This window comes from Nicotiana sylvestris, chromosome 4 (genome assembly GCF_000393655.2).
Source record: "Nicotiana sylvestris chromosome 4, ASM39365v2, whole genome shotgun sequence".
In the NCBI taxonomy this organism is placed as follows: Eukaryota; Viridiplantae; Streptophyta; class Magnoliopsida; order Solanales; family Solanaceae; genus Nicotiana; species Nicotiana sylvestris.
This window is the reverse complement of record NC_091060.1, coordinates 108,192,287-108,264,375: the sequence shown is the minus strand read 5'-3', so window position 1 is coordinate 108,264,375 and position 72,089 is coordinate 108,192,287. Positions and strand designations below refer to the sequence as shown.

Genomic DNA, 72,089 nt, shown 5'->3' with positions numbered 1-72,089 from the left:
TCACAATATGCTAAGGGAACAAAGCCCAAGCGAAAACAATCAACAAAGGGCGCGATTCTTGAAATTACCAAAACTCGAGCCTTGGGCCCATGTCTCGGAATTTGACAAAATTCACAAAACTAAAATCCTTATACTCTCACGAGTCTAACCATATAAAAATTATCCAATTCCGGTATCATTTGGTCCTTCAAATCATCATTTTATATTTTTGGAAGATCCCACAAATTTTCTTCCCAAATTCCATCCCAAATCACGAATTAAATGATGAATTCAATGATAGATTCATGTACTCTAGCCAAATCTGAGTTAGAATCACTTATCCCGATGAATTTCTTGAAACCCTTCGAAAAATCGCCAAAATCCGAGCTCTGTAGGTCAAAATATTAAATAAAACCCAAAACCTCGTATTTATAGAGTACCCTACAGATCTCCACCTCCGCGGGCCGCACAAAAGTGACCGCGGTCCGCACAAAACCAGTGCGGTCCGCACAAAAATGACCGCGGCCGCACAACTTTCCTCTACAGTGATAGGATTTATTATTTTGGCCATAACTTTCTCTACAGATGTCCATATTGTGATATCTTTAACTTTGTGGAAACTAGACATGAAGGGCTACAACTTTTGTTTTTGAATCATTTCAAAATTCCTTGTAGATCAAAAGATATGAGCTTCCGAAGTAGGACCAGTGAAAAGTTTCCTACCGCGGCCGCACTTCTTTTTGTGCGGACCACGCGGGTGAGTTCCGAGGCCAGCAACCCTTCTGAACCTGCTACAACTATGATTTTCGGCCTAAAACATCCCGGAACCTACCCAGAATCCACCCGGAACTCCCGGAACTTCAAACCAATTGTACCAACACATCCTATGACATCGTTCAAACTTGTTCAAAACTTCAAAATGCTCACAACAACATCAAATCACCAATTTAACATAAGATTCAAGCCTAAGAACTCCAAGAACTCTTAAATTATGCTTTCGATCAAAAAGTCTTTCAAATCTCGCCCGAATGACCTGAAATTTTGTACATACATGCCAAATGACACAACGAAGCTACTGCGACTCTCAGAATTCCATTCCGACCGCTATATCAGAATCTCGCCTATCAATCGGAAACGCCGAAATCTCAATTTCGCCAATTCAAGGCTAAACCTTCCACGGACCTCCAAAATGCATTCCGATCACGCTCCTAACTCCCAAATCACCTAACAGAGCTAACCCAACCATAAAAATTCTGATCCGAGATCATATACAAACAAGTCAAATCTTGGTCAAACCTTTCGAATTTCAAGCTTCAACTGAGAACTGTTTTCTTCCAAATTTCATTTTGATTACCCTGAAAACCAAAACCAACAATTTACATAAGTCATAATACATCACACGGGGCAAGTCATACCCAAAAACTGGCAGCGAAATGCAAAAGCTCAAAACGACCGGTCGGGTTGTTACAGTTGTTTAGATATTTTATGGTTCTAATAGATGCATCTTCAAGATGGTCTCATGTGTGCCTACTATCATCTCGCAACCTGGCGTTTGCAAAGCTATTAGCCCAAATAATTCGATTAAGGGCACAATTCCCAAATTATCCTATAAAGACTATTCACCTTGATAATGCTGGAGAATTTTCATCTCAAGCTTTTGATGATTATTGTCTATCAGTTGGGATAAAAGTTGAACATCCAGTAGCTTATGTTCATACTCAAAATGGCTTTGCAGAGTCATTTATTAAATGCCTGCAATTGATAGCAAGACCACTACTTATGAAAACAAAATTGCCCACTACTGTTTGGGGCCATGCTATCCTGCATGCAACATCACTTATCCATCTCAGATCGACACATTATAATAAATATTTTCCGTCACAATTAGTTTTTAGTCATGAACCAAATATTACCCATCTACGAATTTTCGGATGTGCTGTATATGTGCTAGTAGTACTACCACAGCGCAGTAAGATGGGACCACAAAGAAGGATAGGAATATATGTTGGGTTTGAATTGCTCTCTATTATTCGCTATCTTAAACCATTGACAGGAGATTTATTTACTGCTCGATTTGCAGATTGTCGATTTGATGAAACAAATTTCCCATAATTAGGGGGAGAGAAAAAGAAAATCAAAAGAGAAATTGTGTGAAAAGTTTCATCATTATCTCACTTTGATCCACGTACCCCTATATGTAATCAGAAGATCCAGAAGATCATTCATTTACAGAATATAGCAAATCAAATGCTAGACGCATTTATTGATTTGAAAAGGATAACTAAGTCACATATCCCTGCAGAGAATATGCTTATCCGAATTGATATTCCAGTAGGACCATCTACTATCATGAGAGCTAGTGAACCTAAAGCTCGCCTGAAGCATGGTAGGCCTTTGGGTTCTAAGGATCGAAATCCTCAAAAAAAGAAAATCGACAAATGATCAAAACGATACTATGAAGGGATCTCTTGAAGAGACCCGGGATCTAATTAGTTCTGAGATTCCTGAAGAAATCAATTAACCCGAAGCTCATGTAAGTGAGGAACTTTTAATAAGTTCTACCGGTGATGGGATTAATTTAAATCAATCTGAAATAGTGGTGGATAATATTTATACATATAATGTTGCACTTAATATTATGCAAGATAGTAAGGACCTTGAATCTCGATCTGTCGAAAAATGTCGACAAAGATCTAATTGGCCAAAATGGCAAGAGGCAATTTAATCGGAATTAAAGTTACTTGCTAAAAGAGAGGTCTTTGGAGTTTGGACAGTAGTCCAAATACCTGCTAGTATAAAACCAGTTGGTCATAAATGGAGTTTTGTGCGAAAAAGGAATGATAAAAATGAAGTTGAAAGATACAAAGCTCGCCTTGTTGCACAAGGATTCCCACAACGATCTGGAGTCGATTTTGATGAAACATATTCACCTGTTATGGATGCCATAACATTTCGATATCTCGTCAGTTTAGCACTACATGAAAAGCTTGAAATACATATAATGGATGTAGTTACAACTTATCTGTACGGTTCACTTGATAATGAAATTTATATGAAAATCTCTGAATGATTTAAAATGCCTGAAGCGAATTCAAAATCTCAAGAAATGTATTCAATCAGATTACAAAGATCTTTGTACGGTTTAAAGCAATCTGGGCACATGTGGTATAATCGCCTTAGTGAATATTTGCTTGAAGAAGGTTATATAAACGATGTTATTTGTCCATGTATTTTTATAAAGAAAATGACATCAGAATTTGCTATACTTGCTGTTTATGTTGATGACATAAATCTTGTTGGAACTTCAGAAGAGCTCCAAAAAGCAATTGAATATCTTAAGAAAGAATTTGAGATGAAAGATCTTGGAAAGACAAAACTTTGTCTTGGTCTGCAAATTGAACATTTAGCAAATGGGATCTTTATCCATCAATCTGGCTATACAAAAATGGTCTTAAAATGCTTTTACATGGACAAAGCGCACCCATTGAGTACACCAATGATTGTTCGATCACTTGAAGTGTATAAGGATTTGTTTCGACCTCCAGAAGAGGACGAGGAACTCCTTGGTCCTGAAGTACCCTATCTCAGTGCAATTGGTGCACTAATGTATCTTGCTAATGCTACAAGGCTTAACATAGCATTTTCTATTAATTTACTAGCAAGATATAGTTCTTCTCCTACACGGAGACATTGGAACGGGATTAAGCATATATTGCGATATTTAAAGGGAACTCTTGATATGAGTTTGTTTTATGCTAACAAAGATAGTGCAGACCTTGTTGGTTATGCAGATGCAGGTTATTTATCTGATCCCCATAAAGCTCGATCTCAAATTGGGTACGTGTTTACATATGGCGGTACTGTCATATCATGGCGCTCCACAATGCAATCTATTGTTGCTACTTCTTAAAATCATGTTGAGATAATAGCTATTCATGAAGCAAGTAGGGAATGTGTATGATTGAGATCAATAATTCATTTTATTCGAGAAAAATGTGGTTTGAAATGTGAGAAAAGACCCACAATTTTATACGAAAACAATGTTGCATGCATAGCCCAATTGAAGGGAGGATTTATAAAAGGAGATAGAACGAAGCACATTTCACCAAAATTATTCTACACACACGACCTTCAAAAAAATGGTGACATTGATGTGCAACAAATCCGTTCAAGTGATAATCCAGCAGATTTATTCACTAAATCTTTGCCAACGTCAACTTTTGAGAAGATGGTATACAAGATTGGAATGCGGAGACTCAAATATTTGAAACAATATTTTCATCAGGGGGAGTAAAATACGCGATGCACTCTTTTTCCTTACTAAGGTTTTTTCCCCACAGGGTTTTCCTTATAAGGTTTTTTTAATGAGGCACCCCGCAATGCGCATTACCAAATATGTGTACTATTTTTCCTTAACTAGGATTTATTCCGACGGTGTTTTTCCTAGTAAGGTTTTAATGAGACACATTATCTTTTAATAAACAAGTGAGAGTGTTATAAATATATTATATTATGGATGTTCATTTAGTACTCCGTTGTAAATAAGCTTCCTGAAGAAGCTTATCCATATGGAACTGCGCCGTAAATATGTTTGAGGGTGTTTGACCAAGTTTATAAGCTGGTCAAACTGGTTTATAAATACTTTTTGACTTATTTGCGCATTTGGTAAAATTAAAAGTGCTTATAAGTTAAGTGCTTATAAGCCAAAAGCCATAAGTTAGTCTCCCCAACTTATCAAATTTCAGCTTATAAGCACTTTAAGTTTGACCAAAATATTTACTATTCTATCCCTAAAATACTTCTTTTTAAAACAAAACTCTTCGTATACCCAGTTCTTCAGCTGCATATTATTAATTTCAGCACTTTTATCTAAACATGTAACTATTTATTTTTTAAATCAGCTTCAACACTTAAAAGTGCTTTTCAGCACCTAATGCTTATCAATTACTCTAAATCAGCTAAGCCAAACGAGTTCTTAATCTATTTAGTACTCCATTGAAAATAAGCCTACTGAAGAAGCTTATCACTTCGGTACCCGATTATGGATAAACATTACTCCCGGTAGAAGATTATCCGTACCGGGTATAATAAGCTTATTCTTTCAATACTCGGTTATGGATAAATATTATCCCTGGTAGAAGATTATCCATACCGGGTATAATGAGCTTATCCTTTCAGTACTCTGTTATGGATAAACACTACCCCTAGTAGAAGATTATCTATACCTGATATAATGAGCTTATCCTTTCAGTACTCCGTCGTGGATAAACATTACCCCCAGTAGAAGATTATCTATACTTGGTACAATGAGCTTATCCTTTCACTACTCCATTATGGATAAATATTACTCTCCGTAGAAGATTATCCATATCTGGTGTAGTAGCAGCTTATACAACAACTTCCTTTCTTCTATAAATAGAAGAGATTTCAGTTCATTATGTATCAGTTTGAATTCGAATAATATATCAGGACACCTCTGATCGTTCACCTCTAATGTGACACGTTCCCTCCCAGTTATATGATTAACGGGATCAGTCGGCTAGAGAGCGGGGCTATTCTTCTTCCGTGGAGACAAAGTCGTCCCTTCTACTGACCGAACCCTCAGTTCGGGGTCTTGTTTTGTTCTTCGGTTGAAAAAAGATGTCTTACGCAATCGGAGAAGCACTTTGATAAATAGATTTGATCTTGACCGATTCAATTAAGATATTAATGTTTGTTCTATTATACAACAACAACAACAACAACGACCCAGTATAATCCCACAAGTGGGGTCTGGGGAGGGTAATATGTACGCAAACCTTACCCCTACCCCGAAGGGTAGAGAGCTGTTTCCAGGAGACTCTCGGCTCAAAAAAAGCAACAAGAGCCGATATAATAGTACCATAAAAATGCATAATAAAATAACAGCAATATAAGAGATATGAAATACAGAATACGAAATACGAAATAGATGGCTGGTATAGTAAAACTAGCAGGTAAAGCCCTGCATCAATAGACGACCAATGACATTCTTAGTCTAACTCCTAACTGGCTAGTCTCACTCTATTGTGCTGTAGAAATATTCACAAGTTTCCCCTAACCTACAACCTTAATGCTCGACCTCCATAATTCCCTGTCAAGGGCCATGTCCTCAGTAATCCTAAGTCGCGCCATGTCCTGTCTGATCACCTCTCCCCAATACTTCTTAGGTCGCCCTCTACCTCTCCGCGTGCCCACTACAGCCAGTCGCTCACACCTCCTCACCGGTGCATCAGTGCTCCTCCTCTGAATGTGCCCGAACCATCTGAGTCTTACTTCCCGCATCTTGTCCTCCATGGGGGCCACGCCCACCTTCTCTCGAATATCTTCATTCCTAATCTTATCCATCCTTGTATGCCCGCACATCCACCTCAACATCCTCATCTCTGCTACTTTCATCTTCTGGATGTGTGAGTTCTTTACCGGCCAACATTCAGTTCCATATAACATGGCAGGCCTAACCACTGCTCTATAAAACTTACCTTTTAGTAACGGTGGCACTTTCTTGTCACACAAGACTCCCGACGCTAACCTCCACTTCATCCACCCCACCCCTATACGGTGTGTGACATCCTCGTCAATCTCCCCGATCCCCTGAATAACCGATCCAAGGTACTTGAAACTACCCCTCTTGGGAATGACTTGAGAGTCAAGCCTCACTTCAACTCCCGCTTCCGTCGGCTCAACTCCAAATTTGCACTCGAGGTATTCCGTCTTCGTCCTGCTCAACTTGAAACCTTTAGACTCAAGAGCATGTCTCCAAATCTCTAGCCTCTCGTTGACGCCGCCTCGTGTCTCGTCAATTAGAATAATGTCATCAGCAAATAGCATGCACCATGGCACCTCCCCTTGAATATGATGAGTCAGTGCATCCATCACCAGGGCAAATAGGAATGGGCTGAGCGCAGACCCTTGGTGCAACCCCGTAATAACTGGAAAGTGTTCAGAGTCGCCTCCTACTGTCCTAACCCGAGTCTTAGCTCCAGCATACATGTCTTTAATCACCCTAATATAGTCAACCGGGACCCCTTTATCCTCTAAGCAGCTCCATAAGACCTCCCTAGGAACCCTATCGTACGCTTTCTCCAGATCAATAAACACCATGTGGAGATCCTTCTTCCTATCCCTGTACTGTTCCACCATCCTCCTAATAAGGTGGATAGCTTCTGTGGTAGATCGCCCCGGCATGAACCCGAACTGGTTGTCTGAAATAGACACCGTCCTTCGCACTCTCATTTCTACCACTCTCTCCCAAACTTTCATAGTATGACTTAGTAATTTGATGCCCCTATAGTTGTTACAGCTCTGGACATCACCTTTGTTCTTATACAACGGGACCATTGTACTCCACCTCCACTTTTCAGGCATCCTATTAGTCTTGAATATAACACTAAACAATGCAGTAAGCAATTCCAAGCCTGCTCTACCCACACACCTCCACAGTTCAACCGGAATTTCGTCTGGCCCGGTAGCTCTGCCCTTCTCATCTTACGCATTGCCTCCATGACTTCATCGATCTCAATGTCCCTACAATTACTTAATTCATGGTGACTGTCAGAATTCCTCAATTCCCCAAGTATAATACCCTGATCCCCTTCTTCACTTAGAAGTTTATGAAAGTAGGTCTGCCACCTCCTCTTAATCTGGTCATCTCCCATCAAAACTTTGCCGTCATCATCTTTTATGCAACTCACTTGGTCCAGATCCCGAGTTGTCCTCTCTCTCGCCTTAGCGAGTCGGAATAACTTCTTCTCTCCACCTTTGTTCCTTAGTTCCTCATACAGACGAGCAAAAGTTGTCGTCTTAGCCTCCGTCACTGCCATACTCGCCTCCTTCCTAGCTACCTTATACCTTTGATTGTTCTCTCTCTTCTCCTCCTCGTCAGTGCTCCCTACTAACTGCAGGTAAGCTGCCTTCTTTGCTTCCACTTTACCTTGGACAGCTGCATTCCACGACCAATATCTCCTTTGTGGCTGCCTTCTTTATTCTATTATACAACAAAGATCGCATTTCTCTCTATATTCTCTTTATTTTACCGACTTTGTTTTATAACAGTTTCAACACAATTCCAAAAATTACTTTTTTCAAGTTTAACCAAACTTATGTCCAAACCTAAAAGATGCTGATAAATTAACGGAAAAAGCAAACTCCGGCAGACAAACGCCAGGTTCTTTCTTCTTTTTTTCTCCGGCAACTTCCTCGGCGATTTCTTTCCGGCGACATCGAGTTGTTAGTTGTAGGTACCTTCTATATCTTTCTTCCTTCTCTCTGGATTTTTTATACTCAGTACAACCCTCCCCCACCCTCCCCCCAGAAAAAAAAAAGAAAAAAAAAGAAAAGAAAAGAAGAGGCCCTAATTCCTTACCCTAATGGCTAATGTGTAGTAGCAAACTAGCAATAGTGAATTAGTTAACAATATTTTGTGTTTGCTTCCCCTGCATAAAGAGTTTTTAAAAATATGCATTACTATTTGCTATAAACAACAACCATGACTCAATCTCAAGCAAGTTAGCGTCGGCTTCATGAATCCTCACTGCCCATGTTGCAATTTGCATTATCTTAATTTATTTTCAATCTATGTCTGTCTACCTGCATTAGATATCTTGTATTTGTTGTGTAGACAAAAGCTTAGCTAGTTTCCTTAATATTCCAGGTTATTTGGCTTCGGCAAAAGAAGCATTGATGAAGCCGCAGTCGGCATGGGGCTCACTAAAGAACCCGGTGAAGTTCAAGATGTAACACTCCTTATTCCTTATTATACAAATATGTTGTGATGGTATAAGACATGAATAATTCCTAGTGTTTAACAAAAAGTATATGCATATTTACAGTCCAACCGCGGAGAGTCTTGTTCCTATTCGTCTGGACATTGAAATTGATGGTCAAAGATTTAGAGATGCTTTTAGTTGGAATCCAAATGGTACGTTTTTATTATTATTTTTTTAGTTTTAACCACCATATAAACATTGATACAGCAATATGCACTCAATTTGATGCTTCTGTTTCAGACTGTAGGTTGCAACTGGCTGCTTTCTTGTATGCATAGTTGATGTTCTTAATTAGTAGTTGCTGCCAATAAATGCTGATATCTTTTATTCTAAATGTTGAATGCTACCACAGCTCATCTGTACCGTCAAAATGAAAATTTTAGTTTTTCACTACAATGATCAAGAATCATTAGTGAGCAAATTTGTGAAAAAGTTGAGTGGACATGCCCATTCCAGGTAAGGGATACATAATTAACTAAATTTTCATTTGTTTTTGTATCTGGGAGGCGCTACAATATTGAATGTGCATCTAAGCTGCTAAACATAAGTTTTTATGAAGGCATTCTCTGGAAAATAGCTGGCAAACAATGGAATTTCGGTACATGACTTTTTTATTTTAGTTTAGACATTACCAAACCATTTCCTTAATTTTGTGGGGTTGACTTTATAGTGCTCTGAAGATCTTTTTAGCACATGAAGATCCTTATAAGGGATTCTCTGTTGTGATAAAGATTGGATCTTATTAGGTTGCCTGATCCTTCAACATGGCTTTATGAAGTAAATGAACTTCGCGGAGTGCTATTATGAAAAGCAGAGTATAACATTATAGAGCTTATGTCCTGGCAAAAGATAGCTTGAAAACGACTGCACACTCTGATTTTTGATAGTTCTGGTACTTATTTGCTTTTTCCTATGTGATGCTTCATATACAAAGCCATTTGTATTGTCTCCAGTGAACGGTTCTGCTGATCACCTTTAAAGAAAGAAAATTTGTAGTTGAGTTTTCCTAATATCATTTTGAACTGACCTAGTTATTGTCCCTCTCTGAACTTATTAACTGCAGATCCTGACTCAGAAGTGGTGGTTTTCGCGAAAAGAACTGTTAAGGACTTGAAGCTTCCTCCTGGGTTTATCACTCAGATTGCTCAATCCATTCAAGTAATTTATAAGTCATAAACCAGTACATGTTGTATGCACCATTTCATCATCTTTCTTCATGCTTAGTGGTATAAATAGTATTCATGGTGTATTGCTCGAAAGAACAGGATGTATGACTCTAATTGCTGCTTGCATACTTGGGTTTAGTTTACATAGGATTCATGGTGGGAGATTGGGGTTTAATTTTAAACATGTCTCTGACTATCTCTTCTAAAGGCTTAAGTTGTTGGAAAGAGCACACCTTATTTACTTAATTATTATCTTAACAACCCCCCCCCCCCCCCCCCCCGCGCGCGTGACCGCACGTGTGAGCTTGATTTTTTTTTTTAATGAGTCAAGCGCGTGAAAATTCTTTTGATAATGGGTGGCGGAGAGACTCAACTCAGGACCTCTGCATGCTCTGAAGCCATATTGAATGTGTGTGACCAACTCATCTAAAACCTAATCCGTTAGAAAGAGCACACTTTTATCTATTTTATTATTATCTTAATACTATCCTCCCCAGACCCCATGATGTGGGATAATACTGGGTATGTTGTTGTTGTTGTTGTTGTTGTTATTGTACTAGCTATAGGATGAAGTAATATGAAATAGAAGTTAACTATATATCAAACAATGAACTATGCCGTAGTTCCCAAATTAGTTGGGTTGGATATATGATTTTTTGTATCATATCTGTTATCTTCAGGTCAAATGTCATTCCAATACTGAATAATAGGTCTTCTACGCACGCCAGAGTTCTCTAAAATACAACTTCTTGAAATCTCACAGGTATCCCGTACAAGTTTTTGTAGGAAAAGAAAGGAGTGGAATGAACTTATATTTTTCTGCTTCTTTGCTGGAACGCTGCAAGTTTTGATAGACGCTGAAGCTTATATAAGCGTAGAGCAACAACTAATTCTTAATTCCGCCTTGTTGGTATCGTTGATACCGTTGTGTTCAGTCCTTAGCTAAGTCCACATTGATTACTCAGATAATTCCACATTGTGTTCGTCATCAACCCTTTTAATCATCGTATTATTGCACCTATGTACTAGTACAACTGAGATCTATGCAGAATATGCCTAAACCAGCTCAGACAATATCTCCTAATAAATCGACGGAGATTCGTTGGAGAATTAGAAGTCAAAAATTCCGACACAGTTTTTGATGAGATTACCCAAAAAAGGGGAGGGGGCACTGTTGTAGCTATTGTCAAATATTGATAGACGTCATATTAGGCTTTATATGTAGTATTTTGTTTGGCGGTGGTTTGTTTTGTTTTTCTGGGCTTGGACAAACAATATCGAAGTACTTCGTCAGAGAATGTAGGCTCTCTCCCTATTTCTTTTGGGTTAATGTTGTGTATATTGAAGGAAAGGTTACAAGTTTCAATTCTTGAACCATAATCATACAATCCATTCTTCACTTTGTCAGCGTGCTTTATTGATGCTGTGCTGATCATTGTCGGGTGGTACAAGTTTGATTAATTTGAGAAATTTACCCCAAAAGAAAAAAAATACTAAATCATTAAATGTTTTGGTCTCTTGTTTTAGTATTGCCCATGCTATGCATGACTTTGCTAAGGCATTCGTGCTAATTCTGATGAAAAATGTATATCTAATTGGTTGACTAACTAACAACTGATCTTTGTAGTAAAGGACACTAGGCTGTTCATAAGATGTTAAAATTAGTCGTTAAAGTATCACAAAACAGTATAATTTGGAGAAACCTCATCCAGATATCTTCCGTTGATGTAGGAACTTTTATCTAAACCAGCCTGTGTTTCAGCATGTAGGTCCTTTGGCTATAAATATTATTCAACAATATATTCCTTCTTTTTTATAAGGCATTCAACAATATATTCCTTTATGTACTTATCCAAAAAAAAAAACCTTTATGTCTGCTAGTCCTTTTCCTGAACAAAAACTTGTTAGTTCTCTAGTGACTGAGGACCTCTGTTGCGAAATGGCTGCTTAGTGTACATACTTCTTTTTCTCTTGTTTCTGGCAAATTATTTCTTATTGGCTTCTCATGCTACTTCCAATTTTGCAGTCACAATTAACAGAATTTCGGTCATATGAAGGACAAGATATGTACACTGGCGAGAGAGTTGTTCCTATCAAGGTTTAGCACAATTGTCTATGTCGATATTAATAACATTATGATGAAAGATAATTTATTCCAAAAGAAATGAAAGATACCTATCTTTCTGACTTTGATGGTCACAACTGTTGTGGTATCATTAATGAGGTACTTGTATTTTTCTCTTTCCTTTTCTTTTCCGGGCTCATTCAGCTTGATCTCCGAGTAAATCATACAGTTATCAAGGACCATTTTTTCTGGGTAAGTTTGACTAAAAGGTTATGTCTCATTCTTGAAATATCTTGATATATGTATAAGAACTGTGATCAAACTTGCAATTACTCTGCTTCATATGTTGCTAATACAAAGAGAAATCAAAATAATTTCAGGACTTGAACAATTTCGAGAGTGATCCTGAAGAATTTGCACGGACTTTTTGTAAAGATATGGAAATTGAAGACCCAGAAGTTGGAGTAAGCTCTATTTTATTTTATTTTACTTTCCTTTGGTTGTGGTAAAATAAAATTTCCCCCCTTTTCATTGCATATTCTTGTAAATTTGATGGTCATCATCATGTGATATAGTTTTGTGTGATGGGGTTGATGAAGTTAAAGGGTTTTGGGGGGGGGGGTGTTCCTTTTGCTACTTTTTCTTCCCATTTTTGTTTGTTTATTTTTTGGAGTTAACTGGAGTGTATATCAGCTGGAGACGACTTAGCCCTGTGCCCTTAAGATTCTACCTTCAAATTCCATGGTACTTCCACATCTCTGATGCGTGATATTGAATATTTTTGGTTCAGTGTTTGCAGCTTTTAAACTTATGCAGATAAAACTAACCTCCCTCCTATTTTGCTACAATTAGAATGATCTTCTGTAATTTGTAAATGGAAAAAGCTGTTCAAGGGGAATCGTAAAGTCAAAATGCTACTAGGTCTCATTTCTTGAAAATCTTGTGAGGGAAATTTTAGCAAAATGCTCAGTTCCTTTATCAAGAATTTGGCCTAGTTGTCTTTGATGTTGGATGTATCTGGCATAAATATGCCATCATATAATTCCAACTCTCTTTAACCACTGATAGAGTTATGAGGATATGGATTTTGGTTAATTGTTTTTAACTAAAGGAAACAGTTATGTTTGCTGGAAGTATAATAAAATATCAACTCTTTGTTTTCTTGTTTTCACCACAAGCAAGAAGTGAGACTAATAAATATATTTTTTCTGTTTTCTTTCAAGTTGAATATTGGAAGGTAATGAATAATGTAGAAAAAGAGGTCTTTAAAAAAAAATTATGGACACACATATTGGGCTGTGCTCAAAAGAATAGTCTAGAGATTGTGTTGCACATAAGAAACAAGTAATTTATAAGGTAATTGTCTTGGTATTGCCATATTACATCCTTCTTTTCCCCAGTCTCTTTTTTGTTATACTGGTTATAAGAAAAGATTGCTTATTTTGATTCAGCTGTGTGAATCCCAGCTAGAGCGATTTGTCTTGAACTTGCTTTCTTTTTTACATTTTTGTCAGAGAGTTAAGATCCAATCCGTAATTGGAATTGGACGAACAAGACTACAATAAAGAGCTTTTGTTAAAATTAAACAGAAAGATTGTAATTTCTATTTAAATAGTAATCATTCAACAGGGATGTTAAACCTCTAGGCATTGTAGGCCTTTGCATTAAATCTATGTTCATGTATAAGTAAACTTTCCTTATGTAGCTCAGTTTTTAAATGAGAACTTCATCCCATTGAGAGAGTATTTTATCTGTAGTTGTTTCTTCTCTGAAAGTATTAAATTCTAGTTGTGTTAGTAGTTTGTCTTTATCACTTTTTACTTATAGAAACTAATCACTGGATGATATTTCCTTTACAAAAACAGTTTTTTACTTTCCTCCCTAAAATCTTTTCAACTATGTGAGACTGTCCTTTTCAATATCCTTTTTATTTGAAAAACCGTCGATGCTTTCTTCTTGATAGTTGACTTCTTTCTTTGCAGCCTGCAATAGCCATATCAATTCGAGAACAACTTTATGAGGTGAGGATATATCATTCTTCATTTGGTGTATGTGACCTAATTGTTTCTACCTGTCTTTCAACCAGTTCATAGTTGAAAGCCAGCTACTTCAAGGTCTGTGACCATTTTTGCCATTTAATGTCTGCAGATTGCAATGCAAAGTGTTGCATCCGCAAGAGAAAGTAGGGCAAATAAGAAACGCAGAGTGACGGAACATATCTCAGCCAGGTTAGCATGATTGATCTCTGGCTTCTGCTGTATATACCCATCTTTGTTTAATCTAGTCATATGCCCTTGCACTATCCTTAGGACTTCTCTTTCCTAATAATTATCTTTTTGACAGTAAGACAGGTGTACCTGCATTGGACCTGGTGAAGTTATTTGGCATTAGATCAAGTGTTGTTCGGTACGACTCTTTCTTTTCTTCATACATTTCCACTCAATAAAATATGAAAGAGAAAAGGAAGTTGGATGTTCTGGAACGAGGACGTTTTATCTGTATTTCAATGCAATGGTATCTCATTAGCACATACTCGATATCAGTTAGTCAGAGACTCCATTTGGTCCGGGTTTTGAATTCATTCATTTCAAATGTGACTATTTCAGAAAAAGGAAGGACTGGGATGTATATGAACCAATTGTTGATCTCCTTTCAAATGAAGAGGTGGATGCCCTCGAGGCTAGAGAAGAGAAGATTACTCGATGATGCAGTCAATGCCCATTGAAGGAATACCAGCATTTGAAAGAGAAATCGTGTTAAGTTTTAGATGATACAATGAAACTAAATCCTAGTCTTAGTTCAGCCAAAATCCCATGGTAGTTATAGATAATGTTTAGATTTTAACATTGATTCGCAGATCGCTACATAGGTTTGTTGAAAGCAACACTTCAGTGTCCTGTGTTAATGTATCTTCACCGCGCTGAGAAACTAATGATAGCTAATTTAGTTGTGTTCTAAATCCTGCTATATTCGTAAGAGCAACCTACTTTGTATTTTTGGCATACAAAGGATGGAAACAAAGACTGTTGATGGACCTGGTTACGGCTGGGACCCTGTACTACGCTCATTTCTTAGTTGATGCCTCGTCATCAGTCGTAGACTACACACTACGGCATGTTGTACTTGTACATGACGAGACCCTCTTACATTTTTAAAAAATAAATTATTGTCACCATTATGGTAAGAGGTTAGACATAGAACATAGATTTGATTGAAACTTGAAAAAGAATTTTTGAAAATTGAAGTTGTGCTTGGACATGCATTTTATTTGAAGAAAAGTTTGAAGTTTTATGGGTGGAAAAAAAAACACCAAAAAACAGCCGTAAACCATTTTTTGGTAACTTGAAATTTTTTGAAACCCCCCTCCCCCTAACAAAAATATGTTCATATTTCATAAACAAATAATGTTTTCAAATTTGTTTTTGAAAAAATGAAACTAAAAATTTATGATCAAACGGGAGCTAATAATCACCCGGCAAATATAGGAAAGGGACAATAATTCTGTCCAGTTCCTGGTAACCAAAGATATGGCATCTAAGGGAAATATTACATTGGGGGTGGTGGGGAGGGTTAGCTTATAATACATGTTTGGGGGTACATACCAATGAGTGAACCATTTACCAAAAATTTTATACATTAAAAAGGTTCTTTTCAGTTTTGATCCTAAACAAAATCTTCAAGGCGTCTTTCGCCTTTCCAGGTAATGTGTCAACCTCAATGAAGATAGCTGAGGACCTTGCTTTGTATGCTCCTGTTAATTTGGAGTTCACTCAAACACGAGAAGGGGTTCATTTGTGTCTCGTCATTTTTACGATTTCGAAGAATCTGATTTTTTGAACTGACTATCCTGACACAAACAGAAAGTTAAATTGTAGAATTTAACTAACTTCAATGAACAGTTTTAGGTTACAACTCTATAACCAAGGAGACTACGATATTATTTTTTTTAAAAGATTAAGACGTGTGAATCTGAATATCAAGATGTGTATTAAGATTAAGACATTTGAATCTGAGTACACATCTGAATATTAAGATGTGTTTTAAGATTTGAATACTAAACGATTAAGACTTTTTTTTTAAAGATCTGAATTTATAGAGTTTATCTTTATTTAAATATTAATAAACATAAATTCAACTATAATACTAATTAATCTAAAATATATACATACATATATATATATATATATATATATGTATATATTTTGGTTGATGGTGGTGGTTCTAGGTAGTAGCTAGTGGTGATTGGTAGCGATTGCCATTATGGTTGAGGATGATAGTGATGAGTGGTGATAGTTAATAATGGTGAGTGGTGACGGTAGTTGTAGTTGTGCTTGAGGAATGTAGTGGTGGGTGGTGGTAGTTTATAGAGGTGGCAAACGGGCAGGTCGGGTCGAAAATGAGTAATGCAAAAATGGAGAAATTATCTTACCCGACCCAACCTATATTTAATACGGATAAAAAATGGATTAACCAGCGGATAATATGGATATCCATATTATCTATAACTTCTTGAATATGATTACTCACTACTAGAAAATGGGCCTATGGCAACATTTATTTTTGCAACGGTTCTCAAACCGTTGTCGTAGACCACATATCGTAACAGTTGCAACCGTTACAATAGAATTTAGATGATATCGGCATTCGACACACTACAACTATAAAACCATTGCAATTGTATCAGAACCGTTGCCAAAACTATTTTTATCGCAACAGTATTATAAACCGTTCCAATAGAACTATTTATGACAACATTATATAGGAAACAAATCTATTGGAAAGTTATTTATTCCCCCCACCCCCACCCCCCACCCCCACCCCCCACCCCAAAACTCGCTAACCCTCCAAATAACCCATCTTTTCTTTTATTTTGACTATCTAATTTTAATAATATTAATATTAGGTTAAAGCTTTTATTTTGCCCTTGCCGCACTAATCCGTCGGTGCATCCAAAATCATATATCCAAAATCAAAACCTATCCTTTCACAAAATCCTCTTCTCTCACAAAATCCTCTTCTCTCTTTCACTCTAAACTTCCAAAATCCTTCCTCTTACAACAATCAAGGCAACATTGACCCAAGTCTTCATTTCCCCCAATGATATTATTTGCTTGATGGTTAATTTATATTATTAATAGTTTCATTTTATGATTTATTTAAATTTTAATGTTATTATAATTTATTATATAAATAAATATTTATTTATAACAGGGGCTATATTTTTATTTTAACTGAACTGTTACATAGCCTACCAGAACCGTTGCAATAGGACACAAATGACGTTCCATTAGACAATATAAACCATTGCAATATGTCCTATAAACCGTTCTAAAATGATCTATAAACCGTTCCAATACAAATAAAATTGTTATGATAGCTTAAAGAAACCATTGTTATATCCATTCATAATCGTAACAATAGCTTACACAAGTGTTGCATTAAATAATATGGTAACGGTTAAGAACCGTTACATACACAATATAGTAACGGTTTTAAACCATTCCAATTGGAAAAAATAATCGTTCAAATAGAGAAAGGGAAAACAGTTGCGATAGACGTATCTAGAGCCACGACGATGCAAACCGTTGCAAGAACTGTTCCTATAGACCTATTGTCACTGTTGATACCCAATTTTTCCTCAAATTATTTTTAAATTTGCATATATACCTTCAAAATCACTTTTTATAATAATTGATATTTTTCCATATTATTATCAATTTATTTTTCTAATTTATTCAGTACTTTATATCTAATAATTATTCATAAGTTACATTACAAGTAATTTCAAAGTATTTCTTAGCTCAATATATTATTTTTAATACTATTAGGATTTAATTATTTTGCAAATTAGCCAATTCGGTATTGTTTGGCTATAATTACAATAATTTTGCAATTATAGCCTAAATGTACACTTTATGCTATTTTAATTCAATAATCAGTCATTTTATATTTTAAATATTAGTTAATTACCTTAATTTTACCTATTTAGATTTTATTTCATTTTATCTAATTATTAGCTATTTTTATTAATTATTTATCTAATTTTAATAGGTATTTAACAATTAGCCATTCTTATTTAAATTACATCCTAATTAAATATGGTCCAAATTAAATAACCCACCAGACCCCAAGCCCAATACCCTATCCTACTCAGCCCAATACCCATTCCATCTGAGTCGTTGATTATTTTGAATCAACGGTCCAGATCAACCCCTTCCTAATTTAACCCCTTAATGACTACCCCCGTCTCTCACTCCCCCCTCTTCATTCTCTCTCAACCGGTCTCTCTATCTCCCTCTCTATTTCTGGTTCTCTCTAGAACCTTCTCTTCTCCCCTCCTCTCCGATGGACCCTGTCCACCTTCTCCGGCCACCTCCCTCGCCGGAAACCATAACCTCTCATCATCTCCTGGCCTCTGTTTCACCCCACATAAGTTTGACACTACCCTGAGGTCCTCAGGTGAACCTGGAGCGGTTCAAATCCTACACATGGTCCTTCATGCCATTTTTCGGCCATCTCCGGCCATGACTCTTCCGGCTAAAACCGGTAATATTTTAAGGTTTTCTCATATTCTCTAGGTTCTCTTAAACCCCAACTCTTAAGCTTTTCCGATTTCTTTTAGATATGTATTAGATCTGTGCATATTATGAGCTTTTTGTTGTTTTCCTCAAAGGTTCTTCCGATTTTTCTAAAGTAATTCTTCATCTTCAACTAGAGTTTTAACCCCTTTTTCAAAAAAAGCGCTTTTCTTCTGATTTTTTTGGTATTAATCTACGACTATCACTGTGTTTAAACGTTTGTTTGAGCCTTCTCCTTTATCCGAGTTATTCTATTGAAAACCCTAATATTTTCTTAAGTTTCTGAGTTCGTCTTGGGTGTTATGTTCAATTAATTTGTGTATTTCTTATGAACGTTTTGTAAATTCTTGATTTGTATGGTTTTTACCCTATGTGTGCTTGTTAGAGTTGTTGATTTTAGTCTATTATGAGTTTAATCTGTTTATCTCATGAGCTTATGCTAATTTCTCCTAAATTAGTATTGTTCTCTATTTGTAGGTCTTGGAATCCCTGTGATTGGTTCTTCATCTATCTTGCATGATATTCTCTACTGATTCTTGAGATATCCCTTTAATTAAGGTTGGTTTCGTGTTTATCCTTGCCTATAGCATGTTACTCCGCTCGTGTGTGATATTTTCCTTTGATAAATATTGATTCCCTGTAATTAGAACCTCACTCGAGGATCTCCTTACTGATTTCCGGAATTTGAAATATCTATTGCCTTATTTCTCTGGTTGATTCCGCTGTCAAACTAATTTGTATATATTTTCCTTAAATAGGATTTTGAACTAGACCTTAATTGCATGCTTTATACCTATATTACACTTGTGCTACTTCCTTATTGTGTTATAAGCAACTTTACTTGATTCCTTTCCTTATTTTGCCACTGCTTCTTACCGTTTGAGTATGATTCCTTAATTAAAGGAAGTCTATATACTAAATGGATTCTAATTAATGTTTATTCATATAATTACTGTTGAACTATTATTTTTACCATATTCTTCTGCTCACTTTCAAACTATATATACTCTATTCATTCATTAGCATAAGGACGAAAAGAATCTGTTCAACTCTCTCTCACACAACTAAAACTCTCTATTCTCTCTTTTGTGCTACTTGCTACTGTTCTAAGCTAGCCGGCTGCAAGCAAAGGATAACTACTGCGCCTCTCTTATTTCTGCTTTGTGTTTTTGCTTTCTTCACTTCACTGGTATGTTCTAATTCAGATTTCAGTCCTCAATCCAACATGTTTCTATTACTGTTACAATTTCTTGTATTTCTGATATGCTTGTATTTACTATTTTTGTTGTTCAATATATAATTAGGATCCTGAATTCCCTCTAAATGTTAAGTTATGTTTTACTTGTTAATGACCAGCATGTTTCTGTATACTTAGTACATGTTTCTTATGTGAATCCTCATGAATGATACGTTAGTTTGATCATGGTCTTAGTTGTTTGGTGTTGATATGTTAATCTAATCCAATACCCTACTGTCCCCCCTGATCTTCTGAACATGTAGGAGTTTCTGATTGTGTGCTCGTATATGTTCCTGCCTGCTACATGTTTGCCCTCATATGCTCCATATTTATCCCTTCAATCCCATTCCCTTGCTTGTGTTTCCTGGACTATTCTTGGTCCTTTGTGTGATGCTGACTTTGTTTTGGTTCTGAGATTGGTATGCATGCTCCTTCAAATTGTTTTCATCAGTTAAACTTTATCATAAAACTATTCCAATTAAGTCCCTCTTTTCAAAACTGTTTCTTACTTACCCTTTTTCAAAACTGTTTTCTTATTTAAACTCTTCAAAACTCTGTCAAGTACTCTCACTCTACTCTTAGACCACTAAGTTCTGCCCCTTTTGTGTGAGCATTGCCTTGGGACCCTTGAGCTCCTTCTGAACTTTGACACATAAAAGCTGGTCTTTCCCCACTGCACTTACTCTATCTTGGCTATGAAATCTGGGTGTGAGCACTGCCCGGGAGCCCTTGAGGTCCTTAGGGAACTCTGACACACCCGGATTATGAGAAAGGTTGTGAAACAATACTTAGCATTGAGGACCTGGAGACTTGGGCCTATTCTGTAGGCTCCCTATAATTAACTTCTTCTTTTTTTCTTTATTTTGAGTTATGTAATTCCTATTCAGAGGACTGTAATAATTATTTGTAAACGACTCTGGGGTTGGATAGTGAAAATGGGTGGGTAATATGTATGATGTAGTATAATCCAGGGTAGAAATCATGTTCATATGTTTACTTTCTCTATGCGCAATAGCAGCCATGTTTAGGTACAACATGCCAAACATGTTGTGCATTAGATATCATGCTATTTAGAATTTATATGTATTGTTTCCAGCATCTCATCCACACTTAGAAATCCTGTATATAGTGTAGATAATAACAATTAAATAAGCTGCTATTATGTGATTCTGCCCATGTAAATATGTTCTGAAATTTCATTTAGAAATCCTGCCTTAGGGTAAATGTGTTAACACAATTTGTTATTCATGCACTCATCATATTGTAACCATGCTCGGCACTTAGAAATCCTGCTTTAGGTAAACAACATCAAAACTGTCACTCCCGCCTATTTTGAAGCTGTGCATTTAGAAATCCTGTTTAAGTTATTATGCATCATGCTGCATTAGACATCATGTTATAGGATCGCACTTATTCAATCACACTAGTGTAAATACATATGTATAAACAATCCTCCTGTTCTATACAAACAGGTAATTAGTCTCTGGATGTTTGCAACATTTAGAATTGCATGCTATTAGGTATAACAACCTGAGATTATTAATAAATCTGAATAATTGCTACATATTATTTTACGCCTAGGCAAGCCTTAGGTAATCAACTTTAAAATAAAATCAGAACCGTCTTTGTGATTAGTGTTTAACTGTCAGCATGTTAAAATTAGTAGGCAAGCCTGATTAGGACTTCCTCTCTGAGTTATGTAATAAATCTGACTCTACTATTATCACTTAGATACCATGCTTAGGATCTGAATTTAGACCTTAATTGTGTATGAGTCATGTTGTTTATGTGTACTATGTATGGAGGTATATCTGATCCTTTTATTTGTCTTCCATGCTCCATTTTAATTGAAGTCCCACCTGTTTATTATGTGTCACCTTAGTATTTTACCTTTAAACTTGAGGGTCTTCCTAGAACCCCTTTTTTTATAGGATAGGAGTCCTAAATTTCTTCGGGACTGATAGGAAGAGACGGGTAACAGCATGCAATAGGGGTCGAGACCAACCCTCGCTTTAATTACCTTCATGGGGTGGAAAAGGGTAGATATGGATATGATGATCGGTGCGTTAATACCACGTGTAGCCCCTCTTTGAGGAGTGTCATACCGGGTATTGCATTGATGTGATCCATATTATAAACAAACCTAAGATACCCCTTTACATTCACAAATATGTTTTGATTGTAATTTATTTCAAAATCTAGCTTTTCATTAACTATTTTTCGAACATCTGTGTACTTAAACTTAAATCCCCTATTATTTGAGACATACTTGTTTATTTGCTAAATTGTACAAATCCACAAAAGTTGTTTGGCCGGGAACCACACTGGTGGATCCTGAGGGGTGCCTAACACTTTCCCTTAGGACAATTTCAAGCCCTTACCCTGTCTCTGGTTACCAAGCGTAGTTATAAATGAACCCTCTAGGTGCTCTAACGCACTTTAAATCGTTAGGTGACGACTCTTCAAAATGCAAACCCTTTTCCCAAAACGAACGGGTTGTCTCAACCAAAATGTCATAAATCCGATTTTGCGAGAAAAAGGGGGCGCAACAACATGACGACTCTGCTGGGGATTTTTAGGCTTTTACCATTTCAGATTGTTTTTGTGAATTTGTACCCCCCTATGTGCAATTATTTGTTTAATTTCTTTAAGCGTTTAATTTCTTCTTCAAAAGCAAACTGACGTATCTTTCTCGTTTCCTTACTTTGTAACCATTTTAAATTATAAAACTGCTGTATTTATTGCTTTCTTAACATGCAAATACATGACAACATGCTTTTAATTATTGCATAATCATGCCCAACATCATACTCCACTCGTGCCAAACAAAATAATATAGCAACGCTTGATGAGTGGTTGCGCCCTTCCTATATCATTACCCCCTAAATTCGAAAAGGCTTATTTGCGGTAAAACTAGTCGATCAGCGGTGCAATCGACGGTTCCATGCCTTCCCCCTTGAGTTGTCTGCTCAAGGGTACCAGTCTAAAACCCCATAGACACCTTACTCTGTTATTGTTATTGCATGCATCATGGTCAAACCTAGCCAGGCTAAAAGTGTTGTCCGCACAATAGCTTTTAAGATAGCCTTGTCCAAAAGTCCACTGGGTTTCCTTAAACCCAAAAGGACATCATCACATTCTATGCATTTATTTGGAGAACTAAATGTTTCATGCTAATTGTTGATGTTAAATAGTCGAGTCCGGTGGGGGTATGGTCTTAACCCTTTTGTTTTGCAGAAAATGAAGAACGAGGTCCCCAACTTCGGTATGGTTAGTACACCCTCACTCTTGCTAGACTAGTGGAGGAATCTTCTGTCAAATGACCAAATCAACGAATGGAAAGAGAGGGCCGCCAAATCCAGAGAAAAGCTGGAATATCTGGAATATCTGGAATACAGCCTGTTAGAATTGGAAGGAAAAGTTAGGAAGAGAGTCACCAATTGCTAGAATGCTGAGGGAAATGAAGGAGAACATTTGGCAAAGGCATTTTTACTGGTGAACCTATGTGAACTGGAGGATTTGATCAACGAGAACATTCAACCTGAGGAATGTCCTTCTGGGACCAAATAGATAGGAATTTACTTTTTTGCTTTATGAATGTAATAAGGCGAATGACCATTAGTGACCTTTATTTCTTGCTTATTTAGAGTCGTTTTGGGATTCGTCTATTTTTATCAATAAAATGAGGCATTTAACATTCTAAGTTCTCCAAATCAATTTGTTTCTAGGCCTACCTCGGGCACAAAGAGGTTCCCAAATTAGGACACGCTTTACATTCCAGCACTATGTGTTTAAATATTGCAATACTTTTTATAATCCTCACTGACTTGATTACCTCTTGTTTTTGTTTTGTTTTCTTTCTTTTTATTCCCCTCCCCGAAGGTTAGTTTGTGCACTCTGGCATCATCATCTTATTTCACAAGATCTAGAGGCCCTTTACCCACTCCTCATCATAGTCCCTCTAAAGGCAAGAATAAAATGGAAAACAACAACAGGAAGGAGAACACAACTGAACGGGTAGAGGCCACTAATGGCCAGGGTATTCGGGTTCCTAATGAGAATATGTCACAGCTTGAACAGAAACTGTTGAAATTCCAGGAAGAGCTCGATCAGGTTCGAAATATAGCAAGCCTGTCATTTTCCCTCAATGCCCCAGACATCAACTTCCCCAACGCTCAAAACCCTACACCTCCTCAAAATATCCCAAAACAACAGAATCATCCCTTACCTCACCATCACGTTACTCCACAAAAGAACCAATGTAACACCTGCCATACCCTAAACAACACTCCACTACTTATCTCAGAACCTCAGAACTCCACAAACGACCATTTCCATACCCATACACCAGGCCACCATAACAATTCTATCTACGTGGTCCACCCAACCTATCTCATACACACCTGAGTCTAATGAAAAGGATCTGCTTATCAGGAACTTAGCTGAGGAACTTAAGAAACTAACCAATCGGATTAAGGGCATCGAGGGAAGCAAAAGGATCGAGGGGCTGAACTATAAGGACCTTTGCATACAGCCTGATGTCGAACTGCCTGAGGGGTACAAACCTCCTAAGTTCGAAATGTTTGATGGTACAGGTGATCCAAGGGTCCATCTGAGGACCTATTGCGACAAGCTGGTTGGAGTAGGGAAGGATGAAAGGATCCACATGAAGCTGTTCATGAGGAGTTTGAAAGGATATGCATTGTCTTGGTACATCAACCAAGATCCCAAGAAATGGTCAAGCTAGGTGAGCATGGCATCTGACTTTATGGACAAATTCATATTTAATATAGAGAACGCACTAGACGTGTCCTATATCTAGAATTTGAAGAAGAAGCCCATGGAGACATTTCGCGAGTATGCTACTCACTGAAGGTCCAAAGCCGCTAAGGTTAGGCTCGCCTTAGAAGAGGAGCAAATGAACAAGTTCTTTGTCAGGGCTCAGGACCCCCAGTACTATGAACGGTTGATGATGATTGAGAACCACAAGTTCTCCGACATTATCAAATTAGGTAAAAGGATTGAAGAGGATATTAAATGTGGTACGGTCACAAATTTTGAAACCTTGCAAGCTACGAATAAAGCTTTACAGTCCGGTGGTGTGTCTAAGAAAAGGGTTGTGGGGGCCGTGATGGTTGCACAAAGGACCAAGTCTCCCCTCAAATACCAAACTTACCCAACACCTCCACTCACATATCAGCCAACCCCAAATTACCAAGCACCCTCACCCTCGTACCAAGCTCCGCTACCAACTTATCAATCATCTCCACCTCCTACATATCAACCTACTTCACCTGGATACTCACAACCCGCTCATGTATACCACACTTATAATTCTCAACCATCCCATTATCAATCACCCCCCGCACGACAAAACTTCCTAGACCTCGACTTAATTTTGATCGCAGACCTCCAAAACAATATACCGTCATCACTGAACCCATCGACCAGCTGTATGAGAAGCTCAAAGTTGTTGGTATGTCACCCCCATCCCTGCTGCAACACCTAAGAATCCTTCTCAATGGGTTAACCCAAACAAGTCCTGTGCATACCACTCCGGCATGAAAGGGCACACCATTGATGAATGTCGCTCTTTGAAAGACAAGATACAGTCTTTGATTGATAACAAGATCATTGTGGCAAAAGAACCGCTCCAAACGTCCGCAACAATCATCTGCCAGACCATAAGGGTGGAGGTATCCACATGATTGAAGTAGAAGATGACTGGGATCCCGAGGGATCAATTGGGTTGATCGCAGAAGGTGATGACCCAAAGAAACTGGCAATTACTCTCAATCCAATCATAGTCCAGATCTAACCGTCTGAGGACGCTGAGGTAAATATGTCTATACCTCTTTAGTTTGAATCAGCGCCACCCGCAAAGACACCGGTACCAATTGAGGTTGAATTCGTGTCTCCGGCAAATGCACCCGCACCATTTGAGGTTGCAGTCTTGCCGCCCAAGGAATATGTTCCATTCGAAGTAAGGATAGCCGCGCCGATCCCAGTGGCGATGTCAACCACGCCACCCTTCTATACAAATGTTGTACTCTGGGACTATACAACCGAGGCGAGAAGGAAGGGCAAGGTCAGGACTGAAGAAACTATCGCAGCACAAGGTATGATAATAACTGGTAGAGTCTATACCTCTGAACATCTAGCTGAATCAAGCAAGCAAGCTTCCAATCGGCCACCCCTCATTAAGACAGGTCCGAGCGACCTTTGGAAGAAAGTACAAGCCAAGGAGTATTCGGTCATCGACTAGTTGAACAAGACGCCAACACAAATATCCATTCTCTCTTTGCTGCAAAAATCTGAGACGCACAGGAATGCTTTGTTGAGGGTGCTGAATGAAGTGTATGTACCAAATAACATCACTAGCGGGAAAATGGCTAATATGGTAGGATAAGTGCTGAAAATCCATAAGATCACCTTTCATGAGGACGAGCTGCCACCTGAAGGGCTGGGGCACAACAAAGCACTGCACATCACCGTGCAATGGGAAGATTATTTCATCACAAGAATCCTGATCGATGGAGGGTCCAGTCTTAACATTTGTCCGCTGATAACGCTCAAGAAGTTGGGTAAAGGGCTGCATGATATAAAGGATGGAGCAATCAATGTGAAAGCTTTTGATGGTTCTCAGAGGTCCACCATTGGTGAATTAGTCTATGCGTGCAGATAGGACTAACCTGGTTCGAGGTCAATTTCCAGGTAATAGATGTACTAGCGTCTTACAACTTGCTGCTGGGACGACCATGGATCCATGCTGTTGGGGCCGTGGCGTCAACGCTACATCAAACAGTAAAGTTCGAATGGAATCACCAGGAAGTGATCATTCACGGCGAAGGTAGCAACCTTATATACAGACGTCATACTATTCCGACGATCGAGGGAAGAAGGAAGCTGGGTGGAGAAGCTTACCACCACATTGAACGAGTCAATGCTATCGAGAAAGACAAATGGTGGGATAGCAAAATCGAGAGTATACTGAGTTGGAGTGGGTAGGTACCTGGCAAAGGGCTCGGCAAGAACCTCCAAGGAATCTCTAAACCCATAAAACTCAAGATCATGACACTGCCTTTGGTTTGGGATATGAATATACCTGGGAAGAATTCAATATCTGGTCGCCACCATGGCGCGGTCCTTACTACCCACTAGAGCAGCCAATACCGCATCTGGAGCAGACCTTCTAACATGCTGACATTATTTATGGGTGAGATGAAGAAGAAACACTTGTAGCAATGAGGAACTTGTTTCTAGAGGACGGTGATATGGACTGTTGCGTTATTCTCGAGGAGGAGGGGGAGGAAGGACCTTCTATACAGGTTGTGAGCAGAGGGGCACATCTTAAAAACTGGGCCATCAGGACAACCAAAGCCCGACGAGCCTCGGGGTAGCAAGGCTAAAACAAGCATTATTCACTGTTTTATTTATTAAATGATTTTCTTTTCACACTTTTCAATTCTCGCAATAAGATCTTCGATATTCAAAACAATTATTCAATTTATCAAAAGCATTTTTGATTTTTCTTATGAATCAATATTTATTGCTATCGTTTTCTCTCATTACTTTACATATACAACATTACTATTACTTGTCTTGATGAACCAATGACTGTGACATGCAATGAGACAACACAACAAACGGACATTGATTTAGAGAAAGATGACATACCTGGCGAGATTGTCAAAGAAGTTGAGAATTTTCATAACAGACCTGAGTCCAACCTAGACGAGACCGAAATTGTCAACCTGGGAGATTCAGAAAACGTCAAGGAAACATGAATCAACATTCACTTGTTACCATCAGAAAAGAAAGAATACACAGAATTTCTAAAGAAGTATGAGGATATATTTGCCTGGTCGTATAATGACATGACTGGTCTAAGTACGTCTATTGTGGCTCACAAACTGCCAACCAATCCAATATGTCCGCCGATAAAGCAAAAGCTCAGAAAGTTCAAGCCTGATATGAGCTTGAAAATCAAGAAAGAAGTCACCAAGCATATCAACGCTAAGGTTCTCAAGGTAGTAGAATACCCGATGTGGTTAGCCAACATTGTACCAGTGCCAAAGAAGGATGGGAAAGTTAGAGTCTGTGTCGACTACCGGAATCTCAACCGGGCCAGTCCGAAAGACGACTTCCATTTGCCAAATATACATATCCTGATTGACAATTGTGTCAAGCATGAGCTACAGTCATTCGTAGATTGCTTCGCTAGTTATCATCAGATCTGGATGGATGAGAAAGATGTTGAGAAAACGACTTTCATTACACCGTGGGGAGTGTACTATTACAAGATGATGTCATTCGGCCTGAAGAATGCAGGGGCCACCTACATGAGGGCCATGACTACCATCTTCCATGATATGATACACAAGGAGATCGAGGTATATGTGAACGATGTTATTATCAAGTCCAAGAAGGACACTGACCACATAGAATATCTGAGGAAGTTCTTCAATAGACTGCAGAAATACAACCTGAAATTAAACACCGCGAAGTATGCATTTGGGGTTCCTGCTGAGAAATTGCTTAGGTTTATTGTGAGCCGCCGAGTAATAGAACTGGATTCATCGAAGGTCAAAGCCATTCAAGAACTACCACCGCCAAGGAACAAGAAAGATGTGATGAGTTTATTGGTAAGGCTTAACTACATCAGCCGATTCATAGCATAGTCTATAGTTATCTGTGAGCCGATCTTCAAGATGTTAAAGAAGGCCGCCGCCACCAAATGGACCAATGATTGCCAAAAGGCCTTCGACAAAATCAAGGAGTAACTGTCAATACCACCAGTCTTAGTCCCGCCTAAGCCAGGTAGACCTTTATTACTCTACCTTGCAGTGTTAGATGGAGTTTTTGGCTGCATTCTGGGGCAGCACGACAAAACAGGAAAGAATGAGCAAGCCATTTATTATCTTAGCAAGAAGTTCACCCCGTACGAGGCCCAGTATTCTCTATTGGAATGCACCTGTTGTGCTTTGACTTGGGTAGCTCAGAAGTTGAGATATTACTTTTGTGCCTATACTATATATCTCATAGCGAGAATGGATCCCTTAAAGTATATCTTTCAGAAGCCTATGCCCACTGGCAAGCTAGCCAAGTGGCAAATCCTGTTGAGTGAGTTCGACGTTGTTTACGTAACTTAGAAAGCGGTCAAGGGACAGGCACTGGCAGACCACCTTACCGAAAACCCTGTGGATGGAGAATACAAACCCCTGAAAACGTATTTTTCCGATGAAGAGGTATCATTCATAGGAGAAGACATTGCGGAATCCTATGACGGTTGGAGAATGTTCTTCGATGGAGTAACGAACTTCAAAGGAGTTGGCATTGGAGAAGTCCTAATATCAGAAACCGGTCAGCATTATCCGGTGTCTGCCAAACTCAAGTTCCCCTGCACCAACAATATGGCCGAGTATGAAGCCTGCATCTTAGGACTCAAAATGGCCATTGACATGAACGTTCAAGAGCTGCTAGTGATTGGAGATTCAGACTTACTTATACTTCAGGTACGAGGAGAATGGGAAACCAAGAATTCCAAGATACTCCCGTATCTGCACCACATACAGGAATTGAGAAAGAGGTCTACGAAGACGAAATTCCAACATGTTCTCAGAATCCAGAATGAGTTCGTCGATGCATTGGCTACCCTATCATCTATGATACAGTATCCAGACAAGAATTTCATTGATCCTATTCCGGTGAAAATCCATAATCGGCCAGCTTACTATGCCCATGTTGAATAAGAAGCAGACAAAAAGCCTTGGTTTCATGATATCAAGGAATATTTGGCAAAAGGAGAGTACCCAGAGCTTGCAAATACTACTAAAAATGCACACTTCGGAGATTGTCCAACAACTTCTTTCACAATGGAGGAATCCTGTATAGGAGGACTCCCGATTTAGGATTATTAAGATGTGTCGACGCAAAGGAAACATCCAAGCTACTTGAGGAAATTCATGCTGGGACCTGTGGTCCACATATGAACGGTTTTGTCTTAGCAAAGAAGATAATTCAGGGCGGTTACTTTTGAATGACAATGGAAATGGACTGCATCCAGTATGTCCGGAAATACTACCGCTGTTAGATACATGCATACATGATAAAGGTACCTCCTACCGAGCTTAACGCAACAAGCTCACTATGGTCGTTCGCCGCCTAGGGAATGGACGTTATTGGACCAATCGAGCCTGCCGCTTCCAACGGACACAGGTTCATCCTAGTAGCCATCGAATATTTCACCAAATGGGTCGAAGCAACATCTTACAAAGCAGTGACTAAGAAAGTCGCGACAGACTTTGTCCGCGACCGCATTGTTTGTCGATTTGGAATTCCAGAGTCAATCATTACTGATAATGGCTCTAACCTCAACAACGACTTGGTGAAATCTATGTGCGAAATTTTCAAAATCAAACACAAGAATTCCACAGCCTACAGACCTCAGATGAATGGAGCTGTAGAAGTCGCCAACAAGAAGATCAAGAAGATATTGAGGAAAATGATAGAGAAGCATAGACAGTGGCATGAGAAGTTATCATTTGCTCTACAGGGGTATTGCACCACAGTCCACACATCAACCGGGGCAACCCCCTATATGTTGGTTTACGGTACAGAGGCTGTCATTCCCACTGAGGTAGAAATTCCTTCCCTAATGATCATACAAAAAGCTGAGCTCGACGACGCAGAGTGGGTAAAAAGTTGTTATGATCAACTAGCCCTTATAGACGAAAAGAGAATGAACACAGTCTGCCATGGTCAACTCTATCAGAACATAATGTCCAAAGACTTCAACAAAAGAGTCAAGCCAAGACAGTTTACACCGGGGCAGCTAGTGTTGAAGAAAATTTTTCTGTATCAAGATGAAGCCAAAGGGAAGTTCTCTCCCAACTGGTAGGGTCCATACATGGTTCACCGAGTATTGACAGGAGGAGCCCTCATACTTGCAGAAATGGACGGAGAAGTCTGGCCAAAGTCGATCAATTCAGATGTAGTCAAGCGTTACTATGTGTAATCTTTATGCTTTCCTTATATGATGTAAATTGAACTACGCCTGACATGATTCTCGTTTAAGAGGGGATACGTAGGCATCCCTATGGGTTCAATCACAATTCAATAAAAAATTCATTTCCCCCGTAATTGGAAACCGGGGTAGAATTTTGAGGAGGACCCTCAAAATTCCGAAGTAATTTTAGCCGATCGCCGCACGAGCAACAGTCAGAAATGTCAACCCATCAAACTGGGGAAGAATTTTAAGAAGGACCCTCAAAATTTCATAGCAGGATAGGTTGCAATGTCCTGAACTATGTCACAGTTGTCGGGTCATCTAAAAGCTATTTTTAATTATACATTTATGTCATACTTTTACAAAATCATGCATGTTTATTATTGAAAATGCTTTGTTTAGCAACGCTACCCCAATGATACAGACGGTATCACCAGATCAAAGCCGAATGAGTCAAGCAAAGCCAGCGGGGATACAAACTAATCTGCCCCTTACAAAACTCATGATTTTTCTTTGGATGCAGGCACTAGGATTGCGAAATCCTTAAACACACTGTACGCCCAGAGGACAAACAATGTTCAAAAATACGATTCTCAAAACCGTTTCACTTGCCAACATTTGCTATCAACACACACAAGTAATTCTCCGTAGTCACAATGCTCCTAGTAATCACAATGCCGCAATCTGCTATCAGCTAAGAAAACTCTATTGTCATTTGTTATTTTATTTTTTGCATAAGGCTACTATTCTGCCTTCCGAGACTAAACATTGTCTCCATCTGTATTTGCATTGCATAAGGCTACTATTCTGCCTTCCAATTTGCATAAGGCTACTATTCTGCCTTCCGAGACTAAATGTTGTCTCCATTTGCATTTGCATTGCATAAGGCTACTATTCTGCTTTTCGACTTGCATAAGGCTACCATTCTGCCTTCTGAGACTAAGCATTGTCTCCATTTGCATTCTTGTATAAGGCTACCATTATGCCTTCCGAGGTTAAGCTCTACCTCCGTCTGCATTTGCATCTTTGCATAAAGCTACTTTTTTGCCTTTCGAGGCTAAGCTTTGCCTCCAATTTTCTTCGAAACTAAGCACTATCTCAAGCACTATTTATCTCGCTTTTCTTACGGGCTAAGCTCTGCCCTTCAATTCGCAAGACTGAGCTCTGTCTTGTCCGCATCATACTACTGCATCCTTCATGGGTTGAAATATCACCAACTCGTCCAAAGGCGTCATCGTTCAGAGGCACGTTCTTCATGGCCCGAGAACACCATGTCATGGCCAGGGGATCTCTTTCAATCTTTTGCATATCATTATTCAAAGGTGTCATGGTTCAGAAGCATCATCCTCATAGCCTGAGAACATCATTTCATGGCCTACGAATCATGTATCAAATAACCCATGGCCCAGGACATCATGGTCTAAGGACGTCATTCCTAACCGTCCAAAGACAACATTCATGGTCCGATGAGAATTTGCATCATGTTTAAATTACGCAATATATGCTTGTATCGTTTATTTGCAGGTAATCTGGCGAGCAACAATCATCCTGGCAGAAGCGGTCCCGCTCCAGTTCTCTTAACCATTCCCGTAAGTCATTTGTTCACCCAACCCCATATGTTGCGTCCGTTCTTGTAAAACTTCATCGATATACTTTGCCGATGACTCCTGAACTACATACAACCTGTTCCTGTAAAACCAGGGATATGTAGGCAACTCAGAAACTAGGGTGCGGCCTAAATCTCTTCAAACCATTTCTCTCGGTCAAAATTGACCATCATATCTTTACCCGACAACTCTTTCATCCTTTCTTGGTAAAGAGGGGTAGCTGTTGATACCCAATTTTTCCTCAAACTATTTTTAAATTTGCATATATACCTTCAAAATCATATTTTATAATAATTGGTATTTTTCCATAATTTTTCATATTATTATCAATTTATTTTTCTAATTTATTCAGTACTTTATATCCAATAATTATTCATAAATTACATTACAAGTAATTTCAAAGTATTTCTTAGCTCAATATATCATTTTTAATCCTATTATGATTTAATTATTTCACAAATTAGCCAATTTGGCATTGTTTGGCTATAATTACAATAATTTTGCAATTATAGCCTAATTGTACACTTTATGCTATTTTAATTCAATAATCAGTTATTTTATATTTTAAATATTATTTAATTACCTTAATTTCACCTATTTAGATTAATTTCATTTTATCTAATTATTAGCTATTTTTATTAATTATTTATCTAATTTTAATGGGTATTTAACAATTAGCAATTCTTATTTAAATTACAACCTAATTAAATCTGGTCCAAATTAAATAACCTACCAGACCCCAAGCCCAATAACCTATCCTACACGGCCCAATCCCCATTCCATCTAAGTTGTTGATTATTTTGAATCAACGGTCCAGATCAGCCCCTTCCTAATTTAACCCCCCAATGACTACCCACGTCTCTCACTTCTCCCCCCTATCGTTCTCTCTCAACCGGTCTCTCTATCTCCCTCTCTCTATCTCTGGTTCTTTTTAGAACCTTCTTTTCTCCCCTCCTCTCCGATGGACCCTGTCCACCTTCTCTGGCCACCTCCCTCACCGGAAACAATGGCCTTTCATCATCTCCTGGCCTCTGCTTCACCCCACACCAGTTTGACACTACTCTGAGGTCCTCAGGTGAACCTGGAGCGGTTCAACTCCTACCCATGGTCCTTCATGCCATTTTTCGGCCACCTCCGACCTTTCTAGTAAGATATATGATTCTTCCGGCTAAAACCGGTAACATTTTAAGGTTTTCTCATCTTCTCTGGGTTCTCTGAACCCCTAACTCTTAAGATTTTCCGATTTCTTTTAGATCTGTCTTAGATCTGTGTATATTATGAGATTTTGTTGTTTTCCTCAAAGGTTTTTTCCGGTTTTTCTAAAGTAACTCTTCATCTGCAACTAGGGTTTTAACCCCTTTTTTAAAAAAACGATTTTCTTCTGATTTTTTATGTATTAATCTACGACTGTCACTGTGTTTAAATGTTTGTTTGAGCCTTCTCCTTTATCCGAGTTATTCTGTTGAAAACCCTAATGTTTTTTTAAGTTTCTGAGATCGTCTTGGGTGTTATGTTCAATTAATCTGTGTATTTCTTATGAACGTTCTATGAATTCCTGATTTATATGGTTTTTACCCTATGCGTGCTTGTTAGAGTTGCTGATTTTCGTCTATTATGAGTTTAATTTGTTTATTCTCATGAGCTTATGCTAATTTCTCCTAAATTGGTATTGTTCTCTATTTGTGGGTCTTCGAATCCCTGTGATTGGTTCTTTATCGATCTTGCATGATATTCTCTACTGATTCTTGAGATATCCCTTTAATTAAGGCTGGTTTCGTGTTTATTCTTGCCTATAGCATGTTACTCCGCTCATGTGTGATATTTTCCTTTGATAAATATTGATTCCCTGTAATTAAAACCTCACTCGAGGATCTCCTTACTGATTTCCAGAATTTGAAATATCTCTTGCCTTATTTCTCTAGCTGATTCCGCTGTCAAACTAATTTGTATATATTTTCCTTAAATAGGATTCTGAACTTGACCTTAATTGCATGCTCTATACCTATATTACACTTGTACTACTTCCTTATTGTGTTATAAGCAGCTTTACTTGATTCCTTTTCTTATTTTGCTACTACTTCTTACCGTTTGAGTATGATTCCTTAATTAAAGGAAGTCTGTATACTAAATGGATTCTAATTAACGTTTATTCCTATAATTACTGGTGAACTATTATTTTTACCTTATTATTCTGCCCACTTTCAAACTATATATACTCTATTCATTCATTAGCATAAGGACAAAAAAAAATCTGTTCAACTCTCTCTCTCACAACTAAAACTCTCTATTCTCTCTTCTGTGCTACTTGCTAATGTTCTAAGCTAGCCGACTGCAAGCCAAGGTTAACTACTGCGCCTCTCTTATTTCTGCTTTGTGTTTTTGCTTTTTTTCACTTCACTGGTATGTTCTAATTCAGATTTCAGTCCTCAAACCAACATGTTTCTATTACTGTTACAATTCCTTGTATTTCTGATATACTTTTATTTACTATTTTTGCTGTTCAATATGTAATTAGGATCCTGAATTCCCTCTACATGTTAAGTTATGCTTTACTTGTCAATGACCAGCATGTTTCGGTATACTTAGTACATGTTTCTTATGTGAATCCCCATGAATGGTACGTTAGTTGATCATGGTCTTAGTTGTTTGGTGTTGATATGTTAATCTAATCCAATACCCTACTGTCCCCCCCGATCCTCTGAACCTGTAGGAGTTTCTGATTGTGTGCTCGTATATGTTCCTGCCTGCTACATGTTTGCCCTCACAAGCTCCATATTTGTCCCTCCAACCCCATTCCCTTGCTTGTGTTTGCTGGGCTATTCTTGGTCCTTTGTGTGATGCTGACTTTATTTTGGTTCTGAGATTGGTATGCATGCTCCTTCAAATTGTTTCATCAGTTAAACTTTGTCATAAAACTATTCTAATTAAGTCTCTCTTTTCAAAACTGTTTTCTTACTTAAACTCTTCAAAACTATGTCGAGCACTCTCATTATACTCTTAGACCACTAAGTTCTGCCCCTTTTGTGTGAGCATTGCCTTGGGACCCCTGAGCTCCCTCTGAACTTTGACACACAAAAGCTGGCCTTTCCACACTGCACTTACTCTATCTTGGCTATGAAATTTGGGTGTGAGCACTGCCCGAGAGCCCTTGAGGTCCTTAGGGAACTCTTACACACCCAAATTATGAGAAAAGTTGTGAAACAATACTTGGCATTGAGGACCTGGAGACTTGGGCCTATTCTGTAGGCTCCCTATAATTAACTTCTTATTTTTTCTTTATTTTCAGTTATGTAATTCCTATTCAAAGGACTGTAATAATTATTTGTAAATGACTCTAGGGTTGGATAGTGAAAAGGGGTGGGTAATATGCATGCTGTAGTATAATCCAGGGTGGAAATCATGTTCACAGGTTTACTTTCTCTATGCGCAATAGCAACCATGTTTAGGTACAACATGCCAAACATGTCGTGCATCAGATATCATGCTATTTAGGATTTATATGTACTGTTTTCAGCATCTCATCCACACTTAGAAATCCTGTGTATAGGGTAGATAATAACAATAAAATAAGATGCTATTATGTGATTCTGCCCATGTAAATATGTTCTGAAATTTCATTTAGAAATCCCGCCTTAGGGTAAACGTGTTAACACAATTTGTTATTCATTCACTCACCATATTGCAACCATGCTCCGCACTTAGAAATTCTGCTTTAGGTAAACAACATCAAAATTGTCACTCCTGCCCATTTTGAAGCTGTGCATTTAGAAATCATGTTTAAGTTATTATGCATCATGGTGCATTAGACATCATGTTATATGATCGCACTTATTCAATCACACTAGTCTAAATACAAATGTATAAACAGTCCTCCTATTCTAAATAAACTGGTAATTAGTCTCTAAAAGCAATATTTAGAATTGCATGCTATTAGGTATAACAACCTGGGATTATTAACAAATCTGAATAACTGCTACATATTATTTTACGTCTAGGCAAGACTTAGGTAATCAACTTTAAAATAAAACCATAACCGTCTTTGTGATTAGTGTTTAACTGTCAGCATGTTAAGATTAGTAGGCAAGCCTGATTAGGACTTCCTCTCTGAGTTATGTAATAAATTTGACTCTGTTGTTATAACTTAGATACCATACTTAGGATCTGAATTTAGACCTTAATTGTGTATGAGTCATGTTGTTTATGTGTACTATATGTGGAGGTATATCTGAGCCTTTTATTTGTCTTCCATGCTCCCCTTTAATTGAAGTCCTATCTGTTTATTATGTGTCACCTTAGTATTTTACCTTTAAACTTGAGGGTCTACCTAGAACCTCCTTTTATAGAATAGGAGTCCTAAATTCCTCCGGGACTGATAGGAAGGGACGGGTAACAGCATGCAATAGGGGTCGAGACCAACCCTCGCTTTAATTACCTTCATGGGGTGGGAAAGGGTAGATATGGATATGATGACCGGTGCGTTAATACCATGTGTAGCCCCTCTTTGAGGAGTGTCATACTAGGTATTGCATCGATGTGATCCATATTATAAACATACCTAGGATACCCCTTTAAATTCACAAATATGCTTAGATTGTAATCCATTTCAAAATCTAGCTTTTCACTAACTGTTTTTCGAACATCTGTGTACTTAAACTTAAATCCCCTATTATTTGAACCATACTTGTTTATTTGCTAAATTGTACAAATCCACAAAAGCTGTTTGGCTGGGAATCACACTGGTGGATCCTGAGGGGTGCCTAATACCTCCCCCTTAGGATAATTTCAAGCCCTTACCTTGTCTCTAGTTACCAAACGTAGTTATAAATGAACCCTCTAGGTGCCCTAAGCACCTTAAATCATTAGGTGACGACTCTTCAAAATGCAAACCCCTTTCCCAAAAGGAACGAGCTGTCTCAACCAGAATGTCATAAACCCTATTTCGCGAGAAAAAAAGGGTCCGACAAGCACACGGGCTGATGGAACGGCTGTAAACCGTTCTAATATCTCTATGGCAACGGTTTAACAGTCTGTGGAAACGGTTATGGGGAGAGAAAGAAGGACTTGCATATAATGTTCATCAACTTAGAAAAGGCGTACGATAAAGTTCCAATAGAGGTTTTGTGGAGATGTTTGGAGGCTAGATGTGTACATGCTTCTTACGTTATGTTGATTAAGGACATGTATGATAGAGTAGAGACCCGAGTGAGGACGGTGGGTGGGGACTCAGACCATTTTCTGGTTATGATGGGGTTGCATCAAGGGTTTGCACTCAGCCCTTTTTTGTTTGCTCTGACGATGGACGCACTGACGCACCACATCCAGTGGGAGGTGCCATGTTGCATGCTATTTGCAGATAATATTGTATTGATTGACGAGACGCGAGGCGATGTCAACGTGCAATTAAAAGTATGGAGGCAGACCCTAAAATCTAAAGGATTCAACTTGAGCAAAACCAAAACAGAATACTTGGAGTGTAAGTTCAGTGGCGAGACTGGGGGGGGAGGTAAGGCTGGACTCGCAGGTCATCCCTAGGAGAGGAAGTTTTAAGTACCGTGGGTCAATTATTCAGGGGGGATAAGGAGATTGATGGCAGTGTTACACATCGTACTGGGGCAGGATGGATGAAATAGAGACTCGCTTTCAGTATTTTGTGTGACAAGAAGGTGCTACCGAAACTAAAAGGTAAGTTCTACAGAGTGATGGTCAGACCAACGATGTTGTATAGGGCTGAGTGTTGGCCAGTCAAGATTGCATGTCCAGAAGATGAAGGTAGTAGAGATGAGGATGTTGAGATGGGTGCATGAGCACACCAGGTTAGATATGATCAGAAATGAGGTTATTCGCGACAATGTGGGTGTGTCCCCTATTGAGGACAAGATGCGGGAAACGCGACTTAGGTGGTTTGGTCATACGAGGAAGAGGAGCATAGACGCCCGGTGAAGAGGTGTGGGAGGTTGACATTGAAGGGCCTACGAAGAGGTAGAGGTAGGCCAAAAAAGAGGTGGGGAGAGGTGATTCGGTAATATATGGTGCAAATTCAGCTGGCCGAAGACATGACACTTGATAGGAAGGTATGAAGGTCGAGGATTAGGACAATAGAGTAGTTAGTAAAGAGTGTTCATAACAGTAGTATTGGCACACAGTCTCGCTTTCTGTTGGTAGTAGGTTTTTATGACTCACCGTTGTTTCTTTCATTGTTGATCACCTTACTATCCTCTTGTTTTTATTATGCTTTTATATGGCTTTTTGGTACTGTCCCTTCTTGTCTATATTTTCATTAATGTGGTGCTAATATTTTTCTGAGCTTAGGGTTTATTGGAAACAACCTCTCATCCTCACAAGGTAGGGTTAAGGTCTGCGAACATACTACCTTCCCCAGACCCTATGATATGAGATAATACTGGATATGTTGTTATTGTTGTTATTGTACTTACTTGTGTAAGAGGTTGAACAAAAATAAAAGACAACCTTGTTTAAAACTTTAGTCTAAAGTTTTCAAAGAAAATTATGATAGTATCAGTGAAAGATTTAGATTATGGTCTATAATTGTCTACAAAGTAGCTTAAAGTTTTGATCGATCTAAATAGTGGTTATATTGGGGAGGGTATGTTTGGTACGAACGAAATATTTTTTAAAACATTAAAAAACCCAAAAATATATTACTCCATAGCGCGCACACCCAAAATCTGAACAGTGACCTCAGAAAGGGCTATTTGTGTAAAACCGCCAAATTTAGCTAGAGAGAAAAACCAACTCATGTAAAGGCAAAATCACGGCCCAAGTCTCCTCTCAATCTTTTGCCCTCTTACGCAAAAAACCCTAGCAACACTACCCCTACCGTTCACTCCCTCTTTGGCCTCTCTACAGTCCTTCCATTCTTCCCTCTGAATAACAATGGCGTCCAGTGATCACACGATATTGCAATTCTCACCATCTTCAACCAGCTTATCGGCTAAGGTTCACCCTTTAGTCATATTCAACATATGTGACTGCTACGTTAGGCGTCCCGATCAAGCTGACCGGGTCATCGGCACTCTTCTCGGCTCTGTATTACCTGATGGTACTGTTGACATTCGAAATTCCTATGCCGTTCCTCACAGCGAGTCACAAGATCAGGTTCTATTCTCAATATTCTTTCTGATAATTAATTATACTGTAATTGGACAAAGAAAAATTTCAGCTATCTTATTTAAGGTCAATTTGGCCGATTCTTAGATTTATAATGAGTATAGATAACTTAGCTCAATAATTTTTGTTTTTAATTTCAAAATGATGAGATGAAGGGACAAATTGTGTAAATTTTCAGTAAATTTAGGGCATAAAGGGCAATTTTGGATAACTCTAGATGAGTTGCCTACTTGCGATTTAATTGCTAGTGCAGAGAATGTGAATGATTTGTTGTACAATTTGTGTTCTGTATGCATAAACCAGTGGTTAACTATGCAGATAATGTGAATGTGAATCCATAAACCAGTTGTACGCAATTGCTGATTTGCACAACCTGTAATTACCCCTGTTGCACTGGCTTAGTGCAAATATTTATATAATATGTATTTTTTACCCATCAAAAAATTAAAAAAAACTATGTATGGGAAATACTAAACAAAACAATTTCATATAGATAATGTACAATACAAAATAAAATTTTCTTTCTTTATTTTTGTTCTCAACTTTGCATACCACATTTCTATTATGGACTGTATTTCTTTCTAGATGTTTTTTTATGATTATATATTTTTGGGCATTTTGTCCATATTAGGTTGCATTGGATATTGATTACCATCACAATATGTTATCATCTCATCAGAAGGTGAATCCAAAGGAAGTCATTGTCGGATGGTAATCCACCTTTCCTTTTTTCTTTTGGTTAAAGTTTCTTTGTGTTGCTAAATTGTTTCTATGGTGGAGAAGTCTTTAGCTCCAATTATTTCCAGAATTGGAGACTCTTATATAGTGCTGCAACATGAAATCTTTGGTGTTCATTAACCTTATAATATGAGTAGTATACATTGTGATTAAAATTGGAATATGATATCCGGAGCATGCCATGTTTAACCATTCATGTAAAAGATGTCTGAAATGGGAACATTTATATATATATATACACACACACACACACACAATTTCTACTTCCATATACATATTAAGAAAAAAGTTGGGACTTGTTTGGGGGAGACTACCCTAGACGACCATAGGTGGCTAAAATCTCACGAGGCTACTGCAATGTGGAAATGCTTTAAGCTTGGTATTCCCTGTCCTTTATCTTTCACCATTTTCTTTTTAAATTGTTATTAAAGTATTTGACTTTAATATATATATATGTGTGTGTGTGTGTTGGTGCTATGTTATACATTTAAAAAGATTTGGTGACTTACAATATTCTTGTGTACGCATATGATTTTATGCCAGTAAAGTTAAATTTTTCGTCCCTTTTTTTGGTTTGGTGTACATTTTAATGCATTGATGTACTCCCTCCGGTTCACAATAAGTGTCCAATTTGCTTTTTCATTTTGGTTCAAAATAAGTGTCCAGTTATGTAATCAAGAAAGAATTCAATTTTTTACAAAATAACCCCTATGTACATATCCCTAAAATGTTTTCTTACTCCTCACATTAAATGTTTAATTAGGGGTAGTTTAGTCATAGTAGGTATTTTTGTATAGAATTTAGTATTTTGTTAATGGGCGTGCTAAAAGCAAATTGGACATTTGTTGTGAACCGGAGGGAGTAGTTTTTCTTCATTTATGTTTGAAGTACAAAATTCTTGGGCTTGGTGCCCCTATCCTTGGGACTAATGAAGATATGGTTGTGACATTCTTTTTGGGTAGATGGCTTAACAGGCTACACTTGATTACTCTTGCTGACTTCAATATTTTAGTTCGTTCTTGGCATCACATTTTGTTATCTGGAAATACTTTTAATTTACCGTATGCAGTTGAAAGATGTTGAAAAGAATGACTATGATGTATGAAAGCAGGAAGAAGGAAATAGAGAATCCATTAAATGTAACCTGAATTCAGTGTACAAAGTATTCAATTAACAGAATGCACCTACTTATTGGTCCTTAGAACTTATGAGTACTGGCAACTATATGTTCATATCACATACTTGAATTCTTGGTGTTATCTGCCTATGAACATACTTCATAATTCCTTTTAAGTTTTATGTTGAATATTTAACTGCATATAAATCGATCATTGGCCTGTGAACTTCCTGCTTTATGTAGTAGTGAACAAGTAATACTAGAGCTGATGAAACTGTGACTATCTGATACTTGGACTTCACAGGGTTTCTACTGGTTTTGGAGTTAACAGAATGCACCTACTTATTGGTCCTCAGAACTTATTAGTACTGGCTACTATATGTTGCATATCACATACTTGAATTCTTGTATCTGTCTATCAACATACTTCATAACTCCTTTTAAGTTCCAGTTATCTTGAATATTTAACTGCATCCAAAGTCGATGATTAGCCTGTGAACTTCCCGCTTTATGTAGTCAAAGCTTGTAATACTAGAGCTGATGAAAGTGTGACTATCTGATACTTGGACTTCACAGGTTTTCTACTGGTTTTGGAGTCACAGGTGGTAGTGCTTTGATCCATGACTTCTATTCCAGAGAAACTACAAATCCTATACATTTGACCGTTGACACTGGATTCACAAATGGAGAGGCTTCTGTAAAAGGTTTTGTTTCTGTGCATTTGTCTATTGGAGACCAGCCGCTTGCTGCACAATTTCAGGAAGTTCCATTGGACCTGCGCATGGTTGAAGCTGAAAGGGTTGGATGTATGTCTCCACTTACCCCCATACCATATAGGATGGGCTAATTTTCTTTACATTTCTTTGTTCTTTTTTATTTTTTCCATACTGTAACTGATGCCAGTGAATAGGGGTTGATGAATCTCCAGTACACTGTGATTGAGTTCATTATAATATCTTTGATGATCAAGTTATCATCCATCCAAAGTATAGATGCAAAAAGTAGCTATAGTGTAATGTGTTCTGATAGAAAGGGTAAGAAGTGGTATCTTATTTATTTTTGTTTGGAGAAAGAGGTAAAGAGCATAAGTCATGTTAATTTCCTTTGCACAATAAAGTTTTTCACTGGAGTTTCCTTATGTTCCATTACTTCAGTTGATATACTTAAGACGACTACAGTAGACAAACTTCCAAACGATCTTGAAGGAATGGAAGCCTCAATGCAACGATTACTTTCTCTGATTGATGACATCTACAAATATGTTGATGATGTTGTGGTAACTGAACTTTGCAGCACTCAAATTTTGCACTTGCTCTGCTCTTTTGTTAAGTCATTTACCATATTGATATTCCTTTGCAGGAAGGACGTGTGCCACAAGATAATAAAATCGGAAGGTTCATATCTGATACTGTGGCTTCCCTTCCCAAGCTCTCATCTCAAGACTTTGATAAGCTCATTAATGATGGTCTCCAGGTAGTTATTTTTACCTTTAAATTGGATTGCTAATTTCCATTGTTTCCTTCCTATTCCCTCTCTACCCTCCCTAACCAACTGGAAAAGAAAGCAAGACTTGTAGACATATTATTTTACTTCTCCCTAGCTCCTACACACTGTAGTTAGAAATTTCAGGAATTACCTTTTGGTGGTTATTTATGGAAGGAGAAGTACTTCAGTGAACATCCAATTAGCTTTGTGGCAATTTCTGCTTTGAGCTAATCCTTATAGCAAGTTCTGCTTCAACTTCTAATATAATAACATTTCTCATTCTGTTTAAACACTTTTAGTTAGGAGAACAAACTGATAGATTCTTCTATTTTCTTCTTGTCCATGTTTTCTCCAATCCATGCACACTTGCCTTGGCAGCTGGCTCTTCCACCCCTGCATGTTTTTACCCTTACCCTAAGCATCTATATCCCTTTCCTCTTCTTTTTCCCTTCTTCCCAGTTAAAAATAACCCACTTGAACCTAAAACACCACACTTCTGTTTTCTAATTGACTAACTGCAGCTTGAGATCCTACTAAAATGGCAACCATGTTATCACTTCATTGTCATAAAATGGCAACCATGTTATCACTTCATTGTCATACATCTTTTACTGTGTCTTTAATGATAAAAGCTTGAGATGTATCGATCTTGGGGAAGAGAGCCTGGATGTAGTCTTATGGGAGTTTTAACTAGTCTATTCGCTCTATAGTGCTTTCCATTCCCTACCATTTCTTCTCCTTGTAAAACTCCAGTCTTGGTTCTTTTTTTTTTTTTACAACTTCCCTCTCACCCTGGACCACCAGGCCTATCCCCTCTCTCATAAGCCCTTCCTCTTTATTTTCCTTTTCTTTTCAATTTTAAGTTCTGTACCATAAACTTCCATATAATCTTTCATATTAAGCACATGTAAAATGTTGGGACAAAATTCGTGATTCATCATGTTAATTGAATGTAGCATAAGGGTCAAGATGATCATTAAGGGGTCATTTGGTTTAGAAACAAGTTTTACATATTGTAATACAAAGATTAATAATGTAGGGGTATAACTTGTACAAGGATTAATATGCATAAATTTGAAAATTGCTACCAAACATTAGAATAACAATGCATTTGTTTTATACCGTGATTGATTTTGTCTAATACCTCTAACCAAATGTGTCCAAAGTGTTTATGTGCTACTAGGGCCGTAGTTGCCTCGCAGCAAAAAGTTGAAGCGGCTCTGTGATTGTTTGTAGAATTATTATGTGGCTGTGTTGCCCCCCTTAAGTTTCTTGCTTTTTAAAAATTAAAATGCAATATAAATGCTAATAAGTGTGTCAGTTACCATCAATATGAATGAAGCTGAAACCAGATCAGGTTGCCTGACCCTAAGTTGAACTTTCCTTGCAGGACCAATTGCTCTTGCTCTATTTGGCAAGCCTCACAAGGACACAACTGAGCTTCGCAGAAAAACTTAACACTGCTGCTCAAATCCTGTGATGATGATTAATTCATTCTCGTGTTGTAGTGCAACATCAGAATTTTCTCTAGGTAACTGATTTTTGTTCTGAACAATGATGAAGTCGGTCCTTACGAGAGGGGGAGAATTGTATTTTATAGTTTGTTATTAGTTTGCATGTTTTCATTTCGGTTTTGTACAAGACAAACAACATATATGGTGAAGACGGAGGTAGACTTAGCTAGCGTGATTCATTTGAAAATTCCCTTGAGGACGAATTTTAATCCTTTTTGGAGGTGCCAAATATTGAGGTATTTTTCTTTGATTAGTTTCTTGTATTTTTTAATCTTATTTGGGCGTCGGCAGTAGTTTCTTTGTAACTGTTTCGGTTTGATGGATCGGCTGTTTTGATCCTTATTTTGTCACTCTTAAAAAGTGTTTGTCCGTTCCGTATGAAGAATTATTGGAACGGTAAACATGATATCTATCTTTTTTACTACACAATTTTAACAAGTATTTATTTAATAGACAACACAGCACGATGCTAAACTGCTAAAGAGCAAACTATAGTAACTAACCTTTGTCGAAAAACATGATATCATTTGAACGATGTAATTCTCAGATCTCACTGTTTCCTTATATTGCCTCGTAGGGGAAGTAATACAAAATGTTGGGGCTATCTTTGTCTAGTAGAGTGGATAAGAAACCACTGAAGCTTACATTTTACTGGAGTAGACAAGTGTTGCGGAGAGCTTTACATTTTACTTTACTAGTACCTTTTTTCTACCCTTTGTTACAAAATAAATAAATAAAATATACTATGTTGAGTTTTGACGAGGTCGCGTAAAAAGGAATTGCCAAAGCAAGAATCTGTCATGACTGAGTAACAATGGATGCTTGAACGGATTATTAATTTATAATATTACTTGTGTGGTTATAAAAGAAGGGTAGAATTGTAAGTTTAAGCTAAATTGTTTTCAAATTTAGAAAGGGGTATTCTTTTTGGAACGGACCAAAAAGATAAACTAACGTGTACGTATCACTCAAAAGGTGCATCGTCATATGGATAAATATGCTTTCGAATTGATAATTGATTTTGAGGACTAAAACATAGGCTGTTTTTACCCTGTGGATCATGCACGGAAAAGTTTATGAAATACTATTTATATTCAAAAAACTATTCCTTTTGTTATTTAAAGAGTATCGATTGAAAATAATGACAAATAATTCTTAAGTAGTAGTAATATTAAAATCAATTTCTGTGCAACAATAAGTATATCTCAATCCCAAATAAGTTGGCATAAGCCGTGTGGATAATCAATATTTAGGACATTGTAAATTCTCATTCCCTAATAAAATGGGATGAATATTTTTTATACGAATATTTACATATACTATATGCTAAATAATAAACCTAATTATCACTGAAAATAAAGATACAACGTTTATTCCTCTATCAAAGGTAGATTAATGCTAGAATGCAAAACTCCATTTCATTGACAACCATTAAAAAAATTTGAATTCGAAAATCAAGTTTTAGGAAATTATTATTTATTTAAATTGAGTGTTATTACAAATGATTTGGAATATCCTTTGGAGTAATATCTCAATTTTGAGGGAGTTCAGTGAAGATTAAATTGGTTTTGGTTGGAATTTTAGAATAAATGCGAAGAGGACAATATAAATAAATTGTATATATTTTATAGACAAACAACATACAAAATACATACAACCAACATAATTGAATTGAATTAACCGGATTCTACACATAAAAAATTGCATGCAAATTGTATGTTTTGACCGGATTCTGTACAACAAAAAGTTGTATGTAAATTGTATATTTTGGCCGAATATATATATTATATATATAAATATATTAAAAAACTCTAGCTAGTTTTTAAAAATCTAACTAATTAAATCAGGTAAATATTATTCTAATTTTGGTAAATTAGTATAATTTGGTATAAACACCCGATGCACGTACGTTTTAATGTGATCTTAAAATTCACTACCCTTTTTTGTCAACTTTTATATCTACAATAGAATAGACAAAATAATAAAAAATGAAAATAGCATAAAAGATGTGAAAAACAAAGAAAACGGAGTAAAACATTCTCGTTCGTTCTTCACTATCTTTTCTTTCAATTTTATTTGTTTTATCATTAACTAAAAGTTTTCTGGGAATGTTAATAGTAATACTTACACATATATGACAATTATACTAAAGTGACAAACAATGTGACAGAGTGCGTCAAAGAACATAGAAAGCATGGTGCAAGCTAGGTGTGTACATATCGAACCGGAAAACCACACCAAACTGAAAAGTCAAACCAAACCGATTAAAAAATCCGACTAGGTTTGGTTTGATTTGGTTTGGTATTGAGTAAAAAAATCCGAACCAAACTGACATATAAATATATAATTTTTATATATACTTTTAAGAATTTATATATAATTTTCTTTACAAAAATTCTAGAAATATTTGGGATTCTCTTATGGAATATAATATTTAATAAAATATAAAGTACTCCATTTTTATTAACCTTAAATAATGGGTTATATGATCACTCTCTTATCAAGTGTTACTAAAATGTGTTAATTTTGTTCTTCCATATTCATATGTCAAGATTTATTAAATTCTTATATCTTTTTCGAATTTGAAGTAGTATTTCTATAATCTAAAATTAAATATAACTTATCAATAATTAGATATCATATTGATTTTTATGTTTAATTATTAAATTCGTTTAACTTTGTAAGTATACATCAACAAAAAAATATTGTTAGACGACTAAAAAATAACTATCATGTGTTATTAACAAAATCCTACCATAAAAATATTTTACTAGATCATATGTTTGTCAATTTTTTAATTTTTACTAAAAATATATTTATTTATAAAAAAAGTTTAACAAAGTAAGATTGAAATAATATTCACGTAACAAAAAACCCGATAAAACCGAACCAATCCAACCCAATATAATTGGTTTGATTTGGTTTTAATAAAAACTGAACCAATCCGATCCATGTACACCCCTAGTGCAAGCTACACTTAGAATCAATATTTTACTTATTTATCTTTAAAGCATTAGCTGTGAAACATTCCATGTGGATGAATTAAATAAACAGCGACTTACCATCTAACGAGTAGATTAACATGTACTAGTAATGTATTATTTATAGCACAGTTATTGTGCTAGATTGTTGTGTTTCATGCGATTTATCGTACACATAATATTATCTTTTTAGTACTTGATTAACTATTTAAAATTCAAAAAACAGAAGGAAAAATAAATGAATTAAAGAACCCCCCAAGCCCCTCAAATTCTGGTGATTGTATTATATGGGTCAAGATTTTCTTGATCAGAAGACAGTTACAACCAAAGAAAAAAAACACAATCTTTTTATTCATTAATTTAAAACAACAAAATTAAAGAAAAAAAAATAAGTCATAGTAAAATCATAGAATTCTCAAAGTGATGACTAATGATTTATTCTAGACTAGACTAGTTGACCGGTCTAAGAGAATTTAATGAGGTTGACGCAGTCCAAAACCTATAGAAGACCATATATAAGCTATTGCTATTAACTACAGTAATTAATTACGCAGTTGGAAATGGTACTAATGCCTTTGGATGGATGGCTCTTCAATATCTTCCAACTAGTCTATACCTTCATTTCTATGTTGTACTCGTCAAACTTACGCGACCTTAGTAATTTTTCAGCCCCTCTCCGACTTCGCACAAAAGAAACTAGTTTAAATTTGTTGAAATCCAATTCCAAAACCTCTTTTAAGGGTGACATTAGGTTCAATGTAGTGACACTAGTTTAAAAGAATTTCACAATACTATCATACCTAAAAATTAATTAGATGTAATCATTTATAAATAATATTATAGAAGTAGTTGTGGCTCAACACCGAAATTTGTAAGCAAAAGATTTATGAGCTTTAGAGAGAGAAAGACCAAAATCTCTCTAATTCCAAATTAACCAAACAACCATTCAACAATGGCCATATCCCTCTCCCGGCTAGAGACCCAACTCCCCGAATACCACCGAAATCCCCCGATATTACTAATGGAGTCCCCCGTACTAAAATTGTGATGACCCAAACGGTCATCTTATGTTTTAGAACTCGATTTCGTGTTCCGAGACCTTTAAAACCTTATTTTATCCCTCCTCGATTTCGTGCGCAGTCCGGCGTATTTCCGGAAAAGCTTTTATGTTGAAAGTTGATAAAAATAATAATTTTTGCCTTAAAAAGTTAATTTAGTTGACTTCAGTTGTTGTTTTGAGTAAACGGACCAGACTCGTGCTTTGACAGTCCCGGTAGGTCCGTATCAAAATATGGGTCCTGGGCGTAGGCCCAGAATCCGAGGTCCCTAGCTCGAGATATGAATTTTTAATGAAAATTGAAAGACTGAAAATTAAATGGTTTTAAGAATTTGGTTAATGTTTGATCTTGTTGGTATCAGACCCGTATTTTAGTTCCGGAACCCGGTACAGGTCCAAAATAATTATTTATACCTTATCTGTGAAATTTGATGAGAAACGCAACTGATTTGACGTGATTCGGACGTCCCGTTGTGAAAATAGGAATTTCAAGTGTTCTTAAAAATTTCATTCAAGTCCCTATAATATTTTTAGACTATGTGCACGGTTGGTTTGGAGCCCTGAGGGCTCGAGCGAGTTTCGGATAGGCTACGAGTAGTTTGAAACCTAGAAATATGGTGTGTTTTGCTGCTACTGGTGTGCTGATGCTTTGTGCTTCGCGATCGCGAAGCCATTCACGCGATCGCGAAGGGGAAACTGGGATGGGGAGGAATTTACTCTTCGCTAACGTAGAGACTGGGTCGCAAACGCTGAGCAATGTGGGCTTTACCCTTCGCGAACGCGACCAGCTCGACTTGAACGCGATGGCTTAGGGACCTGGGGGAGGGGTGAGTTGTTCTTCTACGTGAACACGATCATTGGGTCGCGAACGCGAAGGTAGAGGGGAGCATCCTTTCGCGAACGCGTAGTGAGACTCGCAAACACGTAGGCCTTTGGGCCGCTGTTTCTCGAGATCACGACAGGCCGTTCGCGAACGCGAAGAAGGCCTGTCCAGTGAATTAAAAACATACCAGAAACAAGAATTTTTCAAAATTTCACAACTTTTTCACTAGAACTCGACCTAGGGCGATTTTTGAAAAAGGAATTCAACACCAAATCATAGGTTGTACTCTTTAACTCGTTTCCTTCAATTTCCAACATCACCCATTAGATTTCTAGTCTTAAATTTTGTTCTTTCATGGTAGAAATTAGGGATTTTGGGGGAATTGGGGGGGGGTGCAAAATTGGGGATTTAGACCTCGATTTGGGGTAGGATTTCAGAATTAATTACATATTCGGTCTCGGGGGTGAATGGGTGAATGAGTTTTGGTTCGAACCTCGAGTTTTGACCAAGTGGGCCGGGGGTTGATTTTTGATTTTTTGGGGGAAATGTTGGGAAACCTAAATTTATGTATTGAAATTGATTCCTTTAGCAATATTTGATGTTATTAAGTTAATTATGGTTAGATACGTGTAGTTTAGAGGTGGAATCTAGAGGAGAAGTGGTAATTGAGCAGTGAGTGACCTGTAGACCGAAGTAAGTATCGTGTCTAACTTTGACTCGAGGGATTAGGAACCCTTGACTTATTTGCTATGTGAAAATCCATGTGAGTGGCGTATAGGTGAGGTGACGAATACCTATCCGCAGCCAATTTATCTGTTTTGCCTATTTATTTCCCGTTCTTCTTATATTGTCTTTTGCTGCCTTAACTACTACATGCTTGACTGGTATTTCTATGCTTAATTGCTATTTGTCAAACATTAATCTTTATGGAGAGGCTATCTAGGACAATTGAGAATGCAATACTTAGGAAATATTGATTCCCCTCAGCATCAACAGGGGTGGTCCTAAAATATCACACATATTCTTTGCTAATAACCTTACTTTGTGTGCTAGAGCCAATAGGAAAAATTGTGATACTATCTTGGCTTCCCTAGATCAGAGGAGTTAAATGCTGCTTTAGGATATAAGGTCAACTTCCTGAAATCCAAGGTTATCTTCTCAACCAACTGTAAGGATGATTGGGCCAATCCTATGTAGCTCCATGTTAAGAATTAGGAAAAGCACAAATTTTGGTAAATACTTGGGCTTTCCCATCTTCCACAAAAGATCCACAAACAATGGTTTCCAGTTCATTATCGACAACATGAACACAAAGCTTGCAGGTTAGAAAACTAAGTTCTTAAACATGACTGACCGTACAACATTGGCAAATTCAAGCCGGAAAAGTATTCCCAGCCATGTGATGCAATACATTAAACTGCCATCCCATATAACTAACCAAATAGACAAAATCTAAAGGAACTTTATTTGGGGCACCACTTCAGAAAAAAGGAAAGCTACATTTAGTTAAATGGGATACAATGACTAAGCCAAAAAATAGGGAGGGGGACTTGGTTTACAACAAGCCCATATGAAGAACAAGGCTAGTCATGCAAGCCTAGCCAGAGAATGTACCACAACACTGACACAATTTGGGCTAGATTCTCAATGAAAAAATATTGTAGTGGGAGGCAGAGCAGGCTAAGGTCAAAACTAAAACATGAAAATGCATTCAGGAGGGCTGAAAGGTATGCACAAAAGCTTCTACATGGATGGTTCATAAAGAGGATAAAGTGAATTTCTTAATTGGCATCTGGATCTCTGACATGCAGCCATTCCACTTCATCCTTCAAGGCCCCTATCAAGATAATGAAATTACTTTGAAATTTAATTCAATATACTCCAATGGGGAGTGGAACTTCAGTGTTGTACACTACCCCATTCCTCAGGCTATATCCAATGTTATTCAATACACCTTCATTGCCTATACTACCAGTACTGAAGACAAGCTAATCTGGAACCTCACAAGCAATATGATATTCGGTGTAAAAACTGCCTACTCTTTCATTGATTATGATCTGAGAACAAGATGACCAATTTAGCTGGATATGGAGGCTTAAGGTCCCAAATATAGTTAAAATGTTCACTTGGCTCATGCAATACAACATGCTGCCAACATGAAACACCTACATCACATTGATCTGAATGTCACCCCCTCTACTACTTCTGTTATACAGACGTGGAAGACATCAACCTCATTTTCTTTGTATGTATTAATGCCAAAATATTTTAGTTTAAATTGTCACATGAATGCACTAACCATGCATGCTACCATTTCCTGTTTTTCTCCATGCAAAACTAGGAATACACCTAGAATAAGCTAAAGAAGATGCCTTTCAGTAACATAATTGGTTGGAAATTCCAACTACCTTTCTGCTTCTGGAGCATCTGGCTAACTAGAAACAATAATGTGTTTGATAAAAAGAGAAACTACAACCCTGTTGATCAATCCATTACTAGGGATCTAGAATACCATCATGTCGCAGTACACCATAGAGCCACCACAAACACAACCACTATTCACATAAATGACAGCCACCAGTTATTGGGTACTATAAATCAAATACTGACGGGGATGCATGTACTACCACAAGAATAGGGGGAGTTGGTGGAGTATTCGGGAATAATATGGGAGACTAGGTATTAGGTTACATGAAGGGGATGCCACATACTACTAGTATCATGGCAGAACTCCAAGCCCTTTGGCTGGGACTAAAAATTGCACTTGACCATACTCTGATACCCCTAGAGATCAACACTGATTCTGAACTAGTTATAAAAATGCTAAAGTATGAAAACCTTCATTATATTACTTATGAATGCAGATCCTTGATGGAGCAGCTGGGGAGCCCAACACCAGGACATAGCTTCAGAGAGCAGAACCAAGTAGCGGACCTCAAGGAAGGAACCAGAAAAGAAATTTTTTAAAGGATCAAGTTTTTGGGAGTTCCTCTGGTGTTTGCAAATGACGCAATGTGGGCAGACATCCTAGGAATTGTATTTACAAGAAAAATTACTAGTGTAATGCTAGACAATGAAGATAGAACTCATGAGAGCTCAACCTCTCATATTATGGTGTAATTATTTTAAAACAATATATATATATATATATATATATATTTGGGTTATTAAGCTTAATATAACTTAAAAGAGGGCAAATGGGAAATGGAGGGAAAATGAAATATTTGAGTTTCATTTGAGATTCCCTCCTCGATGAAGGGACATTGTCCCATATTGGTAGGGGAAGAGATTTTAATGGGTATATAAGCAATTGCTCTTCTTCTAGCTCTTAAAGAGTTGAGAAGAAGGCAAGCCTCGGGCCGTCGTCGTCGTCGTCGTCGCTCAGCTCGGCTTCGACTTCGGATTTGGTGAAACGATTGATTGATTAATTTTTTGGACCAAATTTATTTGTTAATAGTAAATATTAACAGAAATAATGTTATTAAATATCCATTTTAATAATAAAATATTAATATTAAATCCATTACTTGGTAATAAAAATTTTAGTTATCAAAATAAATAAATATTAAATCCAATTCCATTATTATTTTTCCGTTTTTCAGTTTTGTAACTGAAAATTAACCTCCCTCTTCAATTCTCCCGGTTTATTGTTGAGTAAATAGCCATTTATGTTATGGTATTTATGCTATGACCATTTTGCATAAACAACCATTCTGAAGAGTTGCACCTCTTCAGTTTTCAACCCAATATTGGCTATAAATACAAGTCTATTCTCTTAGAATTTCCATACGATTTTTTGAGTTCTCCTCCTTTCTTCTGCATTATTTTATCTTCAAAGAAAGCAACAGTAAGTGTGATTTGCTACCGAACTTTGTGTTCGCTGAAACACTGAAGTTTGAAGTACCACTATACCAGTGTGTAATTCCTTCTATCCTTGGAGGAAATAATCCATAACCTTGGGTACTAGGAAGGGATTAAATTCCTTAAGAAAACACTGTGAATTTGGTGGGCTCGGATTAACTTTTGTTTCTTTATATTTTCTGTTTATATGTTATTCTGTTTTTTTTTAGAATTAGTTTACAAATACAATTTACGAACATATATATATATATATATATATATATATATCTCCAATTGACCAAAAAAACTTAGAAGTAAGATACATATAACATATCAAAATACACCTATATGTAAAAATTCTTTTATACAACTATTAGTTTATTACATAATTTAACACTTCTAAAAGTTGTGTTCATAGATTTTTGTTGATGATTCGTCCTCGATCAACTTAATGACCAATTTTCAGTCAACATCATAAGGGGGGTTAACACATGCTCGAGCCATATATATTTCCATGTAAAAACACAAAACACACAAACACACTTTTTTCATTCTTTCAACTCACACATTTTCTTTATTACATTCTTTGTAACTTCTCCTCCTTCCTCTTTTTCTGCAACTAATTAATTAACATGAATGACAACACTACCTTGTGTTATTTCCATCCCAAAGAAGTGGTCATAGGAGTATGTGCTTTGTGCTTAAATGAAAGGCTTCTAGTCTTGGCTTCTAAGCAAGAAAAGAAGATTAAAACATCAAAGACCAGAGATCAAAACTACTACAGTTTCTTGAGTGCAGAAAAGAAGAACAATGACCATGATCGTCAATCAAGAATTCATTATCTGCCAAAGATGTTTGCTTTGAGCTCTCTTCTCAGTCGCCTTGACATTAGACATGCCCGCAAAGTCGAAGAGATTATTCATGATGATGCTTCTTCCACTTGCAGCTATGAAGGTTAGCATTAATTTCTTTTTCCTCCTTTTTTTTTTCAATTTAGGAGCCAGAATTTGAAGTTATGAATTTTGATTTTTTCATCTAAATTATAGCTCATTTTAGTTTTTTATTTTGCAATTAAATATTTATATATTTTTAATAGATTTCTTTTTATATAAATATAAGATTTAAGCAAAAGTTATTGAGTTTGTCTAAACCCTTAGCTAATATATTATATTCTACTGTTAGGAGGCGAATTCAAAATTTAAATTTGACGAGTTCGAATTTTTAATATCAATACCGCTGAAATCCTTACATTTTTTTAATTATGGATTCAGAATTTTGTGTTTTTGAAAATTTACTAGTTTTTCAGATTAACATATTTATGCTCTGTGTGAAAAATGTTGGATCAAATCTATCGCATCCGTCTTCGTCACTACCCATCCTTCGCCCCACCTTTTTTTAATTTTCTTTTTGGAGTAACCCCTTTTCTTGAGAAGTTATGATGTATTTGAAATATTCAGCCTCTGCTTTATCGTGGTTGTATATATTTGGACATTTATGTGGTAGTATTATTGGGTAAAATAGCTAAATTAATGTGGCCTAAAACCTTGCTATTACTTTTAAGTTCTGTTTATCTGAAGTCACAACGGCCAGTAATTTTGAGAATTAGGTAACAAATGAATAACTACCACCGAATAAGTGCCATGACTTTTTATCATTACTTAAGGGCCTTTTAGTTTTACTTATAGGTATTTTTAATTATAGCGTCCTGTTTTCACAGTTGAGTTTCGAGCAAACTTTCCATACAAAGTGCATGTAGTTACATAATTATGTGTTACGTAAAACATGCATACAAATTATAGCTACTATACTATTTTTGTTGCGTACTTATAATTAATAATGCTCAAATCAAATTAAGTATGACTATTGAGAACTCTTTTTTCTTTTCCTTCTTTCACTTTACCCATTTTTGTTTTGACGACGCTTTTTTATATATGAGGAATAACAATGTTTTCCTTAATTTTGTAGACATTTTTCTTCTATTCTGCTTTTTATTGCTTGTATATAATACAACAATGATTATTTCTCTTTACTTCTGTTTTATGTATATTTCCTCCTTTTTTGCTTTTCGTTGATGATGAAAAATTGTGAATGACTTTAGATGCACGTAAATTAACAATAATTAATTGTTTTACACATTGACTTCTCTATTTTTCTAGTTTCCCTTTTCCTCTTTTTTTTTTTTTTCTTCTTTTTGAATATAGATTAACTCTAATTTATAACTTTTTGTAGACTCTTTTATATCAATAAAGTTTGAAAATAATGGAGTTGCCTCATGGGAGAAGGGAGGAGCTGGCACAGTACCAAAGGTGTCACTTAAGCAATGTGACAATATGTCTAATTGGAGCAGAAGCTCAAGCAAGGAGGGCAGAGGAGGAGCAGTAATAGGGCATGCAAAGCCACGTATGCAGCTTAGGTGGCGGAAGCGGATTGGACACATTTTCCAGCTCATCAGATTGAAGAGATCATCCACCACCAAATTAGAAGGAGTGAAGGTGAGACATGGATGGATAAGAACTCTGACAAAGAGAAAGACCAAAGAATGATTCATAATTCATAAGGTGGTGGCAAAAATTAAACCAAAGGGGCTTGTCCTTAAAAAAAGGTAAAGAAAAAAAGCTACATTTTTTTTTCCATTTACAAGGTGTGAATGAATGGAAAATAACTTTTGTGAAGATTGGCTTAGCATTATCATACCATAAAAATTATTTTTTTAGGCTTTCCCTTTTTACTTGTTTGGCATGTATCCTAAAATAATGAGTGACAACCCCATGTTATAGCCACTTCTTGAATTGTCTACAAAAAAGGGATCCTCAAAACAATTCTCTCCTAGCGTATAGCTCTTGCCAACCCATGTTATTGGCCCTTTTTTAAAAGTGAAAATGGCAAAAAGTCCAATCTAAATGCTTCACAAAAGGAAGAAAGAGGGAACAAGGGCCATACCTCTTATGCTACTAAGTAACTTGTCCTCTAGTTGTCTTGGTCAGAGCCATCTTCTCTCTTGCTTCCCTTCACTACAATTTACTCTGAATTGTAATAATTGACATGAGCTTTTGCTTTTTTACTTGACAAGACAATTCTTGGAAACTTTATGTAAATTTTTGCTTGGAACAATGACATGCTATTAAGCTATAGTCTCGTTTTAATTTCTAATCCTATTAATGATCAATATTTCCTTTAATAAATACACCTTGAAAATCCCCCCTGCCTTTTTCCCCTCCCAATCCCATACCAAAGCCAAGAGTTTTAATAAGAGGATTCAAGAAAATGTTAAAATGCTAAATCGGAATTTCAAACATACGACCTAAATAATTTTAAACAGTTTTACTACCATGCTAGAAAGCTTCAATAATGATGTATACAAAACTCAACAATTTATCTATACACAAAGAAATTATCTTTACCTACTTGCATAATCCAATATTTTGACTAAGGAATTCAATTAAATCCCTTCATGCAAGGGAGCTCCACTCTTGCTCCAAGAGGCACAGTCACATAGAGCAAAGGCACCTTTTTCGTTAGAAAATTATATTATGCATATAGGTTATAATTTTTTTATAATACATATATACCAAAAATATATATATTAAACATTAAACATCCTTGATGTCCACGTGCAACCCCATCCCTCAATGGAGTGTGTAATAATTAATAGGATATTATAGCTACATATATCTCCATGTGCAAAGCACATAGAGAGGGGTCCTTCCTATTGTGAACTGGGGTGACAAAATGGTTCAAAAAAAATAGTTAACCACCCATATTATCCACTAAAAAATGGGTTGGATAATGAATTTTTTAAAAACGGATCAAATATGGATAAAAACCATATTATCCATTTAGAAAGTGGATAACCAATGAGTAACCAATAGATAACCAATGAGTCTAACTTTTAAATTTGTAAAGCCTCAAATTGGGGGTTCCTCAAATTAGGGAGACTAAGAATTCTCCCAAAAGTGATCATATACAAGAAGTTATGGATAATATGGATAACCCATATTATCCGCCGGTTAACCCGTTTTTTATCCGTATTAAATATGAGTCGATCAGATAATTGATCCGTTTTTTCATTACCGTTTTCGATCCGAACCATATTCGCCCCGCCCCGCCCGTTTGCTACTCCTAAGTGTGAATGCTGTTGGGGCTGGCGAATAAGCTGCTTGCGGAAATTCTCCCCTATTTGTGTGTTGCATTCTAAGCCAAAAAGGACCATATATTATTATTAGTATTATTATATGAAGGAGGACCGCCATTAGTATGATGTTGAAAAAAGGAGACCAATGGGGTGGAACAGAAAATGACATCACATCAATCCCAGACTTGCGTAACCACATACCTCTAACTAACTATTTATCCTTATTAAATGATATTCTAGTTGAAGAATGAATAATATAAGCTTCTTCTTCCGGTAACAAAAGAAATATTTATTCAATCACATTACATAGTTTAAACAGAATACAAGTTTTTCGTACATCACTTGAATTTTCGATCGTAAAATATGAATTCTGTTATCTTGAATTTTCGGATGAATTCCGTTATTTCATAGCAAAAATCAATTTTGCTTTTGCAGAGATAATGAAACCTTAGAATTGTGAAGTATCCTTTTGTTTTCCACACTTAATTTTGACGATATATTATGATTTATATATGTTCTCTAATTAGGGGTTGGATGGTCAATTAGTATATAAATTATTGGGTTTGGAATAATAATAATAATGTGCCTAGCACCCTTCATGGGTGGAGTAGTCCTAAACCCCAAACATCTTCTACTCCCATATAACAAAGTGCTCAAGCTCTACGAATTCAAGAAAACATATTTTCTTTAATTTGTTTCAAGATAAATAAGCTTTATTCGAAAATCCTCAAGTAGATCAAAAGATATATGCAGGTACACTAGATTCATATGACTCATATTGATGCATCTTTCCTTTTGACCTCATGCATCACGATTTTACATTAACAACTATAATCCACTATTCATAACTAGTGCGATATAAACTAATAAAATTCCCTCATATAAATACTAAATAATAATTTGTGAATGTTGGGAAAATAAATAAGTAAAATTACATTATATCAAAGCCTCCCAAGTCCTTGAGATCTAATATGCCCAATAGACACATTTCTTGAAAGTCGATTAGTTAATTGATCTGCAACCATTTTCTTCGTACAAATTAAATATACTATGAGCATAACCTAAGGTTAGTTTGCCCTTGTATATTATTTATAAATATCCTAACATTATGTACGAAATAAATATTACTAACAGAAGTGTATCCAAGATATCAAGAGGATGAGTGCACTATTACAAAGAGTGAAGGGTTTACTTTTAGGGTTTTTTTCATGAACTCATTACATTTAAAATTATAGGTTCAAAATTAATTTTTTGTTATATTAGGCGCGCTTTTAATAATTTTTCATATATATATATATATATATATATATATATATATATATATATATATATATATATATATCAAAAAAATTGGGTTCAGTTGAATCTATTGCTATATGCTATATCTTCCGATACTGCTATTTTAATATAGACATGCAATTTGATTATACAAAATCAAATTTGAGGATTTTGAAAGAATAAATTTAAAAAAAAAATACTTAATTAAAACGCAATATAACGAACCCAAACATGCCTATCCCATGGTCGGACCCAATTTCAGAATTGGAAAGGAAAAAGTACTAAAACAAACGTGAGATTTTAACTTTGGGGCTCAATTCTAAAAAAAAAAAGAAAGGAAATTAAAACACAACAAGATATAATTGTGGGACTTTAAAACTTGGATTTTACATGTAAATATGCATTTAATAATATGGCATTACAAGATTCTTTAAGCCGGAGTGCATGCATATATATTTAGAACACGGATTCACGTGAACCCATACAAAACTCTGTAGATACCCTGATTACCAAGTAGAACAATTAGGAATAGACATACATAGGAGTGGCAAATGGGCGGGTCAAATATGATTCGGGTCAAAAACGGGTAATGAAAAACGGTTAAATTATCCGACTCGACCTGTATTTAATACGGATAGAAAACGGGTAAACCGACGGATAATATGGGTAACCATATTATCCATGACTTCTTACATATGATCACTTTTGGGAGAATTCTTAGTCTCCCTAACTTGAGGACCTCCCAATTTGAGGCTTTACAAATGTAAAAGTTAGATCTATTGGTTAGCCATTGGTTATCCATTTTCTAGATGGATAATATGATTCTTATCCATATTAATATTTGACTCGTTTTTAAAAAGTTCATTATCCAACCCATTTTTAGTAAATAATATGAGTAATTAACTTTTTTCTTTTAACCATTTTGTTACTCCTAGACATCCATATAATACTACAATGTGCACAAGTAAAGAGAACACAATTGTTATGTACCATCGTAAAGAAACATACGCTAAAATTTCAATACAGAGGTGTTCTCCACTATACATATATATGGCCCTCCAGGATTCTAGGGTTTTTGCTATTCCTCCGTCATTCTCTTCATGTGCAAGCAACTGTTTCGGAATATCTCTTTTGATCTGTATAATTGCTTTTCGTGTTGGATCATACTTATAATAGTGGACTGAGAATCTTTTTTTGTGTGTGTATATTGAAGAGCTATTACTATAATATCACTATGCATTTGCTTTTCTAATTTTAAAATGTTGAATGAAGAGAAGAAAATAAACAACGTAGCTACTTATTAAGAAAAGACTTTAAAAGAAAAACTTAACATATATATATAGAGAGAGAAAATTACAACTTGCATCTCTTAAGGCCATCTCCAACGCCAACTGCATTTGCTATAATGCAGTTGGTTTTTGGAGAAATTGGTCTTGATTGCTGCTGCATTTTTGGCTGCAAAATAGGGGATGAATAGTGACACTCCACTATTCATCTTCTCCATTACTATTTTCTATTATTTTATTATTATTTTTTTTTTTATATATACCTAATTATATTTATGTAATATCTTTATAATATTAATTTTACATCTTAACTTTGGCGTATAATTTTGATAAATTAATTTTCGTGAATTTATTATTTTTATGTAAAATTGTAAGTTGATTTTAGTTGTAATTGTACAAAAAATATATAACCATTTCAAAAAATGAGTGCAAATATAAAATATTAGATGTTTCTAAAATTAAAAGGTGCGATATAAAGTATTAGATGTTGCTAAAATTGAAAAGTGAAAACTGAAAATACATTAAATTAAAATACATAAAAATTAAAACTACGGTAAATAGCATAATAACTTAGTAGGGACCTATATTATTTTCAAATACACCAAAACCATTATAGTATTGAGTGAATGAGGCCGAGGATTGTTGTGGTTGTGACTGCAGAAACTGTTGACTTCTATTATACATTATTCGTTATTGTTCTTGTCGCAAAAATTCACGACGGGTCGGATCGACAATAGAATCCACAAAGATGCTCATTTTGCACTTCATAATGCATTAATAGATCATTTATGAGAGCATACTAGATGTGAAAGTTGAATATTTATATAGTATTTGGTCTGAATTTTACCATAATGTAATATATATTTAATTATCTTGTATCTCAATGATTTCACTTTTATTTGAATTATCCGTTAACATATATAATTTATAATATTTGCTTACAAATTATCTTATTGTCACGACCCCAAATACCCGGTCGTGATGGCGCCTATCACATTACTAGGCAAGCCAACCCAAATCATTAATCACAACGAATTTCTTTTATAAAACCATTTTCTAACACGAGTTTAAATCTTAATTTTCATAAGAAATGTATAAAACAAATAAAAATGTGCGGAAATCAATAAAACATTAAACCAGCACAACCTAAACATCTGGTGTCACGAGTCTAGAGCCTCTAAATATACGAATATGACTGTCTAATACATAACAAGTATAAAATGTGGAAAAACAAGGAAAACAGGAAGAAAGCAGGGCTGCGGACGCCATGCAGTTGCCTTGCAGTCTCCGACAAACTCTGACAATGCTGAGGATCCTCACTCTGCTGCTCGGGCACCTGGATATGCACACAAGGTGTAGGGAGTAACGTGAGTACGCCAACTCAGTAAGTAACTAAAGTAAATAAGGTCTGAAAGCAGTAACGAGCAGTTTAAAAATCATATAGAAGAGTAAAAGACAGAATTTCAAGTCAAACTCAACAGTTTTAAAACCAGTTTCTTCATAAAGCTTCAGTTTCAATTGAAATACTTTGAATTTATTTACTTAGCAGTTTTCAACATAGGCTTATTCTAAAAGAAGAGTGAAATCAACAAAATATCATAAATGGGCCCCTCGGGCAAGGTATCACTCATAAATATAGCCTCTCGGGCAAGCCTCTCAGTCACTCGTGAATCAGCTCTCGTTCTCACACTCCGCACTCAGACTCAACAGTATTTCATAATAGTAATAATCATAATAATCGTTGCGGCGTGCAGCCCGATCCATAGTTTATAGTCGACTACGCTCACTAGGGGTGTACATACTCCAGAGGGGCTCCTACAGCCCAAACGTCATATCGCTGCGGCGCGTAGCCCAATACAATATATATATCGCTGCGGCATGCAACCTAATTCATATAACTATTACTGCGGCGTGCAACCCAGTTCATAATATATACATATAATATTGCTGCAACGTGCAGCCCGTTCCATAATATTTATAGTCCTCGTCATTAGGTCTTCAATCTCTCTCAGTCATTAACCTCACATCCACTCAGGTGTAACAGTAGAAATCAGGGAACTCAGTCCGAACAGTTCTCACATTAAGAAGTAGAGTGATAAAACCAGTTTAAAACAAAAATTGGCCAAACCCGACCCCGGGCCCACTTCTCAAAACTCGATAAAAATCACATCAACGGAATCCTTATCCTCCCACGAGTTCATACATACCAAGAATATCAAAATCCGACCACAAATGGCCCCTTAAATCCCTAGATTAAAGCCTCAAGTTTGCAGGCCCTAAAACTCCCCAATTTAGGCTTCAAATTCCCTAAATTTCATGTTTAATTAGGTAGAAATCACAATAAGATCGAGTATTAAGTCCAAAATTCTTACCTCCAACAAGTTCTCTTTGATTCCCTCTTCAATCTCTCTCAAAAAGCTCCAAAATCGAGTCAAAAATGGTGAACTTAGGTCAAAACTAGCGAAAATGGCCTTTTAAACATTCTGCCCAACGATCAGAAGTCCTTCTTCACGAACGCGGTCAAAGCCTCGCATTCGCGAAGCACAAAAACCATTGACCAAAATTCTCCTACGTGAACGCGAGCACATCATCGCGAACGCGATACCTGAGCCTCATCAACCATCGCGAACGCGATCAGGCATCCCGCGAACAGAATGCTTCCCATTCCGACTCTTCGCGAATGCGGGACACCCTCGCGAACGCGAAGGCCAAATCTCCAGCCTCCCTTCCTGACCCTTCGCGATCGCGAGGGTCCACTCGCGAACGCGAAGAACAAAATGCCTGCAAAAGCTGAAACCAAAATCTGCAACTTTCCTTTAACTTAAAATGGTTCGTTCAACCATCTGAAACTCACCCGAGGCCCTCGGGACCCCAACCAAACATGCCAACAATTTCCATAACCTCATTCGAACTTGTTCCAACCTTCGGAGCGCCCAAAACAACATCAGAACACCAAAATCACATCGGATTCAAGCCTAAAAATCCCAAAAACTTCTAAATTCCGCTTTCGATCAAAAAGTCTATCAAACCACGTCCGAATGACCTGAAAGTTTGCACACACATCCCAAATGACACAATGGACCTACTACAACTCCCAGAATTCCATTACGACCCCTATATCAAAATCTCACCTATCAACCGGAAAACGCCAAAATTCCAATTTCGCCCATTCAAGCCTAAATATACTCCGGACCTTCAAAACGCATTCGGATCATGATCCTAAGTCCCAAATCACCTTCCGAAGCTATCAGAACCATCAGAACTCATATCCGAGCCCTTTAACACATTAGTCAACATCCGATTGACCTTTCCAACTTAAGCTAATTAAAAAGAGGCTAAGTGTCTCAAACCTTAACAAAACCTCTCCGAACCCGAACCAATCAACCCGATAACACATAATACAACTAAAAAAAACAATAAGAAGCAGAAATGGGGAAAACGGAGCGGTAACTCATGAAATAACCGGCCAGGTCGTTACATCCTCCCCCTCTTAAACAAACGTTCGTCCTCGAACGAGTCAAGAAATATACCTGAAGCCTCAAATAGGTGAGCATATCTGCTTCGCATCTCCCGCTCGGTCTCACAGGTAGCCTCTTCCACGGGACGACCTATCCACTGCATTTTCACTAAAGCTTTGACCTCAACTTTCAAACATGACGCTCTAAAATTTCCACTGGCGCCACATCATAAGTCAAGTCATCATTTAACCGAACCGAGCTAAAATCTAGAACATGAGATGGATCTCTAATATACTTTCGGAGCATGGAAACATGAAATACCGGATGCACACTCGACAAGCTGGGTGGCAAAAGCAAGCTCATAAGCCACCTCCCAATCCTTCGAAGCACCTCAAAAGGCCCAATGAACCGAGGTCTCAATTTCCCCTTCTTCCCAAATCTCATAACACCCTTCACGGGTGAAACCTTCAACAGAACCTTCTCGCCAACCATGTAGGACACATCCCGAACCTTCTTGTTAGCATAACTCTTCTGTCTTGACTGCGTTGTACGAAGCCTCTACTAAATCACCTTCACCTTGTCTAAAGCATCTTGCACCAAGTCGGTACCCAATAGCCTAGTCTCACTCGGCTCAAACCAACCAACTGGAGATCTACACCGCCTCCCATACAAAGCCTCATACGGAGCCATCTGAATACTCGACTGGTAACTGTTGTTATAAGCAAATTCTACGAGCGGTAGAAACTGATCCCATGCCCCTCCGAAATCAATGACACAAGCACGCAACATGTCCTCCAATATCTTAATAGTGCGCTTGGACTGCCCGTCCGTCTGAGGGTGAAAAGTTGTGCTCAACTCCACCTGAGTACCCAACTCTCGCTGCACAAACCTCCAAAACTACAAAGTAAACTGAGTGCCCTTATCTGAAATGATGGAAACTGGGACACCGTGCAAACGAACAATCTCTCAGATATAGATCTCTTCCAACTGCTCTGAAGAATAGGTAGTACATACAGGAATGAAGTACGCAGACTTGGTCAGCCGATCAACAATCACCCAAATGGCATCAAACTTCTTCAAAGTCCGTGGGAGACCAACTACAAAGTCCATGTTGATCCGCTCCCACTTTTATGCTGGAATATCCTTCCGCTGAAGCAAGCCACCCGATCTCTGTTGCTCATATTTCACCTGCTGACAATTGAGATACCGAGCCACAAATCCCATAATATCTTTCTTCATTCTCCTCCACCAATAATGCTGTCTTAGATCCTGATACATCTTCGCGGCACCCGGATGAATGGAATACCACGAGCTATGGGCCTCCTCCAGAATCAACTCCCGAAGCCCATCCATATTAGACACACATATCCGGCCCTGCATCCTCAACACCCCATCATCACCAATAGTCACATCTCTGGCATCATCGTGCTGAACTTTGTCCTTGAGGACAAGCAAATGAGGATCATCATACTGGCGCTCTCTGATGCGATCATATAAGGAAGACCGAGAAATCACACAAGCCAATACCCGACTGGACTTCGAAATATCTAACCTCATGAACCGATTGGCCAAGGCTTGAATATCCACTACAAGAGGTCTCTCCCCGACTGGAATATATGCCAAACTCCCCATACTCACCGCCTTCCGACTCAAAGCATCAGCTACCACATATGCTTTCCCCGGATGGTACAAAATAGTAATATCATAATCCTTTAGCAACTCCAACCATCTCCGCTACCTCAAATTGAGATCCTTCTACTTGAACAAGTGCTGGAGGCTACGATGATCAGTAAACACCTCACAAAACACACCATACAAATAATGCCTCCAAATCTTCAACGCGTAAACAATGGCAACCAACCCCAAATCATGAACAGGGTAGTTCTTCTCATGGGGCTTCAACTGACGAGAAGTATAAGCAATAACTATACCCTCCTACATCAACACACACCTAATACCAACTCTCAAAGCATCACAATACACGGTATATGAACCCGAAGCTGATGGCAACGCTAACATTGGAGTTGTGGCCAAGGCAGTCTTGAGCTTCTGAAAGCTCTCCTCGCACTCATCCGACCACCTGAATAAAGCACCCTTTGAGTTAACTTGGTCAAGGGCGATGCGATAGATGAGAATCCCTAAACAAACCGGCGATAATAGCCCGCCAAACCAAGAAAGATGCGAATCTCTATAGCTGAGAACGGTCTAGGCCAACTCTGGACTACCTCTATCTTCTTTGGATATACTTGAATACCCTCATTGGACACCACGTGCCCTAAGAATGCCACTAAACTTAGCTAGAACTCACACCTAGAGAACTTTGCATAAAGCTTCTCCTCCCTCAATCTCTGCAACACAGCTCTCAAATGCTCTACGTGCTCCTCTTGACTACGCGAATATACCAGAATATCATCAATGAAAACTATGACAAATAAGTCAAGATACGGCCGGAACACGCTGTTCATCAAGTGCATGAATACTGCTGGGCATTGGTTAGCCCAAAAGACATCACCAAGAACTCATAATGACCATATCGGGTCCTAAAATCCATCTTAATGATATCCGAATCCCTAATCTTCAACTGGTGGTAATATGAATGGAGATCAATCTTGGAGAACACTCTCACTCCCTGAAACTGGTCAAACAAATCATCAGTGCGAGGCAAAGGATATTTATTCTTAATTGTAACCGCATTCAACTGCCTGTAATCAATGCACATCCTCATAGTGACATCCTTCGCCTTCGCAAATAGAACCGGCACACCCCAAGGTGACACACTAGGCCGAATGAACCCCTTGTTAAGGAGTTCCTGAAGCTGATCCTTTAACTCTTTCAACTCTGCGGGTGCCATACGATACAGTGGAATAGAGATGGGTTGAGTGCCCAACACCAAATCAATACCAAAATCAATATCCCTGTCCGGTGGCATTCCCGGCAGGTCTGTAGGATACACATCAAGAAAATCCCTCACCACTGTAACAGAATCAATATTGGGAGTCTCTGCACCGACATCCCTCACAAAGGCTAAATACGAGAGATAACCCTTCCCAACCATACGCTGGGCCTTCAGAAACGAAATTACCCTACTGGGGACAAAATCGGTAAAACCCCGCCACTCAATCCGTGGCACTTCCGGCATAGCCAATGTCACTGTCTTAGCATGACAGTCCAATATAACCCGACACGGAGATAGCCAATCGATGGCCAATATGACATCGAAATCCACCATACATAACAATAAAAGATCCACTTGGGTCTCCAGACCCCAAATAGTCACCACAAAGGACCTGTACACACGGTCTACAATATAATAGTATCGCCCACTGGAGTAGATACACGAACAAGTGAAACATGAGACTCACGGGGCATATCCAAATAATGAGCAAAGTATGATGACACGTAAGAAAAGGTAGAACCGAGATCAAATAACACAGAGGCATCTCTGCGGCAGACTGAGACAATACCTGTAATCAAAACATCTAAAGAAGCAGCATCTGGTCTACTTGGGAGGGCATAGAAATGAGCCTAACCACCACCTGTCGACCTCCCCCTATGGGGAGACCCCTAGCTGACTAGCCCCTGCCCCTAGCTGCCTGAGCGGGTGGTGAAGTGACTAGAGCTAAAGTCGAGGGCTGGCCCCGCTGCTTAGATGGACCCTCAAGAAGATGAGGACACTGCCTCCTCATATGCGCAAACTCTCCACACTCATAACAACTCCCTGGTGTTGGAGATGGGGACTGAAGGGAACCCCTGGCACCGGAATGACCAGTAGAAGAACCTGGCATGGAAGAACTCTAAACAGATGGAGCACGGGATGAACTCTAGGATGGAAGGGCACTGAATAATGAATGGCCCTGATGAGAACTGTGAGAACCATGACTTGATGATGCCCCACGATAACCTGGGCGAGCTGACTAAGCCTGCCTGAATGGACGACCTCTGCCGTGCTGAAACTGACCCCTCAAAGGAGCACTACCAAAGCTACCAGATCCCCGAGGCCTCTTGGCCTCCCTCTCCTCTCGCTCCTCGCAACGAACCGACTCAATCTCACGAGCGATGTCAACAACCTCCTCGAAAGTAGCACCTGTCACTCACTCTCTAGTCATGAGAATCTGAAGCTGATATGTGAGGCCATCAAGGAACCTCCTGATCCTCTCTCGATCTGTAGGAACCAACCAGACTACATGACAAGCTAACTTAGAGAACCGCATCTCATACTGTGTCACAGTCATCTCTCCCTAACGCAACTGCTCGAACTGCCTACGTAGCTCCTCTCGGCGAGACTATGGCACATACTTCTCCAGAAAGAGAATAGAGAACTCCTGCCAGGTAAAGGGCACTGCACCAATAGGCCTACGCCTCTCATAAGCCTCCCACCAAGTGAAGGCAGCTCCAGAAAACTGAAAGGTAGTGAAAGTGACCCCGCTGGTCTCCAGAATACCTGCTGTACGAAGCATCCTCTAACACTTATCCAAGAAACCCTAGGCATCCTCGCCCTCAGTACCGCTGAAAGTCGGAGGCTGAAGTCTACCAAACATCTCTAATCAATGCTGCTCATCGTCGGGCATAACTGGTACCACATACTCCTGAGCTGGTGCAACCGGCTGGGCTGGAGGTGCCCCCGGTGTCTAAAGTCCTTGCACAACTTGCTCAGGTGTACGAGCAACGGGAGTCAGGGTCCCCGGCCTAAGAAGTAGCTGCGACCATAGTAATTGAGACCTCTTGAGCCAAACCGGTACACACTAATAAAATCTGAGCTAAAGCCCATTGAAGGCCTGAAATCAATATAGGCACAACTGGTGCCTAAGTTGGTGCTGCTGGAGCATCCGCAACTGGGACCAGATCCTGAACTGGGGCAGCTGGTGGATCTGCAGGTGTTGCCCTAGCTACGGTGCGGGCCACACCCCTACCCCAACCACGGCCTCGACCGCGTCCTCGGCCTCTAGTATCCCCAGCTGGTACCTGGTTGTTGTCCATCCTGACCGGTAGCATGTGTCGTCACCATCTGTGAGAGAATGGAATAATAGAAGTTTAGTACTCGGATCAACAGATTCGCACGACAAGAATTTCAAGAATATGAAGTTTTTCCTAAAGGTTATGCAGCCTCTCGAGGATAAATACAGATGTCTCCGTACCGATCCGCGAGACTCTACTAAATCGGCTCATGACTCGTGAGACCTATGTAACCTAGGCTCTGATACCAACTTGTCACGACCCCAAATACCCGGTCGTAATGGTGCCTATCACATTACTAGGAAAGCCAACCCAAACCATTAATCACAATGAATTTCTTTTATAAAACCATTTTCTAACACGGGTTTAAATCTCAATTTTCATAAGAAATGTATAAAACAACTAAAAATGTGTGAAAATCAATAAAACATTAAACCAACACAGCCCAAACATCTGGTGTCACGAGTCTAGAGCCTCTAAATATACAAATCTGACTGTCTAATACAGAACAAGTCTAAAATGCGGGAAAACAAGGATAAGAGGAAGAAAGCAGGGTTGCGGATGCCATGCAGCTACCTTGCAGTCTCTGGCAAACTCTGACAATGCTGAGGACCCTCACTCTGCCGCTCGGGCACCTAGATCTGAACACAAGGTGTAGAGAGTAACGTGAGTACGCCAACTCAGTAGGTAACTAAAGTAAATAAGGTCTGAAAGCAGTGACGAACAGTTTAAAAATCATATAGAAGAGTAAACGACAGAATTTCAAGTCAAACTTAAACCAGTTTCTTCATAAAGCTTCAGTTTCAATTGAAATACTTTGAATTCATTTACTTAGCAGTTTTCAACAAAGGCTTATTCTAAAAGAAGAGTGAAATCAGCAAAATATCATAAATGGGCCCCTCGGGCAAGGTATCACTCATAAATATAGCCTCTCGGGCAAGCCTCTCAGTCACTCGTGACTCAGCTCTCGTCACTCACACTCCGCACTCAGACTCAACAGTATTTCATAATAGTAATAATCATAATAATCGTTGCGGCGTGCAGCCCGATCCATAGTTTATAGTCGACTACGCTCACTGAGGGTGTACATGCTCCGGAGGGGCTCCTACAGCCCAAACGTCATATCGTTGCGGCGCATAGCCCGTTTCAATATATATATCGCTACGGCATGCAACCCGATCCATATAAGTATTACTGCGACATGCAGCCCCGTCCATAATATATACATATAATATTGCTATAGCATGCAGCCCGATCCATAATATTTATAGTCCTCCCATTAGGTCCTCAAACTCTCTCAATCATTAACCTCACAGCTACTCGGGCGTAACAGTAGAAATCAGGGAACTCAGTCCGAACAGTTCTCACATTAAGAAGTAAAGTGATAAAACCAGTTTAAAACAATAAATAGGAAAAACATGACTGAGGATATGCTTTTAATCAAATATAGCGAGGAAAAACAGTAAAAATGCCCCTAAAGGTCTCAACAGGTCGGCACAAGGTCCCAAACATGACATACAACCCATAATACAGTATAAATGTCTAAAACATGAGATATAATAAGGTTTCAAATCAAGTACGTGGCTTAATAGTCGCTACGGGATGGACCAATTCACAATCCCTACCGGTCACGCCCACACGCTCGTCACCTAGCATGTGTGTCACCTCATTTATCAAAACAATTCGAAATACCGGGTTTTGTACTCTTAGTTCCAGATTTACAATGGTTACTTACCTCAAACCGGGTGAATTACTACTCTGCGACCACTACAAGAAAAAGTGTTATTTGCGACCAATATTTAGGTTCGAGTTAATAATCCCGTCTCTAAAAGTATATGTATTAGGACGAGATTTTGTTGTGGTCCTTAATTTTATATTCTATTGCGAGGGTATTCAATCTGGTCCCTAAAAAAATTAGTAACCGGTCCCAAATGATATTAGTAGGCCCCAACAGGGGCGATGAGCGGGAGAGAGTATCGTCTAATATAATAATAAAATATTTAAAAAATCTTATTTTCTAAAAAATAGGCGTCAAAACTAATATCCTATAATTAAAAATTCCAAAAAATTAAAAGAAACTCTCTGTTTTCCAAAAACAAAAATTTATGCCCTAGTGTCTTAAACATACACAAAACTCGTCTGCCTCTCTATTCACGACCAAGAATTTTGTTTTCTCAAATTGAGTTTGTGGTTCGAGTTTGTTGGCTTGTGTATCGCAGGTCTACCCAGTTTTTGACCTCCCTCGATTGCGAATCCCAGGTATGACTCCTCTTCTGTGTTGAAACAAGTAAGTTTTTTCAAATCTGAAATAAAAAAAATGAGAAAACAGTTCATTTTCAACTGTCATTCAATATTTTGGTCAAATATTTGGAGTTTTGCAATCTTTGTTCCCCACAGTCTGAAATGGTTTGGTAATTATTTTGTAGAAAGTGCTTTTTTGGTATATTATTTTATGTGGTTTGTATTATAGTTAAAACTTCTAGGTTGTAACTTGGCTACTAGAATCAAGATGTAAAGTAGTTGTCGTAGGTATTTGGTAAAGCAGCGTACTCTATTTAAGTTGTAATTGCAGAATTTGTGGCTAATGAATGGTTATTTTGTCAATTATTAGAGCATTTTTAAATTTGACTGGTTATTCTAGTTAATAGTAGTTATTATGGTGAATGGCTATCAATGAATGGAGGGAGGAGAAAGGTTTGGGATATATATAGCAATTCGTACAGTTACAAATTGGAAAAAAATAGACATATAATAATTTTAGTTTTATGTTGGAAGGGTTAGGCACCCATTGTTAGGTGGATAATGTTGTGCACCCAGAGCCTACTGAGCTGGAGGGTGAGTTGGACAAGAAAGATGCCAACCTAGATGTCCAGAAAGTGGCGTCAAGAAGGAGCATGTGTGTGAGGACTGTGCCAAAGAAGCTAGATGTCACATGAAGGGCAAGAAAGGTGCTGGGAGTTAGTATAAGTAACTAGATAATGGAAGGAAAAAGTAGGCAAGAAGTTATAGAAATTTCTTTCATTCTCATCTCTTATGTTTACCTCCTTCTTCCATGTTTGTTTAAGCTTTCAGTTGTTTGATTCAAATTTCAGCTGTTTGATTCCTATTGTAGTAGTTTGGTTGATCACTTGATCTATAATCTAAGTGTGTTTGGATTGGTACTGTTTCAGAATATTATGCCTTTCTGTTTCTTCAACCTTTAACCTTGACCAACACTATTTAAGTAAAATTTTGATAGCAAGTTATTGCTTTCTTAGAATTTCTGCAAAGAAATTTCCCCTTTATTCGTCTTAAGCAACCTTTTGATTCACATAAATTTTGGGTATGTTGGATCATGCTTGTTTGATTCCTATTGTCTTGTTGGAGTTGCAGATTCTTGAATGTTACTAATTTATATTGTAGTTGATATCATTGAGCTATCAGTTAATTAATTGCATATATAATTAAATGCCACATTTTTTACTAATATGATTTCTTGGGTCCATGTTCTATAAGAAAGGAACGAGAGCAAACGCCTAGATTTTTGTGCTCCTCTTTAGGGATTTCTGAAAATGAGGTGGAATCTTTCCATAAGAATGCAGTTTATGATAATCAACGTATGCAAACTCCTAAAAGCACACGATCAAATTTTATCATGTCTTCTAATTAAGAAATACGAACAATGGATAAAAACTCATTGGTTCTTAAGAAAAAGCATATGCAGACCAATATTTTATTGCCTCCATCTAGTGATCAAGCTATGAAAAACTCCCAAACAGTTGAAACAGGTATGACATTTTGAATCCATGTGTCATTAATTTGTAAAACTAAATTTTGTTGCTATAGTTTTATCAAATTATCCAACTGTAGGTTCATCTAATCCTGAAAAGGTAA

General features: G+C 37.5%; 3 protein-coding genes and 1 non-coding gene across 5 annotated transcripts; all 4 read left to right on the top strand.

The window, feature by feature from the left end:
- The first annotated feature begins 7,980 nt into the window (after nt 1-7,980).
- On the top strand, nt 7,981-14,955 carry LOC104238455 (chromatin structure-remodeling complex protein BSH). Of its 2 annotated transcripts, none has more exons than XM_009792810.2 (11): nt 7,981-8,233; nt 8,651-8,732; nt 8,829-8,917; nt 9,829-9,923; nt 11,958-12,029; nt 12,201-12,248; nt 12,377-12,460; nt 13,979-14,017; nt 14,145-14,224; nt 14,340-14,402; nt 14,603-14,955. In XM_009792810.2, exons 2-11 carry the CDS (start codon nt 8,680-8,682, stop codon nt 14,700-14,702), a joined length of 723 nt encoding a protein of 240 aa, XP_009791112.1. In that variant the 5' UTR covers nt 7,981-8,233; nt 8,651-8,679; the 3' UTR covers nt 14,703-14,955. The 2 variants fall into 2 exon arrangements, with proteins under 2 accessions (XP_009791112.1, XP_009791113.1); XM_009792811.2 differs by having other exon boundaries at nt 7,981-8,237.
- LOC138890992 (small nucleolar RNA snoR99) lies at nt 11,292-11,384 on the top strand. The gene has a single exon (XR_011407354.1). It is a non-coding gene; the product is annotated as a small nucleolar RNA snoR99 (small nucleolar RNA).
- A 24,215-nt stretch (nt 14,956-39,170) lies between the features above and the next one.
- On the top strand, nt 39,171-44,661 carry LOC104238454 (eukaryotic translation initiation factor 3 subunit F-like). Its single transcript, XM_009792809.2, has 6 exons — nt 39,171-39,542; nt 40,186-40,265; nt 41,986-42,215; nt 42,564-42,685; nt 42,769-42,882; nt 44,285-44,661. The coding sequence occupies exons 1-6, from the start codon at nt 39,321-39,323 to the stop codon at nt 44,372-44,374; spliced, it is 858 nt and encodes a 285-aa protein (XP_009791111.1). The 5' UTR covers nt 39,171-39,320; the 3' UTR covers nt 44,375-44,661.
- An 8,897-nt stretch (nt 44,662-53,558) lies between these two features.
- On the top strand, nt 53,559-56,240 carry LOC104238453 (uncharacterized). The gene is made up of 2 exons (XM_009792808.2): nt 53,559-54,063; nt 55,339-56,240. Exons 1-2 carry the CDS (start codon nt 53,742-53,744, stop codon nt 55,650-55,652), a joined length of 636 nt encoding a protein of 211 aa, XP_009791110.1. The 5' UTR covers nt 53,559-53,741; the 3' UTR covers nt 55,653-56,240.
- Nucleotides 56,241-72,089: the final 15,849 nt, after the last annotated feature.

Coding starts and splice junctions, on each gene's coding strand:
- LOC104238454 (XM_009792809.2), top strand. CDS start 39,321: ATGGCGTCCAGTGATCACACGATATTGCAATTCTCACCATCTTCAACC. Junction 40,266..41,985: donor AAGGAAGTCATTGTCGGATG/GTAATCCACCTT, acceptor TGGACTTCACAG/GTTTTCTACTGGTTTTGGAG. Junction 42,883..44,284: donor TCATTAATGATGGTCTCCAG/GTAGTTATTTTT, acceptor CTTTCCTTGCAG/GACCAATTGCTCTTGCTCTA.
- LOC104238453 (XM_009792808.2), top strand. CDS start 53,742: ATGAATGACAACACTACCTTGTGTTATTTCCATCCCAAAGAAGTGGTC. Junction 54,064..55,338: donor TTCCACTTGCAGCTATGAAG/GTTAGCATTAAT, acceptor AACTTTTTGTAG/ACTCTTTTATATCAATAAAG.
- LOC104238455 (XM_009792810.2), top strand. CDS start 8,680: ATGAAGCCGCAGTCGGCATGGGGCTCACTAAAGAACCCGGTGAAGTTC. Junction 9,924..11,957: donor AGATTGCTCAATCCATTCAA/GTAATTTATAAG, acceptor CCAATTTTGCAG/TCACAATTAACAGAATTTCG. Junction 14,225..14,339: donor ACGGAACATATCTCAGCCAG/GTTAGCATGATT, acceptor TCTTTTTGACAG/TAAGACAGGTGTACCTGCAT.